Source organism: Homo sapiens, unplaced genomic scaffold (genome assembly GCF_000001405.40).
Source record: "Homo sapiens unplaced genomic scaffold, GRCh38.p14 Primary Assembly HSCHRUN_RANDOM_CTG2".
NCBI classification, from domain to species: Eukaryota; Metazoa; Chordata; class Mammalia; order Primates; family Hominidae; genus Homo; species Homo sapiens.
Genome location: NT_167208.1, coordinates 98,939 through 164,239, shown reverse-complemented (window position 1 = coordinate 164,239; position 65,301 = coordinate 98,939). Strand labels below are relative to the sequence as shown.

At 38.2% G+C, this 65,301-nt stretch overlaps 1 protein-coding gene and 1 non-coding gene across 5 annotated transcripts; both read left to right on the top strand.

Moving 5' to 3' along the window:
• The first annotated feature begins 24,900 nt into the window (after positions 1 to 24,900).
• LOC100288966 (POTE ankyrin domain family member D-like) lies at positions 24,901 to 60,431 on the top strand. Of its 4 annotated transcripts, NM_001257362.3 has the most exons (11): positions 24,901 to 25,473; positions 29,850 to 29,964; positions 30,124 to 30,297; positions 33,070 to 33,176; positions 34,875 to 35,012; positions 37,522 to 37,592; positions 43,097 to 43,167; positions 44,567 to 44,611; positions 45,652 to 45,818; positions 54,233 to 54,356; positions 55,993 to 60,431. In NM_001257362.3, exons 1-11 carry the CDS (start codon positions 24,953 to 24,955, stop codon positions 56,212 to 56,214), a joined length of 1,755 nt encoding a protein of 584 aa, NP_001244291.1. In that variant the 5' UTR covers positions 24,901 to 24,952; the 3' UTR covers positions 56,215 to 60,431. The 4 variants fall into 4 exon arrangements, with proteins under 4 accessions (NP_001244291.1, XP_006709993.1, XP_011543958.1 ...); XM_006709930.4 differs by lacking the exons at positions 43,097 to 43,167; positions 54,233 to 54,356; positions 55,993 to 60,431 and having other exon boundaries at positions 45,652 to 45,739; XM_011545656.3 differs by lacking the exons at positions 43,097 to 43,167; positions 44,567 to 44,611; positions 54,233 to 54,356; positions 55,993 to 60,431 and having other exon boundaries at positions 45,652 to 45,734.
• On the top strand, positions 36,294 to 36,400 carry LOC124905313 (U6 spliceosomal RNA). The gene has a single exon (XR_007068506.1). It is a non-coding gene; the product is annotated as a U6 spliceosomal RNA (small nuclear RNA).
• Positions 60,432 to 65,301: the final 4,870 nt, after the last annotated feature.

Below are 65,301 nucleotides of genomic sequence, written 5' to 3'. Positions count from 1 at the left end.
GAATTCTTAAAAGGAGTCTATGGCTCAGTAGTTAAGAGTAGTTACGGTATTCTTGACTTCACTTATGTCTCAGTAGCCTAAGATTTGACCTCTACTTGTGAGAATTATATTAGATGGTCTATGTAAAGCTTGAAGCATATTTTCTGGGCAAAATTTAAGGAATTTTCTAGGTTTGAAAATCCAAATTTAACAATGCTGTTCAGAAATAGTGTGTTTTATTATTAATAACATATGCAATAAAAATTCTAATCTATTTAATTTCAGGGATTTAGAAAAAGACCATGTACTACCAAAATAATTTCATCTGTTTGAAATTGCATTTTTCATATCAAAATGGCACAAGTTCCTTTTATATTAAATGCATTGAAAACCCTCAGCTTCACACATTTGAATATTTCTATTTTACTGACAATTTATTTACTATTGGGAGCTACTCATATTGATTTAAACATACACATAAGTTTATATTTATATTTTTTTCTCCTTTTCATCACCAGAAAGAATGTTTTAGTTCCTATTTAATGGAACCATCCATTTTTATGTCTTTAAGTCATACATAATTTTTTCTTTGCTATTCCTCCATTGTTTCTGTTTTATATAATTATTAAATAAATGTCAATTGTTTTGCTATCTGAAGAATGCAAACCACAACTGCTTCTGAAGACCCTATCATATCTAGCTTTTAACCTACCAGTTATGCACCTAGCATCAAAAACACCATTTCCTCCGAGATTCACAAGCCTACTGAAATCACCATAGTTCTTTAGTAAGCATCAGAAGCCTGGAGTATGGATGTATATTTTTCTCCTGTCTTTATTATAAAACCCCTTAGAAAGCAGTGACATTTACTAGATCAGGGATTAAACACTATAATCTACTTGCAGTGGGAGTCATTAAAATGTTGACCCAACTTTTCACAGAGTTGCAACAAGAACTGTGAAGTGTGTCTTTGCTATTTAAAGTGGGAATGCACTCCTGTGATGTAGCAATGTTCATTGGAGAAAAGCACAACTGGGACTGGCCTAGGAGAAGAAAACATTGAAGCAGTCATTTGCAGAGCATATGGGGAACAAAAATTACTCCTTTAGTTATGGAAATATTCCCATATTTATGCCCCAGTTTGCAAAGTCCAACAATTGGAAAATTATTCTTTTAGGCTAAGGCAATTTGTCTGCAGCAAATACTTGCTTACTGGAAGTTGCGTATTAAAGGAAGTATCATGCATTAAAGTTTCTGACAATACATTAAAAAATTAGCGCAAACTAATACTGATAGCTGTTTCGAGGGATAGGTGAATCATAGAAAGGGGGACGTTGGAAAGTCCAACATAGCCAGGAGGAGAGAAGAGAGGTAGTATGTAGTACCTTAGATGAATAGTGTAAAAATTAAATTATAAAAATAAACTTTAAACATTCAGTTCAATGCTTACTACAAGGAAAGTACTTAATAAAATATAGTAGAAATAATAGCAGGGATGTTTATAATAATTATCATTATTTTTGAAGTGTTCATAATGGATTATCCAGGAAGATACAGATGTGGATTCACAACCCAAAACCATAAGCCAAGGGTCTTGCCATATTTACCTGCAGGTCAATCATTTATCTGTGGCTTGCTCTCTAAGCACGACTTGTTTCCCAAATACCTGAAAGACTGAACTCTTCACAACTGTCATATCCATCGTACATTCCCCACAGGTCTGGCAATAGACCCCAAGAAAATCTTCCCTAGCTGACCACATTTCTAGCACTCTTTGAAATAAGGAAGCACGTTTAGTTTTAAGATGTTTTTCCTTCTACGAAGAAAAAGGAAATGATTTTTTAAAAACTTAACAAAACTGGTATAAAGATTTAATAGTTTTCTAGTTGTCCCTTGGTATCCATAGAAGATTGGTTCCAGGACCCTCGCTGATACCAAAATCCATGGATGTTCAAATCCCTGAGTTAAAATGGCATGATATTTGTATACAATCTAAACACATCCTCCCATATACTTTAAATCATCTTAGATTACTTATGATGCCTAATACAATATAAATGCTATGTAACTAGTTGTTATACGGTATCACTTTCTGAATTTGTATTATTTGTATTGTTTTTTATTAATATTTTGGATCCGCTATTGGTTGAATCCAAGAATATGGAACCCACAGAAAAAGAGGTCTAGCTGTAAATCTAAAATATGTATCCAATTGTAAAACAAAAAATAAGGATATATAGTAATTATTAGAGTAATCCTGGAAAACTGTATAAATCCTGGAAAACAGGTATAATTATTATTAGAGTAATACTGGAAAAGGCAAGAGAATAAACAGAAAAATAATAGAAATAAAAATAATTCAAAAAAAAATAATTCAGAAAGAGAGCATGAAGGAGTTTTTTGGTATTAGTAACCTGTTGTATATCTTGGTTGTGGTGCTGATTACATAATATATATGTATGCTAAAATTAATGGATTGTTTACCAGAACAAAGAAAAGGTCCATTTTACTTTAAGATAATTTTATAAAGTAGAATTTTAAAAAGTAAACCCAGATAATTCAGTACATGGGCAAATTTCAAAATGAGAAAATAAATTCAATAACCTTCTTATAAATTATTCAACAATATATTGAACTTAAATATATTGAACTTAAATATATTTAATTGTTAAATAAATATATTGAACTTAAATATATTTAATTGTTAAATAAATATATTTAACATTATATTAAATATGTAATATATTAAAATGTAATATGTTAAAATGTAGCCAAAAAGAACCTATTCAAATGAACAATAGGCTATATAAAGTAAATAGGAATAATCTTAAACAGAAATGTGTTGTTTATAAATGACAAAAGCTATACTATTCTAAAAAAAGAAAAAAGTTGACAAATACATTTAAATACTTATTATGGTATTGGAGAAAAATGCAACATCGTTCAACACATACATTTTCCCTCCTATAAAATGAAATTCAATAAACAATGAGATATTTTTGAGTTCACAAAATAATTTTCAAAATTTGTCTCAAGGCAAATCAGATTAAAGTAGTCAAGAATTAGAAATATTATTTCGTTTGTTTGCTTTATGTTTTGGTTTTTAGCTAACTTAAGCTTTTTTTATTCGTACAAATTTATGGGATACGTGTGGAATTTTGTTACATGTATGTAATGCATAGTGATTAAGTCAGGATATTTAGGGTGTTCGTCACTCCAGTACAATACTTTTTAAAGTATAGTTATCCTACTCTGCTATCAAACATTCAATTTATTCCTCCTATCTTATCCTTTAGTGCACTTCTCTTTATTCTTTCCCCTGCCCTTTCCACTCACTCTTCCCAGTCTCTGTGATCTATTTTTCCACTTTCTACCTCCACGTGATGAAATTTTTTTAGCTCCTGCATATAAGTGAGAACATGGGATAGTTACCATTTTGTGCCTGGTTTATTTCACACCAGTTTTATCCATGTTGCTGCAAATGACATTATTTCATTCTTTTTTATGGCTGTGAATAATATTCCATTGTGTATATACACCACATTTTTTGTTGGTTTGTTTTGTTTTCTGTTTTATTTTTTCATGATTTTTATTGGAGGATATCATCATGAAATATTCTGTATTTTGTATGTTACTGGCTTGATAATAGATCATGCTCGGGAATTATTTCAGAGCTTCATCACCTCTTCCAAGCACCACTTGGGACCTGAGTACCCCAAACATTGCTGGGTACACCTGCACATCATGCTACTGCCCCTGCGCACCAGCACATCCCTGGCTGCTGAGCCGTCCACCTTGCCATCTTCACTGGTCAACAGTTCTGCATGCAGTTTGAAGAGCTTTGCAAAATCCCTCACCAACTTCACAAACCCTGAGTCTTTTTACTATCACCTTCATAAGCCCAAAACCCCACTTAGGTTGGTCTCATATCTTTGCATTGTGAAAAGTACTGCAATAAACATGCGAGTGCAGGTATCCCCTTGGTATATTGATTTTTTTCCCCTTTGAGCAAATACCCAGTAGTAAAATTGCTGTTTCCAATGGTGATTCTATTTTTACTTTTGTGAGGAATCGCCATAATGTTGTCTACAGTTGCTATACTGGTTTACATTCCCACCAACAGTGTAGAAGGGTTCCTTTTTCAATCTGTTATATTTTGTTTTGCTTTGTTTTTGTTTTTGTTTTTAGGAATAGTCATTATGACTAGGGGAAAATAATATTTCATTGTGGTTTTGATTTGCATTTATATAATGATTAGTGATGTTGAGCATTTTTTCATATATCTTTTGGCCTTTTGTATGTCTTCTTTTGAGAAATGTCTATTTATATCCTTTGGCCACTTTCCAGTGGAATTTTTTTTTCCTGTTGAGTTGTTTGGGTTTTTGGTAAATTCTAGGTATTAGTCCACTATTAGATGAACAGTTTGCAAATATTTTCTTCCATTCAGGAGGTTGTCTCTTCACTCTGCTGATTATTTCTTCTGCTGCTCAGAAGCTTTCTAAGTTAATTAAGTCCCATTTGTCTATTTTTATTTGTGTTGCTTGTGGCTTTTGAGGTGTTAGTCATAAATTCTTTGCCTAGACAAAAGGCCAGGAAATTTTTCCCTAGGTTTTCTTCAAGTATTTTTATAGTTTCAGGTCTTCTGTTTAAGTTTTTAATCTACTTTGAGTTGATTCTTGTATATAGTGAGATAGTGGTCCAGTTTCATTTTTCTGGATGTGGCTATCCAATTTTCCCAGCACCATTTATTGAAGAGTGTGTCCTTTCCCCAGTGTCAGCTTTGTTGAAGATCAAATCTGCAAACAAATTATAAAACTGTAATATCTAAGTAATATTGGAGAAGCACAGAAAACAACTGACAATATAAGGGACTTGAGAACAATGAATTATATATAGACCAAGTATATATAAGACCTTACAATATTATAATGTGAATATGTTACCTGAATTGCCAAAAGGGACTTTGTAGATGGATTTAAGGTTGCTAATCAGCTTGCCTTCCAAATGCTACCGGAGGTACAAAGAGGAGCTGGTACCATTCCTTCAGAAACTATTACAAACAATAGAAAAAGAGGGACTCCTCCCTAACTCATTTTATGAGGCCAACATCATCCTGATACCAAAACCTGGCAGAGACACACATAAAAAAGAAAATTTCAGGCCAATATCCCTGATGAACATCAGTGCAAAAATCCTCAATAAAATACTGGCAAACCAATTCCAGCAGCACATCAAAAAGCTTATCCACCATGATCAAGTTGGCTTCATCCCTGGGATGCAAGGCTGGTTCAACATACCCAATCAGTAAACATAATCCATCACATAAACAGAACCAATGACAAACATCACATGATTATCTCAATAGATGCAGAAAAGGCCTTCGATAAAATTCACCCCTTCATGCTAAAAACTCTAAATAAACTAGGTATTGATGGAACGTATCTGAAAATAATAAGAGCTATTTATGACACACCCACAGCCAATATCATACCGAATGGGCAAAAGCTGGAAGCATTCTGTTTGAAAACCAGCACAAGACAAGGATGCCCTTTCTCACCATTCTTATTCAACACAGCATTGGAAGTTCTGGCCAGGGCAATCAGGGAAGAGAAAGAAATAAAGCGTATTCAAATAGGAAGAGAGGGAGGTAAATTGTCAAAGTTTGCAGATGACATGATTGTATATTTAGAAAACCCCATCATCTTAGCCCAAAATCTCCTTAAGCTGATAAGCAACTTCAGCAGTCTCGGGATACAAAATCAATGTGCAAAAATTACAAACATTCCTATACACCATTAATAGATAAACAGCCAAATCATGAGTGAACTCCCATTCACAATTGCTACAAAGAGAATAAAATACCTAGGAATACAACTAACAAGGGATATGAAGGACCTCTTCAAGGAGAATTACAAACCACTGCTCAAGGAAAAAGAGAGGACACAAACAAATGGAAAAACGTTCTGTGCTCATGGATAGGAAGAATCAATATCATGAAAATGGCCATACTGCCCAAAGTAATTTACAGATTCAATGCTATCCCCATCAAGCTACCATTGACTTTCTTCACAGAATTAGAAAAAACAACTTTAAATTTCATATGGAACCAAAAAAGAGCCTGTATAGCCAAGACAATCCTAAGCAAAAAGAACAAATCTGGAGGCATCACACTACCTGACTTCAAACTATACTACAAGGCCGCAGTAACCAAAACAGCATGGTGCTGGTACCAAAACAGATATATAGACCAATGGAACAGAAAAGAGGCCTTAGAAATAATGCCACACATCTACAACCATCTGATCTTTAACAAGCCTGACAAAAGCAAGCAATGGGAAAAGGATTCCGTATTTAATAAATGATGTGAAAACTGGCTAGACATATGCAGAAAACTGAAACTGAACCCCTTCCTTACACCTTATACAAAATTAACTCAAGATGGATTAAAGGCTTAAATGGAAAACCTAAAACCATAAAAACCCTAGAAGAAAACCTAGGCAATACCACTCAGGACATAGGCATTGGCAAAGACTTCATGACTAAAACACCAAAACCAATGGCAACAAAAGCCAAAATTGACAAATGGGATCTAATTAAACCAAAGAGCTTCTGCACAGAAAAAAAAAAAAAAAAAAAACTCTCATCAGAGTGGACAGTCAACCTACAGAATGAGAGGAAATTTTTGCAATCTATCCATCTGACAAAGGGCTAATATCTAGAATCTACAGGGAACTTAAACAAATTTACAAGAAAAAAACAACCCCATCAAAAAGTGAGCAAACGATATGAACAGACACTTCTCAAAAGAAGACATTTATGCAGCCAACAAACATATGAAAAAAAAGCTCATCATCACTGGTCATTAGAGAAATGCAAATCAAAACCACAATGAGATACCATCTCATGCCAGTTAGAATGGTGATCATTAAAAGGTGAGGAAACAACAGATGCTGGAGAGGATGTGGAGAAATAGGAACCCTTTTACACTGTTGGTGGGAGGGTAAATTAGTTCAACCATTGTGGAAGACAGTGTAGCGATTCCTCAAGGATGTAGAACCAGAAATACCATTTGACCCAGCAATCCCATTACTGGGTATATACCCAAAGAATTATATATCATTCTACTATAAAGACACATGCACATGTATGTTTACTGCGGCACTGTTCACAGTAGCAAAGACTTGGAACCAACCCAAATGCCCATCAATCATAGACTGGATAAAGAAAATGGGTCACATATACATTATGGAATACTATGCAGCCATAAAAAAGGATGAGTTCATGTCATTTGCAGGGACATGGATGAAGCTAGAAACCATCATTCTCAGCAAACTAACACAGGAACAGAAAACCAAACACCACATGTTCTCACTCTTAAGTGGGAGTTGAACAATGAGAACACAGGGACACAGGGAGGGGAACATCCCACACGGGGGCCTGTCACAGGGTGGGGGGCTAGGGGAAGGATAGCATTAGGAGAAATACCTAGTGTAGGTGACAGGTTGATGGGTGCAGCAAACCACCATGGCACATATTTACCTATGTAACAAACCTGCATATTCTACACATGTATCCCAGAACTTAAAGTATAATTTTTAAAAAAGACTTCACCAATATTATTTATTTTTCCTGTTGCCTCAGGTTCCAACGTGGCTCAACATGGCAGTTGCTGATCCTGACTTTGCTTAAAATTTGGTACTTTGTTTATCACAAATTTTAAAATTAATTTTGATTTCTCAAAATATTGATTAAAATATTTATCTCTACTATTGAGTTTTTGGGCACACCTTTAAATTTTGCATGCAAGATAAGCACCTTCCTCAGTTGTAGGATGTTGACGGTGATAAGGACATTAGCAAAGGAAATATTGAAAAGCTCATGAATACTGTTGCATAATTCTTCTTAGAGAAAATAGTTTCTTGGTATAGGATAGAACAATTGCTAAAGGGAAGGTGACCTCCTACATAGCATGAAAAGATGTGTCATGATCTTGGTATTTGTAATTTGTTCCCTTTCACTCTGCTCAACTAAAACAAGGATGAAAAACATTTTTCCATTAAAGATTATTAATTTTAAAAATTAATTGAGTCAGAAAAAAATGCAAATTAATTTTATTTTATTTTAAAATTATTTTAATCTTTTGCTTTAAAGAAAACACTGAGTTTATGGGTCACTTTACAAGTGAAATAAGAACACAGATTTGGGGGTAATAAACATAATTTAGCACCAAATATATTTGTTCTAATTTATTTCACAGTTTAAAAACAAAGTGTAAGAGTAGAAAAAGGAAAGAAAGAAGAAAGGAGAGAGAGAGAAGTACAGAAAAAGTTACAATAATCAAAATAAAAACCAAGAGAAAAGGGAAAAGAAAGACTAGCAGAGACATAAATGGAAAGATAGTCGTATGACTTAAAAAAAAAAAAGGTGAAGAGACAGAGAGATACTAGTCCACGAGGAGAGCAAGACCATCCAGAGGCAGAACTCCTTATCCAAGGAATTCAGAAGTAATTAGACATCCCTATTATGTAAAGCTGGCATCTGGTATGAGATTTCTTTTCCAAAAATTTGTGAGTAACCAGAATTTCTATGCATCTCTGGAATGCATGTATTCTAAACTCATTGTGCAACCCTTGCTGACATCAAGGCACCAAAATGTCTATAAATGTAATTGTTTACCATGACCTATGTGGCTAATATGGTAAAAATTACCCTTAAGCTCCCACTTTAAGGTCCATAAATACCCTAAGGAAAAATCTAGTGCAGTGGCATACTCAGTCCTCTCTTGCTGAGGAGCCCTGCTGCACTCCTCTGCAGCATTCTTTCCATCTAATACAGCTTTCCTTTCCAAATCTATACAGTTGTTGGTAAATTCTTCTTACTACCCACAAGCCAACCACACTCCACTGCCTGGGCTGTGACAGCTCGCATGGCAGTCCATATAAATGCACAGTCTACAAATCCATATAACCACAAAAAGAAAACAATGATAAAGAGAGCTGCACAAAGGAAAATAGAGAAAGGAAGCAAAATGAATGAGGTTAGATACGTTCTTAGGTGGAATAACAACCCCATCTTGGAGTAGGTTAGTCTTGCCACCAAAACTTTTAAAAACATGATTTTTTTCATAATTGTGCATATAATCCAGGATCTTACTCACCTCTTAATGTTCACTCTAATACATAAGATAAAATTAATCTGAAGATCTAAAATAGTCCTCAAAATGGAGACTTTTTAATCCTTCTAGGAAAGTTTTATCACCTTGGATAGATTTTTTCCTCCAGATAATCTTGAATTAATTTTACAATGAAAAGTATTACTGGTATTTTATTAAATTGTATTCAATTTATGCATTGGCATGTATATATTCAATAATATTACTTTTAACCAACAAAAGAGTTTGTCTCTGAATTTATTCATTTTTTTCTCAAAAAATATTACCACTTTTTATATGAACAGATACTTTCCAAAAGAAAACATGTATACGGCCAATAAGCATATGAAAAAAAAATGCTCAGCTTGACTATTCATTAGAGAAATGCAAATCAAAACCACAATGAGATACCATCTCACACCAGTCAGAAGGACTGTTATTAAAAAGTCAAAAAATGGCTGGGCACGGTGGCTCACACCTTAAATCCCAGCACTTTGGGAGGCCAAGGTGGGCAGATCACGAGGTCAGGAGATCGAGACCATTCTGGCTAACACGGTGAAACCCCGTCTCTAATAAAAAATACAAAAAAAAAAAATTAGCTGGGCGTGGTGGCGGGCGCCTGTAGTCCCAGCTACTTAGGAGGCTGAGGCAGGAGAATGGCCTGAACCCGGGAGGTGGAGCTTGCAGTGAGCCGAGATCGCACCACTGCACTCAGCCTGGGCGACAGAGTGAGACTCCGTCTCAAAAAAAAAAGTCAAAAAATAAAAATTCAAAGAGAATTTTTTTTTCTTTTTTTACTTTTATGGCACGACTTCTAATATTTTTATATCCTTAACACTTTATACAAAAAAATCAAAGGAAGAAGAAGAACATTTAAGTTTACTTTGTTTCATTTTTCAGAGTTAATAGTTGTTTCACATTCTCACCAAGACTTGATTTTTAAATGTGGATCTTGTATCCTGCAACCCTTGATAAATTTCCTTGTAAATTATAGTTCTTTAAAGACACCATAGTATGCTCTACACATATATTTCTTCTATGAATAAATAGATTTTTATTTTTTTCTTCCTAATATTAATACCTTTAAAAAAAAAACTTTATTTCAGTGGTTAGCACATGTTGAATAGAAGTGGTGAGAGCATGAATACTTGCATTCTTCCTAATCTTAAGGGGGCATGCATTCAAGATTTTATCATATGTTATAATGGTTGCTGTAGGTTTTTCATAATTGCCCTTTATTGGACTGGAGAGGTTCCCTTTCATTTCCAATGTACTTAGAATTTTTTACAGACATGAATGGATGTTAAAACGAATGATTTTCTGCCTCTATTGGCGTTCACCACCACACCCAGCTAATTTATTTTATTTTATTTTATTTTATTTTATTTTATTTTTATTTTTAGTAGAGTTGGGTTTCACCGTGTTAGCCAGGATGGTCTCGATCTCCTGACCTCCTGATTCGCCTGCCTCAGCCTCCCAAATTGCTGGGATTACAGGCACTAGCCACTGCGCCCGGCTGAGGACATGTGTTTAAAAAGGTAGCATAATTCCTATTTCTAGCTGCTCTTGCAACTAAAGGTGGCTGTGTACAGAATAACTCTATTCCTCTATATCCTGTTTGGACAAACCATCTTTCCATTGATTTAAGCACACTTTCAGAATAAAACGTAATTTCTTATCTCAGGAATTCCAAAGTCTAATGGAAGAGGCAAGCTTATATTGAATAATTTAGCAAAGCAGATTGTGCTTGGCAATAATAAAGTAATTCAATATATAAAACATAAGAAAAGAAGGAAATATCTGTTTCATAGTTGTAATTAGAACTTTACTATGCAGAATAGGTAGAGAGGCATTCCTCAAAAGATTAAGAGAGGTATAAAGTAAATGTAAATGTCAACTATAGGGGTTTTCTTAGGCAGAGAATCATGCTTTAGGGTAAATGAAGGTGACGCTGGTATTCAGGTTCCTTTGGAGAAGGCAACAATAAAAGTAGAGTTATCATTTATGAGATCCAAGAAGCCCAAGAAAAGATAATAAGAGCCCAAGCCACAGCAGGCTCAGACTCTTTTTCCTAAAAGGAACGAATAGCTAAATATGACAAAAGTCAAGGTATCTTTTAAGAAAGTTACACTTCCCCTGAAGCACAACAGAAATCAAAGATAGTCACCCTACAGCACTCCTTGCCTCTCTTCCAAGGATACAGCTATGTATTGTTTTTTAAAAAAGGTAAAGGGAATATATCACTTGACCATGTCTCTTTCCAAGGTGAATTTCTCCAAAAGCACAACTTTGGGGCACTTGTATGAGATATAGTTTAAACCCCACTGAATTTGATTTCCCACCCTCCCAGACACTTACCTTTATTATTTTCTCATATTTGTTTGCTTTTGTTTCCTTAATATAGTCCAGGAAAGGTATTTGTGGGCCGTCCTACAGGAGAAGTTATAATGAATTGAAAAATGTGAAGAACCTTCTATTCTCCCAAGAGTATATGGCAAAGAGGGTTTAATTGCACCCAAAATATCAGTGTGGAAGGGTCACATAACTGATACTATAAAGTAACACATTGTCTTACAGAATTTTCGGTCTTAGGCTGAAATATTACCTTCTTCATCAAACTTACCTGACCGCATGTTTGATGTTGTTTGAGTAAAATATAATACTCTTTTATTTCCCAAATGCACACAGACACACACACACACACACACACACACATATTATGTTTTGGGAAATATATGTGCTATAGTATCTATATTTATTCACTTCTTAAATTTGTACTTAATTAAAATGACAAAATGAATTTGCTGAAAGGAGTTGGTAAAATGATCAGCTGTATTCAGTCACATAACTATTGTTTAGTCTTAGTAATGAAAATAGAAAAAAAAAAAAAAAAACCAGCCAGGTGCAGTGGCTCACGCCTGTAATCCCAGCACTCTGGGAGGCCAAGGTGGGTGGATCACCTGAGGTCGGGAGTTCGAGACCAGCCTGGCCAGCATGGTGAAACCTCATCTCTACCAAAAATACAAAAATTAGCTGGGCGTGGTGGCACGCACCTGTAACCTCAGCTACTTGAGAAGCTGAGGTAAGAGAATCACTTGAACTTGGGAGGCGGTGCTTGCAGTAAGCTGAGATTGCACTACTGCACTCCAGCCTGGGTGACAGAGTGAGACTCCACCTCAGTCAAAAACAAAAAATGAAAATAGAAAAAACCGACAGACACTAAAAGCTAAGAAAATAGTGTGTTCATTTTGGAATCTAATTCAAAATTCATTATAATGAATTTTAACGGGCCACCAAAGGCATGTGTTGAAGTTCACTGAATATTATTCAATGTTTGAGAATTACAGAAGCACACATATTTCATTTGTAGCAATGTCTGATTTGTTTTGCATATATATATTTGCATTTATTTAAAACAAAAAATGTCAAAATATATTTCATCTGTTATTTGGAAAAAACATTGAGTAACTAATTGTCCAAATATAGGTCTCTATTTTCTAATTTTTAATTAACAATGCTTCTTATTTAAAAAAATAACTTATTTCAAAATAACTGACATTTAATGTTTTTACATTTTTTAAAGTGTTCATGTACATCTATTTAATTTCTAGATATCGTGAGGGAATCGTCACTGTATCTGGAAGCCAGATGCCAAAGATGTTCAGTTATTATCAATGTATCTATGCATAAAGGATTGAAAATGATTCTTCATGCCATAATTATCTAAATATTCATTCCTTTGGAACACTGTTTTCCACCAATAGTAACAAGACTTGGAACAAAATAAAATAGCAATATCATGTGCATTTTCTATTTGTGCACTTTTCCACTTCTGGAAATAGTCATAGAATCATTTTGTGACAGATTACTATCATCCATGATCCTAAGTCACTAAGAATAAGTGTTAGAGTCTTTGGGTTAAATTGCCATAAGGACTAAATTTATTTTTTAACCAATTCCCTAAAGAATCAACTGATTTTTAGTTTTACAGCATATGTATGACCTCTCCATCCATTTTGCCTTAATTCTAGTTCTTTTTATCCTTCAGTGGTGAGAATGAGAAAACCTGGATGCATATGGCTATGGTTGATTTGAAAAGTACTTTTTAAACATTTGGAAGTTTTTCAAAACCAAAAGCATATTTGCCAAGTGATCTTTTCCCCCTACATTTTAAATCCATGTGCAACCTAAGAGAAATTTAGACCATATGCTAGTTCAGATTGACTTACATTAAAATCATGAAAATTTTATTTAATAGCTCTTTGACACACAGGGAGTGTTTAAATTAAGCTTCTCTAAACTTTACATTTTTCAGAATACACTCTGTTTTCTATCTACCCTCAACTACTCCTCTCTACTCTCCAGGAAAATATCAGATTTAATTCAGGAGGTGTAAGTTGGATGTTTTCAGTCCATCAACAATGATTAAGTAATTTAAAAAGCATTCTTTTTTTCACTTCTTCTCTAGTTTTCGTTTGTTTGTTTAAATATATCTGTGCAAGTTCAGAACAGTTTTATTTATATTAGGACCAATAATCTGAGGAATGAAATAAATTGTTGCATTTGTTGCAATAAATGAGTTTATGCTCCCTTTACAGAACATTAAGGACATGAACTTTTAAGTTTTAATGTTTCACTATAAATGACACTTGAGTCTTCTATTAGAATAAATAAGGTAAACCTTATATAAAGAAAAAATAAAAATCTTCTCCTTCTCATCTGTATTTGCAATCCCACATGCACTGAAGTAATCAATGTTAATGGTTTTCTGTCCATTTGGCCACACCTCTAATGGATGGAATTTATGTAGTGTAATTCTTTGTCAGGTACAACTACACATGAGTAAAACTAGGTGTGATTTAGGACTCAAGATTAGGATTTTTAACTAGTAGTGAAATGGGAAGGGAAAAGCAAAGGTAAAATATACATCAACTAATTGCAGAAGGGTGTATAGAAGGGAGTCATCTGTATATATGACATCTGATGGCCCCGCCACTCAGCTAACCCATCCACGCTTGAAATGATAAATAGACAAGTGCATTGAAAATTGTAAGTGTGACGGAAAGGTCACCACGTGATTGCTACTATTATATTGTTTTATTATTTTGTTCTCCCAACAATGTGTAGCTCAAATTTATACTACAGGCTGTTCATATCCCTTAACAAAATATCCATTAATTTATGAATTTGACAAAATTCTAACTTACTGCAATGCCCTATAAATAATAGTTCAGCCCATCTGCGGTGATGACTGTTCTGGAAGATCTTTCTGATGTTGAATAACTAATACTGTTTTTCAATGTTACTATTAGGTTGGTGCAAAAATAATTGCGATTTTTGCCATTAATCCCAACTACATTTGCACCAACCTAATAGTAATTTAACATGCTGTATCTAACATTTGTGGACACTGATCGAATATGCAATATTCTGGGGAGAAGTTGGTGGAAGAGATGTGTGTTGTTTTGTGAAAGATAGTATTCTGAGGGAGGGCAGAAAAGGGATATATATGTAAGAAAATAGTGGATCTTGATCAGATGCATGCTTGTTCCTATTTACAAGAAGTCTACTCTGTGTTACTGAACAAATAAACTTACATGAAGTCAACTAATTCCAAAGAATTTACCGTCTAGAGAAATTCACATTTGTAATAATAAATAGTTTTCTTAATGACAGAAATTTCATGTCTTTTTTATTTTATAGCTATAAACATAGAGTTATAAAATCTAAATACAGACAAGCCTACCCAGTGTTTGATTATATTCAATGATGTTTAAAAGTAATAGCCTCTCTTTTGTTCTTACTGGGAACATTATCATTAGCACAGTGCTTCATACAGGCTCTTATTACTTCTATCTCCCATTGTTATGATTGGCAAAGCACAAAGCCATACTCAACTAGGAATACTTGGGCACATTGCAGCATTTATCACAGGGTGGACTAGATACTGAGTTTCTTAATTTATAAATTTTTCTTTCCAATGCAAAATTCGTGAAGGCTTAATGTTGGAAAAATGTCTGAATGGCTATAAATTCCCTTCCTAATTCCCTCCCCTCAATGCATACCTGTTTTTTTTGGGGTTTTTTTGGCTCATTCTTAGAACTGTAGCTGTTCTTGAATCTTTGATGGGTTGAAGCTAATCCACATTCAGATTTTACAATCTCATATAATTGCCAAAATTCTACCCTTCAAAACACTTGTTTCTTTCTTTTTTTCTCTTACATTTCCTAAAAGAAAATTAGTGAAAAAACAATTTTTTATTTGGTCTGAAACTTTATGGCAAATCTGAGGACAGGAAGAAATTTAGGGACTTGTTTGTGCACTTTTGATTTGGCGAATACCTGGAATATATATATTTTCTCTCTGCACAATGCAAAGTAGTTGCACTCACAAAGTATCAATTAGAAAAAGAAATTCTTCCCACATTTCATCAGAGTTTTAAGTGGTTACACTACAATAATCCCCAGCTATTTGGGAAATGGTAAAAAAAACTTTGAAGATCAAGCCATCATTATTATTTTCACTAAAACCTAAAAATTCAGCCACAATATGTCAAACCAGTTGGGACAGGACTTCCTTCCTCTAATTTAGTTTTTACTGCTGGATACCTGATGGGCTACTTACTATATCCGGTGTCTCATAGGGCAAATTGTACTTGGAGACAATGTGAATATTGGCTCTGTTATACTCATCAGTCTGAGCCAATATAAACATTCTATGAGTAATTCTGAATACTATCAGTCAGCTTGTCTTCAGCCTTTAAATTTAGTAATAATAGCAAAAATAGTCAACATTTATTGAGAACTATGTTCCAGACTTTACTAAGAACTTTATCTGCAACATTTTATTTAATGCTCATCACCAATCTGTGAGATACTATTGTTTTGCTCACTTTTACATAAAGGAAGTAGGGCTTAAAGAGGCAAAGTAACTTGACTATGATTACATAGCTAATAAATTTTGGAAAATGCCATGATTTAAAACTGTGATTGTAAAAATTATAGCAAAACATCAGACCCTCTTATTATTTACCTCCCCTCTTTCTTTGGAGGTGGTCAATCTGTACATATATACCATAAATTTTTCTCCTATCAAAATGGCTTCATAACATTTGATAACAATTAAGGAAATCTAAACAATGTATGGACTTTAATTTAATATCATGTGGCAATATTGGTTTGTTAGTCTCAAAAAAGTTACCATACCAGTACAAGAAGTTACTGAGAGAGGAAACTGAGTGTGGGGTATGGGAGAACACTCTGTGTTATAGTCAATTTTCTAGCAATCTAAAGCTATTTTAAAATTAAAATTCTATCTTAAAAAATGACTATATAGGCTGGGTGCAGTGGCTCACATGTGTAATCCCAGCACTTTGGGAGGCCGAGGCGGGCAAATCACCAGGTCAGGAGATCGAGACCATCATGGCTAGCACGGTGAAACCCTGTCTCTACTAAAAATACAAAAAAGTAGCCAGGCGTGGTGGTGGGTGCCTGTAGTCCCAGCTACTCAGGAGGCTGAGCAGGAGAATGGCATGAACCCAGGAAGCGGAGCTTGCAGCAAGCTAAGATCACACCACTGCACTCCAGCCTGGGTGACAGAGTGAGACTCTGTCTCAAAAAAAAAAGAAAATGACTGTTTATGCATACCCAGCCGGTGTTTAAAACAATCCACCCATACAACTAACAGACATCTTCTATCACAATTTTATGATGGTTTTGCTAAAGAGTGGCAAAATATACTCAGAAACCAAATTAGCTGATTTCGTTAAACCCATTATTCTTAATGTCAGAAGCCCTTACTCCATGTTTTCAAAATTCATGATATTGTAAGGATTGTGAAAAAATTCGAAAGCAAATTAAGGTAGTCAAAGGAAAAGTGTTTACAAAAATGTTACTAGCACAACAATCCATCTACAAAAATGTGAACATATTTTAATAACCTTGAACATGGCAAGAAGAGTTGCAATATAAAAAGAGATTTACATGTACAAAAGCTGAGGGAAAAAGTTTCAGCTTCAAGCATTAACGTTTTAGTTCATAAATCTGAAGGAAAATAAAGAGAAAATAAAGGCATTAAGAGATATGAAACAATGTAAAAATGAATATTTCTTTTATGAATCCTTGTGAATATATGACAGTATACAAGCTACAGAAAACTAGTTTACTGGGAGGATCACGAGGTCAGGAGATCTAGACCATCCTGGCTAACACGGCGAAACCCTCTTCTCTACTAAAAAATACAAAAAATTAGCCAGGAGTGGTGGCGGGCACCTGTAGTCCCAGCTACTAGTGGGGCTGAGGCAGGAGAATGGTGTGAACCCGGGAGTCAGAGGTTGCGGTGAGCCGAGATCGCGCCACTGCACTCCAGCCTGGGCGACAGAGAGAGACTCGGTCTCAAAAAAAAAAAAAAAAAGAAAGAAAAAAGAAAACAGATAAAGGACAAGCAAATAGAGAGGGGGAAAGCAGCCACCACCGTAATTTGAACAGTAAAACTGAGAGGAACTTTGAAGTGGAAAGGAGTGTAGTCTTTATTTCATCCTTGGGGATTTGTCAGGGCTGGAGGATGCACACAACAAATAAATAATTTAGAGTGCTCTGAAATATGGTCAGACAGCATATGCCTTGCAGTTATGTCTACACTTTGTGCTTGATCCAAGCATACATATTATTGGGGCAATATCTGACTGATACCTTTTAAACACACCACACACACACACACACACACACACACACACACAATGTTTTATAGAAAATATATCTGGGCCTGGCTACATTTCCAGAGTGCCCCATTTCTCTTGGTTCAAATTTCCGTCTAGAAATCAAGTTAAATCTTTGGGATGACACTAATGTTGTAAAGGTGCTGCATAAAAATAAGATTTTTTAAAGTAGATAAACCATTCAATAATTTTCTACAGCAGGTGAATGACAGAAGCATTGACCTGAAATTTCACAATGGACTCCAGTGAGAATTCCCTGCAATCATGTCTCTTTTCCCATTTGTTAAGTACAACCACAGTACTACAACCACAGCCACAACTACACCAACACGATTTCCTCACATGATCAGCTGTACTTTCCTGCTCTAGTCCAAGATCTTCCAGCCATGCCTTCCTACAGCACTCTACAGCAAGGGTCAGCAAACATTTTCTAAAATGAGCCAGATAGTCAGGACTGGGAAAGGCTTTGATAAATGAGAGAGAACGAGTGACTACACAGCCGGGAGGAGTGTGAAAACAGAAAAAGGACAAGGCCGGGCGTGGTGGCTCACGCCTGTAATCCCAGAACTTTGGGAGGCCGAGGCGGGTGAATCACGAGGTCAGGAGATTGAGACCATCCTGGCTAACACAGTGAAACCCCTGTCTCTACTAAAAATATAAAAAATTAGTCAGGTGTGGTGGCAGGCGCCTGTAGTCCCAGCTACTCGGGAGGCTGAGGCAGGAGAATGGCGTGAACCCGGGAGGCAGAGCTTGCAGTGAGCCGAGATCCCACCACTGCACTCCAGCCTGGGCCACAGAGAGAGACTCCGTCTCAAAAAAAAAAAGAAAAAAGAAGAAAGAAAACAGATAAAGGACAAGCAAATAGAGAGGGGGAAAGCAGCCACCACCGTAATTCAAGTTTTATGTGCCGTAATGTCGCTCTCAACTGCTCACCTCTGCTAATGTGGAGCAAAAGCAGCAATAGGCAATATGTAATGAGAGATATGGCTGTCTTCTTCAGTGAAACTTAATAAAAAGTGGCAGCAGGCTAGATTTGGCTTGTGGGCTATAGTTTGTCAAACTATGATGGAACGTTTAAAATTTCCCTGGTTACTTTAACTGCAAAAGTGAGTCTTGCATGTTATATTTTACCTCTTCCAGCAGGGCATACAGAGAGGAGCTAGTCGGAACACTTCTTTTTGACATTTATATACTGAGAAGTATACCAGTGTGTTACTACAGTACATCATGGAGAGTATTCTATCCTTTCCTTTCAGTTCTCATCTTTTGTCCTAGATTAATAGAGAACATCAAGTACTGTTTTCGGACAGAAAAACTAACAAGCCACCTAAACCCAGTCTTTCTGGCCTCTTAACATTAATGTTGAACTTTCCTTATGCACGGTCAACAAAGATGCTTCAACACTTCTGTAAGCTTCTCCAATCAGACATTGTGTTTCATTTTATCATCTGCAAAAAGCAGGGGAAAGAGTTTCCAATTTTGTATTGGTTATCAACTGCAGCATAACAAACCACCCCACAACTCAGAAAAATAATCATTTATCCTCTCAGCTCAAGTATCTGGAAACATCTAAGACCAAGTTGATCTAGGTTGAAACTAGTTGGGCTTCACTGAACTTGCACTTCTGCAGTTTACTGACTGGAGGGAGTTTTATTATTTACTGGCTTGCATTGGGCAAATTATCTAACGAGGATCTGCACCACCTTTCTTCAATCTTCCTGGAAACAAGAGACTAGCTGAGATATGTTTGTCTCATGGTAGTGAAAGAGGCACAAATCAAGTGTAATTATGCAAACTCCATTTAAGCCTTTGCTTTTGTAATGCCTGCCAAAGTTCCACTGGTCAAAGCAAGCCCCAGGAGTAAACCTAGGTCACCAAGCCATAGTAGAAAGACACTACACGTGGAGCGGATTCAGAGAAGTGTGAACATTTTAGTCAGATGTGCAACCTCTCTAAGACTGGCACAAAGGTGAGTGTTAGTAAAAGCCCAGCTTAATTCCAGCTACCTGATGTTCAGTTCAGTTTTTCAGTTGTAAAGAAGAGAAGATGATGCCTACCACAGAAGATCATTTGTGCAATTACAAGGATTAAATAAGAATATGAGAAATGTGTGAAGTGCCTAATACAAAGTTAATTGGTAAATGTTCTATATTTTTCATATACTCTTGGGCTTGAAAACAGATTAATTCTAAGCTTTCTAATATTATTCTGTCATAATTGCATAGTTTAGTGGGCCTATCAGCATGTATAAGCAAATGTTAATCAGAGCCAGCCAAGGTTGTGTCTTTTGGATACCAGGAAAGAGTTACCGTGGCTCTTAGAGGGGAATTGATATGGAGTTTAGTAAAAAAATAAATTTTAGTTTGCTATCCAAAATATATGTTTTGTAAATAGAGCTAAGATTTGACTGGAAATTTGAGAAAGGTTGGACAATTAGTTATGTATATAAGAAACTGTGCTGAACCTGCCAAATTCTTTGAAGTGGGTCACAATGATTGAACAGAGAAGGTGCAAGTATGATATACAGGAATATCACATGACAAGATTTAGTGGGTAGGTGGTTATTGCCATTTGGTCTGTTTTGCTATTTATAACCAGTCTTAGGAGTTTTCTTTAAAACTCATGAAGAAATGAGAGTCTACACTAGCACACAATAATAATATAGATCGGTTGAAAGTAAAAGGAGGAAAAATGGTATGTTATGTAAACATTAATAAAAGAGGGCAGGAGTGTTATCTCAATACCAGCTAAAATTAATTTCAGAGCAAAGACAATTGGGAGAGACAGAGAAGGGCATCACGTAAGAAAAAAAGAGTCAGTTCACAAAAAAGATCTGGCAATCTTAAATGTATGTGCAACCAATAACAGAGCTACAAAATATGTGAAGCAAAATCTGATAGAACTGCAAGAATAAATAGACAAATCAACAATCATAATTGGAGACTTCAACAAGCATCTTTCAATAATTGGTAGAAAAACTAGATCTAAATACTATCAATGTTATATATAAAAAAAAAAAAACTCAACAACACCATCAAGCAACAGGATCTTACTGGCATTTATAAAGTGCTCCACCACTGGCTGGGTGCGGTGGGTGTAATCCCAGCATTTTGGGAGGCCAAGGCGAGTGGATCACCTGAGGTCAGGAGTTGACCAGCCTGGCCAACATGGCAAAACCCCATCTCTACTAAAAATACTAGAATTAAGGCTGGGCCCGGTGGCTCACGCCTGTGATCCCAGCATTTTGGGAGGCCGAGGCGGGCAGATCACCTGAGGTCAGGAGTTTGAGACCAGCCTCAATATGGAGAAACTCCATCTCTACTAAAAATACAAAATTAGCCCAGCATGGTGGTGCATGCCTGTAATCCCAGCTACTCGGGAGGCTGAGGCAGGAGAATCACTTGAACCTGGGAGGTGGAGGCTGTGGTGAGCTGAGATTGCACCATTGCACTCCAGTCTGGGCAACAAGAGTGAAACTCCGTCACAAAAAAAAAAAAAAAAAAAAAATACTAGAATTGGCCGGGCGTGGTGGTGCATGACTGTAATCCCAGCTACTCGGGAGGTTGAGGCAGGAGTATCGCTTGAACCCGGGAGGCAAAGGTTGCAGTAAGCCGAGATTGCGCCATTGCACTCCAACCTGGACAAAAGGGTGAGACTCTGCCTCAAAAAAAAAAAAAAAGAAGAAAAAAACGGGCTCCACCCCCTAGCAGCAGAATACAGCAGAACATTTAGGTACCCACAGAACATAAACCAAAATGGACTGTATCCTGGATTTTAACAAACATTAAGAATTTTTTAAAAACTGAAATCCTGTAGAATGTATCCTCCAGCCAAAATGGCATCAAATTAAAAATAAAAAAGTAAAATAACAGCAGAATCTTAAATACTTGAAAAATAAACAGCATACTTTTTTAGTTCTTTTTTTTACATTTTTATTTATTTTAACTTCTGGGGTAGATGTGAAGGATGTGCAGGTTTTTTACATAGGTAAATTTGTGCCATGGTGGTTTTCCCTACCTATCAACCCATCACCTCGGTTTAAGCCCAGCATGCATTAGAGATTTTTCCCGATGCTCTCCTCTCCCTCCCCCATCCACAGGCCCCAGTGTGTGTTGCTTACTTCCCTGTGTCCATGTGTTCTCATTGTTCAGCTCCTACTTATAAGTGAGAACGTTAGAAGTTTGGCTTTCTGTTTCTGCATTAGTTTCCTGAGGATAATGGCTTCCTGTTCCATCCATGTCCCTGCAATGGACATGATCTCCTTCATTTTTATGGCTGCATAGTATTCCATGTTGTATGGGTACTGCATTTTCTTCATCCAGTGTATTACCGATGGGCATTTAGGTTGATTCCATGTCTTTGCTATTGTGAATAGTGCTAAACAGCAAGCACACTTCTAAGGAGAACGTCTCAAGGGAAACAATTAAATATATTAAACTGAATAAAAATAAAAATACAACATATCAAACTTGATTTAACACAGTTGACATCAGTGCTGAGAGGAAAATGTATTTCACTAAATGTATATAATAGAAAAGTAGAAATCTCTCAAATAAAAATTCAAGCTATCACATCAAGAAAGTAGAAAATAGTAGCAAAATAAAATCAAAACAAATATAAGAAAGAATATAATAGGGATAAGAGCAGAAATAAATGAAACAGCCAAAAGAAAACAACAAAGAAAAGCAAAGAAATAAAGCTGGTTCTTTGAAAATATCTATAAAATTGACAAACCTTAACTAATAATGATAAAGAAAAAAGGGATGTCATAAATTACCAATTTCATGAATGAAATGGGCTATCCTTACAGACCTTGAAGACATGAAAATGATAAAGGAATGTCATGAACAACTCCACTCACATACATTTGACAACTTGGGGAAAATGGGCCAATTTCATGAAAAGCAGAAACCACCACAAAACTCACCCAATCTAAAATAGGTAATTTAATAGCCCTAAAATGTAAGGACATTTAATTTCTAATTTTAAAGACTCCTGAAGGAGAAATCTCCAGGACAAAATGGTTTTACTAAAGAATTTTATGTACTGCTTAAAGAATTGACACCAATACACACAATCTTTTCTGAAAATAGAGAATCTTTCCCAATTCATTTTATGAAGCTAACATTACTCTGATATCAAAATAGTACAAAAAAGTAAACTATAGCCCGGTAATTCTCTTGAACATGGATACACCAATTCTTAACAACATTAGCAGTAGCACTCAGCGATGTACACAAAGAATTACACATCATGTCCCAGTGACGTTTACTCCAGTGACTGCACACCTAGACATTCATCCCACTGAAATAAAAACTTTTTTTTTGCACTTGTAATTGGCTTCCCCTCTGCTTTTGTTGGCAAGAGCAGGTCGGTGTCCCAGGCTTAGAATCCATTTTTCTCTCTTTCTCTCCATCTGTCTCTCTGTCTCCGTCTCTGTCTTTGTCTCTCCCTCTCTCTCTCTTTTTTTGACAGAGCCTTGCTTTGTCGTCCAGGTTGCAGTGATGCGATCTCGGCTCACTGCAAGCTCCGCCTCCCGGGTTCACGCCATTCTCCTGCCTCCCGAGTAGCTGGGACTACAGGCGCCCACCACCATGCCCGCTAGTATTTTGTATTTTTAGTAGAGATGAGGTTTCACCGTGTTAGCCAGGATGGTCTTTATCTCCTGACCTTATGATCCGCCCGCCTCAGCCTCCCAAAGTGCTGGGATTACAGGCGTGAGCCACAGTGCCCGGCCAGAATGCATTTTTCCTCCCACACCAAAGCACCTGCAGTATGGGTGAAGCAGCTTGGAGCCTGGCTGCATAAGCCTGCACAGCAGGAGGGTCCCAGCAGGAGGGTCGAGGTGCCACTGCCTGGGTCCAGCTCACAGGCTACCAGGGAGGCTCCGATCTGGCTCCCTGGTGCTGGCAGTGTCCTGTTCCCAGGATCTGCATGTGGGGGTGCCTTCCTGCATCTCCCCATCAGTGGTAGGTGCTCCTCCCAGCCGCCTCTTTCAGGCCTGGAGACAGCGGCCTGCACCTCAACCCTACTGCATGCCAGTGAAGCGAAGCACCCCGGGCCAGAAGCCCCACAGCTGTTGGCCCTGGTTTGGACACCAGGCAGGGGGCACCACAGCAGGAGCTAGCAGCCCAGCCCCGATTCTGTGGCCCCGAGTGCCCCGTTGCTGATGGCCCTGTGTTCTGGGCACGGACCAAGGAGGAGCAGGTGTGGAAGGCGCCTCAGGCAGGCCCTGGGCTCCGTGGGCGTCTTGTGCTCGGAGATTTTGAGGCCATTTGCATCCAGCTTCGCCAACCAGAGCTCTAAGCTGCAGCGGCGGCCACCCACAACAGCACCACCACTAGTGTCTTGGGGGCTTTCTTCAGAGGAGGCTGTCAGCATCCTCGAGTTCCAGGCGCTCTAGCCCCAGTCCTGCTTCAAGAGGCTTTTTCCCACCACAGGCTTCTCCTCAGTGGCCAGAAAGCTGGGTCAACTCCCATGAACTTTGCCAGTAACGCAAGGCTGTCACTGACATTTGTGGCGCCAAGACTTGCGCACGCGGATTGCACACATCGGCCACTTCCTGCACCACGTGCAATGACGCGCGCACGCCTCACGCGCACGCCGCATAACGTCTGAGGCGCGCACGCCTCACGCGCGCCCCGCACGCGCATAACGGCTTGGCTTACCAGTAACGGGTGCGCTTCGCTTTGCGTTCCTCGCTTGGCCTTGCGTTCCTAGCTTGGCTTGGCGTTAGTCGCTTTGCCTGGTGTTTCTTGCTTGGATTGGCGTTTTCTCCCTCGCATTCCTTTGCTGGGCCTGACTTTTTCTCTGCTGGGTTTGGCATTCCCTTGACTGGGCTGGGTGTTTCCTTCGGAGGGGGGGGCTTGGCCTTTCCTGGGGTGGGCCTGGGGTCCCCCTGGTGGGCGTGGGCTTTCCCCGGGTGGGTGTGGGTTTTCCCTGGGTGGGGTGGGCTGGGCTCCCTTGCTGGGGTTGGCAAGTTTTGGCTGGGATTGACCTTTCTCTTCAAACAGATTGGAAACCCAAGGTTTCCTGCTAGTTGGTGAAACTGGTTGGTAGACGCGATCTGTTCGCTACTACCGGCCTCCCCTGGCTGTTAAAAGCAGATGGTGGCTGAGGTTTGTTCAATGCCCACTGCCTCTACTGTGAAGAAGCCATTTGATCTCAGGAGCAAGATGGGCAAGTGGTGCCACCACCGCTTCCCCTGCTGCAGGGGGAGCGGCAAGAGCAACATGGGCACTTCTGGAGACCACGACGACTCCTTTATGAAGATGCTCAGGAGCAAGATGGGCAAGTGTTGCCGCCACTGCTTCCCCTGCTGCAGGGGGAGCGGCACGAGCAACGTGGGCACTTCTGGAGACCATGAAAACTCCTTTATGAAGATGCTCAGGAGCAAGATGGGCAAGTGGTGCTGTCACTGCTTCCCCTGCTGCAGGGGGAGCAGCAAGAGCAACGTGGGCGCTTGGGGAGACTACGACCACAGCGCCTTCATGGAGCCGAGGTACCACGTCCGTCGAGAAGATCTGGACAAGCTCCACAGAGCTGCCTGGTGGGGTAAAGTCCCCAGAAAGGATCTCATCGTCATGCTCAGGGACACTGACATGAACAAGAGGGACAAGGAAAAGAGGTAACCGGGCCTGGGATGGGAGGAGGCGGGACATGGGGGGATGATGGGGACATACCCTCCTGGCGCAGGGAGGGAGGAGCCAGGCTTTCTCTTCCTCCGCAGGCACCACACCACCCTGGGTGTGGAAACCTCAGAGAGGTCAGGGCCCAGGTCCCTTTATAAACAGCGACACAAAAAATTTTAGCTGATTTCCAATCCAATTACAATTTCCCTTATAGAACACTAATAGACTGTTTTAAAGTGATTTAACTCGCAAAATTAAGTCGATGCAGCAGATTATTTTTAATGTACACATTTTAAAACAATGTTCTGTACACTATAGAAAGGTGTATATTGAGAACTAAGTCCCATAATATATCAACTTCTGGGCTAAATATCTTTCAAATAAAATCCAATATGGATTTTATATCGATGTACCCCTATGTAAATACGTTCTTTACTGAGTAACCTTAAAAGGAAACTGAAATGGGAAGTATGGTTTATATCTTTGAATAGGAAGGTTCGTTTTTCTTAAGATGTGAGCTTTTTCTGTGTTTATCACTTTTACGTAAGCCAAATAAAAATAGCAAAGTCTTAGTGTCTTTAAATTGCACATGATGTATTTTATCATTGTGATAAATTGGTTTTTTGTAACAGAATGGAAGAAGACTTGCTTTTCCAGATATCAAAATGTGCATGTGTTATTTCCACAAATTGTTTACTAACAGCTGAAAAGACATAAATGAACAGAACAGAATAGGAAATCCAGAAATACCCAAATATATGTAAGAATTTAGCACTTGATAATGGTGATGTTTCATATTGGTAAAACAAGGTGAATTATTCATAAATTAAATGCATGCTGCTTGGAGAAAACTACCTAGATTTTTATGTCACAAAAATAAGTTCCTGGAGTATAGATTAAAAATTTTAAAGATACAAACGGAGAAAAGTACCAGAAGAAAACACAAATGCCTATTTATATGTGAAAATATTTATTTATTTTTCTGAGACAGACTCTCACTCCATAGCCCAGGCTGGAGTGCAGTGGTGCAATATCAGCTCACTACAACCTCTGGTTCCTGGTTCAAGTAATTCTCTGCCTCAGCCTACCAAGTAGCTGGGATTACAGGCACCCACCACCATGCCTGGCTAATTTTTTGTGTTCTTAATCAAGACGGGATTTCACCATCTTTGCCAGGCTGGTCTTGAACTCCTGTCCTTGTGATCCACCCACCTCAGCCTCCCAAAGTGCTGAGATTACAGTCATGAGCCACTGAAACCGGCATATATATGCAGATATAATAAAATAAGCTCAATTTAAAATTGGGCAAGGTACTTTTTTGCATGTCTACCAGTGACCTGTGCACATAGGAAAACATAGCATTCCTGCTAAGAGAAGGAATTTAAGTTAGAAGAGGAATGAAAGACTATTTTCTGTTTAAGTTAGAAGAGGAATGAAAGGCCAGCCATGGTGGCTCATGCCTGTAATCCCAGCACTTTGGGAGGCCAAGGCAAGTGGATCACGAGGTCAGGAGTTTGATACTAGCCTGGCCAGCATGGTGAAACCCGTTTCTACTAAAAATACAAAGAATTAGCTGGGCATGGTGGCATGCACCTGTAATCCTAGCTACTCAGGAGGCTGAGGCAGGAGAATTGCTTGAACCAGGGAGACGGAGGTTGCAGTGAGCTGAGATTGCACCACTACACTCCAGCCTGGGTGATGGAGTGAGACTCCATCTCAAAAAAATAAATAAATAAAAATAAATAAATAAATATAAAGGAATGAAATACTGTTTTCTGTCCACAAAGTTTGTGAGGGTGAAGAACAGTGGTACTTATATACTTGCTGAAAGTTTAAGTTGCTGCGACTTTTCAAATAGAAACTTTGATGGTAAGAACCACATTTTTAAAATGTGTATGCCTTTTACCCATCTATTCCATTATACTGAAATATCTATATGAAACAGACACAGCTGTTTTTCTTAGTATTGCTTAAAATAGCCATGTATTGAGAAGAACTCATATAAAGATTTTATGAACAAATTTCAGTGCATCCATAGGATGGAATAATATGTAACCATTGAGGGTGTCAGTAGATACAGAGATATGTCGGCATGCAAAGATGTACTTTGCTATATCAAGTGAGAAAAAATCAGTTTGTTATACATATACACAAACAGAATCTGCTCTTGTGTTAGCTGGAAATATGTGGAAAATATAATCAAACTTATTTCTGGGGATTTGTAAGTGAAGTTTTTCCCTTTCTCTTATCTGTGATTTCTGCAATGAACATCTGAAAAGTTTTAGTTAAGTTTCATTAGTAATGAAATAATCCTTGGGAAGAGAAGGAATATGCTACTTGCATAGATACAAATAATTTCTGACATTCTATTATTTATTTTTATACCTGTGGATGGCTATCTTCTGTGAACTTTTACCCTCTTCAGAAGTAGAGGGCTTCTGTTTACCTCTTCTGGTAGATTTTATTGTATATACATTTTATTATATATAGATTAATGTGTAAATAGTATGGATTAATTATTTTAGTTTAGTTATATATTTATGAAAACTAAAATAGCAAATATAAATGATCGTTACTATCGCAAATGTATTGCTCTACTCAACAGGAGTTTTCTTTTAAAAATATTGAACTTCCAACCTATGTTTATCCATTCTTTCAATCCGTTTAGTCATCAAACATAAGCCAGACACCTATTATATGGCAGGCATATTCTGCTATCTCTCAGGTTCCTTCCACCTTTGAAAACTTCATGTTTACCTGCTGCGCCTGAGCAAGCTGAGAGAATCAAAATTGGGGCATTAGGACTTAATCTCAATTGAAGCTTTTCCTCCCTCCTTTCAAACAAAAGCATTTCTGAAGGTGACAAATAGTAAAAGATAACCCTTAACTGCCCTTTTGAAAATTTATAAGGCTTGGGTAAAGACTGTTTTAGCTGTTTTAAGAACTTAAATGTGGTACATAAACAGCATGGAATACTATGTAGCCATAAAAGAAAGAACAAGAGCCTGTCCTTTGCAGGGACATGGATGGTGTTGAAGGCCATTATCCTTAACAAACTAACATAGGAAGAGAAAACCAAATACTGCATGGTCTCTCTTATAGGTGGGAGCTAAATGAGGAGAACACACAGACACCTAGAGGGAAGCAACACACACTGGGGCCTATCAGAGGGTGGAGGGTGGGAGGAAGGAAAGAAGCAGGAAATAGAACTAACGGGTACTAGGCTTAACACCTGAGTAATGAAATAATCTGTACAACCAACCCCCTTGGCACACGTTTACCTATGTTAACCAACCTGCACATCCTGCACCTGTATCCCCGAATATAAAAGTTGAAAAAAGCTCCACAAATAGTTTCATAAATCCATTTGAAAAAGAGAAAATTTATAACAGTCTTAAATCCTAATATGAATGATTGGAAATATCTGATGTACATACATTGTATAAATCTAAGTATTGAAAAAAATGAGCCCATGCTATTCATTTGAATTTCAAGTTTTCTTTGGCTTAAAGTTTTTGAAAACCAAAGTAAGAAATAGATTATTTTAGAAAATTGTTTTTGTTTTCACCTCAGCCCTCTTATTCCATAGTTCTTTTAAAAACTAAAATTTATCTAAATGCTAGTCATCTGACTGGAACTGCCCCAGACCTGTTATATTATAACATATTCTACTTAATATAAGGCACCAGGGATTGTATGATGCCCCATTATTTTATGTCTCACTAAGAAAATTATTTAAATGCTGCCAATTATAATTATAGTAAATCATGAATTATAAGTGGTATTTCAGTGTAAGAAATGTTAAAACATGGAGACAATGATCATCTTAGACTCAATAAAATACAGTACAACGCTACCTGTAATCTTTAAAATGTACCTGAAAGTGTAGGTATAATTGTATCGTTTCACTTAATTCAAATGTTGTCTTTAGTGGTATTAGTAAAAATTATAATATCTTACAATTTTTGAGCTGTTATTTGTGTTAGGAACTATTCTATATTTTGTGTAGAGTCTTATTTAAGCATTACAGTGGTTTCCTCTGAGAAACTGACTATTTTCATTCCCATTTTATTGATGAGGAAATTGAGACACAAAAAGGCTAAGCAACAGCTAGGAAGTGACAGAGCTTCAAGTAGGATTCCAGCCCAAGTTGAATGTCATCCAAGAGCTATGCTCTTTCTATTCAAATAGGCTGCTCTTTCATTAATACAGTGAGTAATGAGAGGTAATAAGTAGTGTGCTTTCTTCAAAGGAAAATTGAGTTTGTTTTGAAGGCAGAGTAATAGGCTATTCAGTGTTTGCAACTACATGAATCATTAATGTGGCATTAGCTAGTGAACTACAATTTCCTCAAGTCTTCTCACTCTCATAGGACTGCTCTACATTTGGCCTCTGCCAATGGAAATTCAGAAGTAGTACAACTCCTGCTGGACAGACGATGTCAACTTAATGTCCTTGACAACAAAAAAAGGACAGCTCTGATAAAGGTATGCAGTAGTCAACTATATCAGCGTGAGATGGGTTTGATTTCAATAGATAGCATAAAAATGAGTTTTCTCATTTAAATATAACTAGTTGGTGAAAGCTGTGGAATGTTATTTTGAATTCCTAGGACTTGTAATTTGTTTTTGGTCTAATACTGACAGGCCATACAATGCCAGGAAGATGAATGTGTGTTAATGTTGCTGGAACATGGCGCTGATCGAAATATTCCAGATGAGTATGGAAATACCGCTCTACACTATGCTATCTACAATGAAGATAAATTAATGGCCAAAGCACTGCTCTTATATGGTGCTGATATTGAATCAAAAAACAAGGTATAGATCTACCAATTTTATCTTCAAAATACTGAAATGCATTCGTGTTAACATTGACCTGTGTAAGGGCCAGTTTTCCGTATTTGGAAGCTCAAGCATAACCTGAATGAAAATATTTTGAAATGACTTAATTATCTAAGACTTTATTTTAAATATTGTTACTTTTAAAGAAGCATTAGAGGGTACAGATTTTTCAGTGCACTTGTGGTTAGTGCTTTTTTTAAAAAAACACTGAATTTGTAAAAGGTAATACTTTTTTTTTTTTCAATTTTTCCCTGCCAAGTTTTTTTTCCCTAATGAATGTAAAATGACAAAATTTGCCCTGGAAATAGGTTTTACATTAAAACTCCAAGAAAACTTAAACATGTTTCAGTGAATAGTAATCCTGCTACTTTGGCAAATTCCTAAAAAAACACTAATAGATATGAGGTGATGTATCTCTCAGTGGCAAGGCTTAAGATATTTCTGATTGCTCATGAGGCAGAAGTGGAAAGGGAAAAATGCAGCAATCAGAAATATCAAGGCCAACTTGGAAATTAGGTAATGGGGGAAAAGACCATGAAGAGGTTGTGTGTGTGTGTGTGTGTGTGTGTGTTGTTACTGTTGTTCATTCATTTGTTTCCTTTATATGGTGAGACAGGGTTCTTTTCCATTTTAGAGAATGACAGTTTTCAGTTTGGGAGAGGGAGTTAGTGGGTTGTAAACTGCCTAGAGATAAATTTTAGGAGGCCTCTGAGGAACCAGATTGGCAGTGAATATGTGGTAATGTATTGGGAACCCTTGAGTAGAAGGAATAACAAGTAATTAACCAACTTAGTATCCTATTCTGGTAGAAATGGCCAATTAGAGTCTCAACTCTGCTTTCAATTCTAGAATGTCTTGATGGGAAGGTGGGAGATAAGGGGCTTATAAGTAAAAAGATCAGGTTGGATTTTGAGTTTACTAGACCTTGTTCTACTCTTACCGGGGAAAATTTTGTGGTGTTTTCAGCAAATGAATCTCTCTCCTACTCTTTCCTCTTTTTGACCAAATCCTCAAATGATAAAGGGAATTGTTTATGTGGATGAGAGATGAGACTGAAATAATTGTCTATTGCACTAGCTTCCAGCTAGAGTTGTGCATTCCAGTTACCTCAGGAAAATTTTTAAATAATCTTCAAGTCTAGGTTTTCCCCTGAAGATTTTGATAGAGTAAGTCTAATAAAGCCGGGATATGTATGTTTAAAAATGTTTCCTTGAAGCCAGGCATGGTGGTGCATGGCTGTAGTCCCAGCTGCTAGGGAGGCTGAGGTGGGAGGATTGCTTGAGCTTAGGAGTTCTAGTCTAGCCTGGTCAACATAATGAGACCCTGTCTCTAACAACAACAACAACAAATTTCTCAAAATCCGGATACACTCCTGCTTAACCACTGAATACATAAGTGTAATATGTAAATTCTTATATCTCAGAAACTTCAGATATTTCTAGAAGAGTTGGAGTTGGATATGTGCTAATTCCTTTAAATCTTTCCTTTCCAATAACATTAATCTAAATTTTTGTTTGTTTGTTTTTGAGATGGGGTCTCACTCTGTTCCCCAGGCTGGAGTGCAGTGGTGCGGTCACAGATCACCACAGCCTTGACGTCCCTAAGCTCTGGTGGTCCTCCAATCTGTTTTTGTATTTTTTTTTTAAGTAGAGATGAGGTTTTTGCCGTGTTTCTCAGGCTGATCTTGAACTCCTGGGCTCAAGTGAATCACCCACCTCAGGCTCCCAAAATGCTAAGATTACAGGTGTGAGCCACCATTCCTGGCCTAGTCTGACTTATCTCTGTCGTTGAGACATTAAAATGAATATTATTGGCACTATCTATCAGCTTACAGAATAATACCTTTTCCTTTCTACCATCAGTTATTCACTGCCATTCAGAAGGTCTTTAGAAATTTGCAGTGAGTAGTCTTCCAATAAGTAGAGGATGGCTCTCTCAGGACTTTGTGTCCCTTTGTTCACTCATTCAAGTGCTTAGGTCAGTAAGTCGTTTTTAAGAGCAGAGTTTTCTCAGAATTGTAGCAAATTCTAAACCTTTTTTGTCAATTGAAGCTGTATTATGGGCTATCCAGTATGTCTCTTAAGTTTGTAGAGCTTTGGCTTAATCAGGATGGCAGGTTTAAACACTAAAAACCATGGAGTTATTAAGAATACAGATAGGAAATCTCTTAGTTTCAGTAATCCTATGAACTGATTATCTATCTAGTTAACAATCTGGAAAAATTAAATACAAATAGATTTTAAATGAATAAATGTTGGAAAAATTCTTGAAATGGGCAGTGTATTAATAGCAATATTTATTGCACGTTGGAGCTTGAACTTTGGTAAAACATGTGAAACTAAAGAAATATTTTACATTCAAATTCTTGCTTTATACACAACAATTTTGTCTTAGGGTTGGATAATATAGAGATAAAAGATACAGCCCCTGCCCTCAAGAAGCTTTTTGTTTAAATGAAAAAAAAAATCATCCAAAAGTGCCATGCCAAATGCTCGTTTAGAAACAAAGAGTCTTGGAAACAGTAAATGTTTAAGGTGAGTTTTTGAGATGATCAGATTTAATGTGGTGAGGCAGAGAAGGGATGTTTCCAAGGGAAGGAGTGGCATGTGGGAAAGTACAGAAGAGTGAGAAGGAAGCGACCAAGTTTTATTTACTTTCTGTGAGTGTAAGTCCATAAGCTTCCAGTTCAGTTGAGAAATACATAATTTTTTGAATTACATATTGTTTTTGTTTTATATTGTTTTACAGTGTGGCCTCACACCACTTTTGCTTGGCGTACATGAACAAAAACAGCAAGTGGTGAAATTTTTAATCAAGAAAAAAGCTAATTTAAATGTACTTGATAGATATGGAAGGTATGGTTATTTCTTTTAATTTGTGTGTTGTTCTAGATTGATAGCAGTCACTCAAGTCATAAATAATAAATTAAAAAGATTAAATTATACTTATTGGGACATAGTGATCAGTATCAACACAAATCAGTTAAGTAGAAAAGCAATTATTTGGACTGGGCAACATAAAGAACTGTTTTAGTAGGATTCATCTTCTCTTATTATATTGACTGATGTTATTTGTTGTATGATGTTTTTGGTTACATGATCTTATGTTAGCTAAAGGGATTTCATATTAATTTTATGAAGTTTGAACTTTAACTTTCAGTTTACTTTATGACTCAGTATTGAACTTCTTAACCCTTTCTAGTAGGTTTTAACCTCTGTATCTTATATGCTTTTCCACTAAATATGCTGTATTAAACATAAATAGGAGTTGAAAATCCTTTTATCTTTTCAATGACTCTGCTTTAAGTTGCTTTCTTTGAAGAATATTAATGTTAGCTTATCCCCACATGACAATTAATTGCTATTCCCACATACCGTGGGTTCAACAGCTTTTTTCCTTTTTTATTTCCAGTGTATTTTGATGTTTTTATTTTTAGTTGGTATGGAGAGAGGGAGTGAAGATAGTTTTAAGTGGATACACTTTTCCTTTAATGAAGGCAAGCTGTAGGTGGGTGATAAAGAGAAAAGATGAAATTGGAAATCATCATTCTCAGTAAACTATCGCAAGAACAAAAAACCAAACACCGCATATTCTCACTCATAGGTGGGAATTGAACAATGCAATCACATGGACACAAGAAGGGGAATATCACACTCTGGGGACTGTGGTGGGGTGGGGGGAGGGGGGAGGGATAGCTTTGGGAGATATACCTAATGCTAGATGACGAGTTAGTGGGTGCAGCGCACCAGCATGGCACATGTATACATATGTAACTAACCTGCACAATGTGCACATGTACCCTGAAACTTAAAGTATAATAAAAAATAAAAATAAAAAAACAAAAACAAAACAAAAACTAGCTGGGCATGGAAAAAAAAAAGAGAAAAGAGCTAGGCTTTGGATTCACACAAGACTGGGTTTAATTCCTAACTTTCTTACTTGCTACGCGTGTGACATTGGGAACGTTATTTACCACCCAATATGTTGTCATATGTGAAAAGTAGGAGAATATATCCTTCAAAGTTGGCTGTGCATAAGCAAGAAAGATATATGTGGCATTTAATTCAGTGCGTAGCACATGCTTATTGGCAGCATTAACTGAAACTCCTGTGACTACTATTCTTACCATTATTATTAATATTACTGCTTTCAGCATGCAGAGAGCTCTTATTTTTCTTACCCCCTAGCTAATTTTCTATTACAGCATATCAGTTTAGGGAAGCTGTGACAAAATCTTCACTTAAATCTTTGTCCACTTCAGATAAGTGGCCCTAGCATTGTTTCTTGCCCATCAAAGGACTTTAAATTAGTAGCTTCTGCTATGCAATACCCCACTGAGATAAGAGGTTTCCTTTTTGTCCTTTCCTTTTAACCTTGGTGGTATTTTACAAAGATGAACTCTTGAGCACCCAAGATGCTTCTGTCTTTTAGTGCATGTAAATGTTTGATTCTGCATGGACAGGCAAGATGTTAAATTGGTAAAGTATATCAAATTAGCTTTTAAAATAACTTTATTACAGTTCCTAAAGGAGAAATTATCTCTGTAATTCTAGAACTGCCCTCATACTTGCTGTATGTTGTGGATCAGCAAGTATAGTCAATCTTCTACTTGAGCAAAATGTTGATGTATCTTCTCAAGATCTATCTGGACAGACGGCCAGAGAGTATGCTGTTTCTAGTCATCATCATGTGTAAGTGTTTACATGAAAAGGCTAGTTAATGCTAAATTGAGGTTTAAAATAATTATAACAATTGCATCTTACATATCAGGTGAGATGTCATAGTTTGGTTCAGGTAGTTTTAGATTGGCCGTGAGTTAGTCCCCTGCATCAGCCAGAAATCAGACAAAAAGCAAGACAAGTTAGAAGTACCAATGGGTGCAGGATTCTTTACCTCAGGACTTTTAAGACCTTTATCCTTAGAGATCCCAATATTGTTCATTTCATCCAAGTATAACACCTATGCATGGGATAAAAAAGAGTATCACATCTTTGATTTTTCTGATTAGTTATTTGGGTCTTGAAATGTCCAGTTTAGCAGAAAGTCTTGTACTGTCTTCTGGGGACTATCTTCTACATACTCCTTGAATTTTTCAAGAACCAAAGGGGTTCACTAAATCCAAGGAAGACAGTCCCTTTTATCAAGTCAGAAGGAGGAGAAAAAAAAGGACATTCCAATCATTCTGTTGTTTCCATTGTTTCTGTTGCTGCATTGTTGCCACTCAAACTGGTTCTGCTGCCTGGTAATTGTTGACCTTTGACACCAAGATGCCCTTACTGATTCAGATCCCTCAAGTCTTCATGGGGATTCATACAGTGACTTTGAAGTTACAACATTTTTTTTTAGTTCCCTTACCTATGCTTATATGCTCAGCCATTGTTCCCAAAGCACCAGCACCCTGCTCTGGCCGCTGGGCATCCTGACTTTATCCGCACACAAAGTGAGCAAATTGACCCTTCCTCCTGTATTCAGAACCTAATGTGGAACCCACATCTTAGCCAAGAATTAGCTGAGACCTTCATGGTAAGAGATCCTTTGAGGCCGTTGTTGGTCTTTTCTCTAGCAGATATTAGGTGGGCTTGTTCTAAAGGGTCAGAGGGGTTCAAATAATGTGGCAGAAAGAGATCAGTGTTTGTTTCTTCTTCTTTGCTACCAGATCTATACTGTGAGGCACCTTTATATCCTGTGTAGAACCTTAGGCAGTAGAAAGTCCCATATGAGCCTTCCCCAAGCAGTGGCTCCCAGCTGTGGTTGGCCCCTTGAGTGATCTGATTTACATGATAATGAAAATCGTCCAAGCTACTTCCATCTCTAGCTCAAGATTTTAAAATATTATCAAATTGTACCTCACAGGAAGCCATTGAAGAGAATTCTCAGAATCTCAAGTAGGTTAAGTAAGTAGTGATGAGTCACGGACAAGAGCCAAGCCTTGTCCATGACTCGTCACAAATCATGTGTAAAAGTAGGGCTTTGTGCCTGCTTTGGCGGCACATATCCTAAAATTGGAACAATACAGAGAAAGTTAGCATGGCTTCTGCATAAGGAGGCAGCACAACTCTTTGAGGCATTCCATATTTTGTGCAGTCACTGGAAGATCATTTCACTATTTGCTGACTAGCTCTAAGGAAACAGTGTGAATCAAAGCAAAATGGGTGCCACCAAAATATCGAAATGTGATTTGTGCTGCAAAAATAGTCATGGAAGATGGTCTGTGAGATGATTTAGAGCTGAATAATGTGTTCGGTGCAAAATATATTAAGTATGTATGTCAAAAATTAGAGAATGTCAATTTGCAGCTTCTTCATGAAAACTGAAAAAAAATAAAAGTAGAGTTTTGGTCTCCCATGTCAGCTGGAATTGAACATCAATATAAAGCATTATCCTAACAAACATCTGCTGGCTCAGAGTTTGAGTCTGTAGAGAAGGATCATTGCTCCAAGCCAGGTCTTAACATCCATTGGTTTTTCTGCCCTTAGCACAACAAATTGGTCAACTCCGTAATAGTGGACAATCACATTATCTACTTTAATGAGAGATTTATGAAAAAATTTAGTTACAAACTATGACACAGTTGAGATGCCCTGAATTATAAGCCATAAGGAGTAGGACAACTAAGAAGCAAAATTAGGACTTAATAACATTTTCTGAAAACTACAGCATTTGCATATTAGAACCTGTGAACAAAATACACATGGGGTTTTATTTGGGATTCCAAGATAATTTTAGTCATAAAGTTTAGGAACAGATTATTCCATTGCTTTACTATTTCTCTGAGCATTTAAAAAATGTTACCTTGTTAAATATTTGTAACAACCTAGTGAAATAAGGCAGCAAAGTCCTCACTTTGTAGAAGAAGACATTGAGCCTAAGAGAAGAAATTTGTCCAAGAACTAATAGCTGTTCATTATGGAGCTAGGACTTATGCAGAGTTGGGACACTTTCTATTATGTCATGCTAATGCATGCTGATTTACTGGGTCACAGTGCCCTTGATTTATGAGCATTTCACCTAATTTTTTTTCTTCTTTAATTAGAAGCTTAAAGAAAAGTTTGTAGAATGTACTCATAAGTGTATGGGATAATACTGTTAAATTCTGATATTATGAAATTGTTTGAAATACTCTAAGAATTTTACATTTGGTAAGTATTTTTTATATCAGTATTAAAATAGTAATTTGGTTTATTACATTTTTATACATAGAATTTGTGAATTACTTTCTGACTATAAAGAAAAACAGATGCTAAAAATCTCTTCTGAAAACAGCAATCCAGGTAAGACTTGTGATAATGAATTACTTTAGGTCAGTTGTCCACAATGTTTTGGGCAGCAGGGACCAGTTTTCTGGAAGACAGTCTTTCCATGGGCTGGGGGAAGGTGGGGATGGTTTCAGGATTATTCAGCCATGTTTCATTTATTGTGCTACTTTATATTATTATTACATTGTAATATATAATGAAATAATTATACAACTTACCATAATGTAGAATCCGTGGAAACTCTGAGCTTATTTTTCTGCAACTAGATGGTCTCATCTGGGGGCAAAGTGAGACAGTGACATATCATCAGGCATTAGATTCTCATATGAAGCACACAACCTAGATCCCTCAGATGAGCAGTTCACAACAGGGTTCATGCTCCAATGAGTATCTAGTGCTATCACTGATCTGACTGGAGGCAGAGTTCAGGCGGTAATATGAGCCATGGGGTGTGGCTGTAAGTACAGGTGAAGCTTCCCTGGTTTGCCTGCTGCTCACCTCCTCCTGTGTGGTGTGGTTCATAATAGTCCATGGAGTGGTACCAGTCTGTGACCTGGGAGTTGTGGGCCCCTGCTCTAGGTGGTCCTACCGTAGATAAATAAATAAAAGTAAGGAATTTTTGATCACAAAAGAACGCCAAAGCACAAGTCATGTTACATATCCTTGTCCCAACAAGGTCTCACTCTTACTGACTTCATTCCTCCTCATTTGAAGTTGGAAAGAGATACATTTACTTTGTTGGAACAAGATGTGTTCTTCTACCTGCTGGTCAATTGTCTTGATAACAGTAATTTTGTTAGAACAAGATGCTCTGCTACCATTTACCAAAAGATTGTCATAATAAATATACAAATTGCCCAATTCTAGGCTCAGCAGATTATAATAAAAGTAGAAAAATGTTTCACATTAACAAAAATACTAGTATGCCACCTGGTTGTGGACACCTAATACATTGTATAACCCAAACTGTATTAGGACACCTTTAATTTAGCCATCTATTTATCAAAAAGCTTCTGTAAGTTAGGTTTTATAAGTTGCAGGAGACAAAGATGGAATAGATGTAGTTTTGATCTTTAAGGTGCTCATAGTAGAGCTGTCTCTTTCATTTCTGTGCTTTTTCAACAGAATTTACAAAGAAAACCTTTCTATGTTTTCACTTGTCCACTTAACAAATAACTATTAAATGTCTTTTAGATACTAATCATTTTTCTAATGTTACAGAACACACACAATTAAAAATACAGACAGGAGCTTGTTATTATCATTGTCATTTTTATTATTTTACTACTTTATTCAGTGCTTACTGTGTGCTAGATGCCCACTGGAAGCTTATAATTATGATTTATTATATATTAATTATGTGCCAGACATATGTGATGAGGAATGAAAGTTTTGAAAAAAAGTAGGTATGATTCAAGGTAAGCACGCAGAGTGAGAAGAATTTTTCTAGGTAAAGAAGCAGAAGAATAATGTTTGGCAGAAGGAACACGCAACAAGATTGTGTGTTTGCCAGAAGAACATCTAATGAGATTGCCTGTTTGGCAGGAAGAGCAGCAAGTGCAAAACACAAGATGCTGAGTGAACTTTGCAGGGTTTCTGAGCAGTTCACTTTTGCTAGTACCAAAAGTGTGAGACACCAGAGGTTGGGAATAAGGTGAATACTTAGCTAAGGCAAGTTTATGATAGACTTTTTTAATACTATAGAAATGAGTAGGTCTTACCCTGTGGGCCATGGGAAATTTACCAGGTACAATGCTTTGGACTGTAAATACTAGATGAGCAGTGGCTAAAACAGTAGGAACCAGAGTTGTTTTGGTTGTTCAGTGATATCCTAGGATCCCACTTGTCCCTCTTTCAGCTGTGCTGTTGGCAGTGTTTTATTCATGTCTCCTTTCATGGTTGGCTAATCCGCAGCAGCTCCAAACATCTTGTTCTCACAACACAACATTTCAAGGGCTGCTTTTCTTCACATGTGTCTTTTAAACAGGGAGAAAACTTAGAAGCATGCAAGGGGCTTCCTGTAACATTTCACTGGCTGGGTCACACCACATGCTCATTCCCAAACCAGGCACTGGGAAGGCAAATACATGATTAGCTTAGAATAAACATCTCTCTTTCTGAGGCTGAGGAGGGGGATTGGGATAATAAATATCCCAATAGACTTGTGTTTCTTCTGCAAGAAAGAATAAGGAATGGCTATTGATAGGGAGCCAACAATGTGTGCTGCAGGGGCTCATTGGAGAAATTTGAGCAGGGGAGTTACAAGATTAAATTTGAGTATTAAGGCATATTCTGCTTATGGTGTAAAATGGGTTAGCAAGCTTTTTCTGTAAAGGACCAGGTGGGAAATATTTTAGATTATGTGGTCTCTGTCATATCTACTTAACCAGGCTGTTGTCTGTTGTTGTAGTGTGAAAGCCACCATGATTATATGTAAGCAAACAGGCATGACTGAGCTCCTATAAAACTTTATTTACAAAGCCAAAAGGCAGATTGGATTTGGCCTGTGGCCTATAGTTTGCTGGGATTGATGGAAGATAACCATGTAAAGAAACCAGGAGAAAAAGGAAGCTTTTGCAGTAGTCAGCTATAGTTTCCATGTCACACATCCTTGGACTAGTATCAATGTATTCTAAGGTTTTCACCTGCCCATGGCAAAATAAAGTTTGGAATCTCAGTTACTCATTTTAATGTGTTGGCCTTTTTTTGGTGTTATGCTTTTTTCATTTGTTTTGCTTAATTTTTTTCATGTAAGAAATAACATTAATAGTTGGAAGGGTTGTTTGTAATAAAAGCCGTTTTGTAAATGTTTATGTTCTCAGTGGCAGTGGTAATATAAAGCAGAGGAAGAAGAGAGGTATAGTCAATATGATTTAGTGATAATTGAATGAGAAAGGTTTGGGGGACAGAGAGAAATGTCAGATAATTTACAGGTTTCCACGTTGTACACTAGTATTTAACCTGGACATGAGGAAGGAGTAGGAAATTTTCTCCATGACCTGTGTGAGTCACAGCTTCCAGAAAAGAAAGAGAGCAAGGAGCATATTAAGGAACCACAGCAAAGTCAGTCCTAGAGTGCCCTGCTTGACTTCATGTCATAGTTCTGACTTCTAAAAAATCATTTTCTGCAAAATGTGCTTTGTGTTTTTCCCCTCTTGCAGCCTGCAGCCAAACAGAATCCCTTTAGCAGGGCATTTTTGTGTTCTTCCTTTAAACAAAGTAACATAAAAATAACAAAAAAGAGTAAGAGAAAGAGTGTTTTTTGTATAGGCTAGCATTTAACTTAAACTTGAGAGCGAGTACTAGGATTATACTTAGAATTTATGGACTCGGTAGGAAGACTAGATAGAAATCTAAATATTGCTGACTCAAACACAGTGTGTTTTTTTGCTTTATTGTCACAGCTCTGAATTCACAACTATTAGTTATATTCATATACACTATAACTTTATAAAGCACCTTCCCAAACAAATATTAAGTGATTTATTATAATTTCTATGACTTATTATAGAATTGACTTTCCAAGTGTTCATGAGAATTATTGAGAATTTGCTACATAGTATCATCTCAGCTGTGTCCACATGAGCTAGCTGTCACCTTGTCTTAATGAATAATGGCTCACTAGGAATATTGGTTTTGACATTAAAATGATCTACATCTAAATACAGATAGGACCAGGGACCACTCTTGAACGTTAATCTCTAAGCGTCTTAAAAGTACACATAAGGCTTTCATAATCTGACTTCTGCCCTACTCTACATCTTTAGCCCTTTTCCCTGTGTGCCCTTTCTCTGGCATTACTGAGTGGCTCTTAATGCCCTACTCACTCCTCCTTCTATTGCAGGCAAATACTTTCACTCTTTCAGGCCTCGCTCCTGCTCTTGCTGCTGTGTGGCATGCTGTCACCCTTTCTTGCCCTCTACCACTTTTAATCTAGCTAGCCTCAATATTTAAGTCTCTGCTTGGGCAGGTGTTCTAGAAAAGCCATCCCTGACAGGCTTTATTTTCATTCTTTTTAAACCCTAACACCTAGCATGTGTGTAGCAGGACTCAATAAGAAATTTCTGAGTAAAATAAAGACTGTTTTTACAAAGATGATGTGCAAGACTGTCCTCTGCAGTCTTGGAGTAGAGGGGACAGACCTGTGGAGGAATAATGTACAGTTCAGGTGGTAAAGGTGCAGTAGAAAAATCAGTGAGGTCCTAAGGCTACCTCAAGAAAGGAGTTACCTGTTTATCTGGGGAAAGATCTGCAGAATCAAGGAAGACTTCCCATAGCATTGTTTTAAAAGATGAAAATAAGGCTGGGTGTGGTGGCTCACACCTGTAATTGCAGCATTTTGGGAGGCTGGAGCAGGTGGATCACAAGGTCAAAAGATCAGGACCATCCTGGCCAATGGTGAAACCCCATCTCTACTAAAAATACAAAAATTAGCTGGGCATGATGGTGTGTGCCTGTAATCCCAGCTTCTCAGGAGAATGAGACAGAAGAATCATTTGAACCAGGGAGTCAGAGGTTGCAGTGAGCTGAGATTGTGCCACCGCACTCCAGCCTGGTGACAGAGCAAGACCCTGGCTCAAACAAAAAAACAAAAAAAAAAAAAGAAAAATGAATATAAATTTGTCATAATAGTGGATGGAAACATTTTAGATGTTAAGAAGACATTATACACTAACAAAGGTGTCAGTAGTAATTTTGGAAATCATTTGTAAGGTACTATTGTTGCAGAAAACAGGAGGCAGGAGAGACCCAGTGGGTCAAACAAGAGGATTTTATTTAGGTGCACACCAGCTCAGCGGATTTGCATCAAAAACCTGAGCCCTGAACAAAGACAGGGCTTGGCTTATATAGGCAAACTTACAGAAGCAGAACAAAGGCAGTTAATCATATAGTGACAGTTTTGCAACCACTGCATAGCTTGTGACCTTGCAGCTGCATTGAAGGAAAACAAGAATTTGCAAAATATATGCATTTGTAAAAATAGCTATGAATAAATGCTGAGGGGGAGGGGAGATGGTAAAGGAATTTGTTTTCTTAACTTTTCTCTGGGATGTCTGGAGCCCATACCTGTGGGCTCTGGCTTCTCAGACAGGGTCACCACGACCTTTCCTGGGCCCTGCCTGATACTATCCTTAGAGTCAGAGTAGCTAAGTGCAGGAAAACTTGTTTCTCTTTAAAACTAAATTTTCTTTTCTTTACATTTCCTGCTTCACCATTAGGAAGTGAACAACATACTGAGTTACCTTATATGTTTCTACTGTATTTTAAAGTTGTGTTTCTGGTGGTTTTGTTCATTTATGTGGGGTGGATGAATTTGTGAGTGAAACACATCAGGTGTCTCCCCAAGTGGTTTGTTGAAGTTTTGGAGAATTATTTCCTAAGTAACTATTTCATGAAAGACTAAACACTCAATTAATGAAATAAAATAAAATGTTGTCTTCAATCTATTTTTATAAAGGCAATAGTTTTTAACTGTTCTAAGTGGTTCATCTTAACTGAATATATGGATTTCTCAACAGAACAAGACTTAAAGCTGACATCAGAGGAAGAGTCACAAAGGCTTAAAGTCAGTGAAAATAGCCAGCCAGAGGCATGGAAAATTTTAAATTTAAATTTTTGATTTAATGTTGTTTTCTTTGCTTTAACAATATTAGATAGTCCAAATGAAATTACCTTTCAGACTAGGTTTTAAGAATCAATAGATTCTTTTTTTAAGAATTTTTTAATAAGATTCTTAAAATTTATTTTAATAAATTCAGCAATCTCATTAACAGAAGAATCAATAAATTCTAATTTAACATTTGATATTTAGCTTAAAAACATAACCACTATAAAATTTAAAATACCCTTATTTTACAGTATTCTTATTTAAAATATTCTTATCTGCCTTTTTGATTAGCTTATAGCTAATCTTTCCTTTTGGAATAGAGGCAAAAACATATTCCAGACCTTTGTTTGTTCTTTTATTTTAACAACACCCTAACATGATAAAGTAACATCAATTATTGGATTATATTATTAAGCAAAAGAACTATGAACAATGTAACACTGAAGGTCCCTGAGCTGGATTCATGGTTAAAGAATAATCACGGCCAGTGATTGAAAATCTGCAGTTTTATATTGTCAGTCACTGATACCAAGGTTAAAGACATATTCTGCCTTGTGATCTCTCACTGACTTCAGCATTTCTGTTCAGGGAGGGAACCAGGTCATAAAAGCAACCCAACTGCCTATTACAAGAATCATATCTTGCAGAATGGGACATTTGGTGTTAGTGCACAAACACAATAACCTTTTCCTTATTTTAGTTGCAGAAAATCAGTACAGATTATTAAAAAAATTTTATCCACTATAATTAGTACACCTTAGAATATATTAGAACTGGACTTAAGCAGATCATCTAGATACATAACACTATCATATTACAGCATATAATTTCAATTAAAATGTAAGAATTTGCATTTCTTTCTGTTTGGTGTTGATTTCAGCTCCTAATAATTTAAAGCGTGCCTACAATCCAATTAGGAATCTTTTAAAAAAGCACTTCAGTGCACTATAGGGGCTCACTAGTTAGGGTTTCATGAGATATACTTTTTCAAGTGAGGAAGCCTTTGGAACACTACAAATCATCTGCTAATTCATTTTTGGTAGATTTAACACATAACAAATTAAGTTTAGTCCAAACAAATGGTAACAAAGTTAAGTTTGCTGGTTCATGTTTTTATTCTCCCTTTGTCTGAGGTGAATTATTTTTCACATGTTAGTCAGAAGCCAATGATGTGGCAGTTGCTAAACATAGATTAAAAAATTAATTCTTAATTTTAATTATTTATTTAATTATTTTAACAGTTAAATTTTATTTTATTTTCTAATTTTTCATGTCCATACTTGATTACTTAAGAATAAAATTATTTTAACATGCATTCCAAAAGAGGAGACATACACGGAAATACAACAAGCAAATTAACCTTCTATTTTTGCATCTGCAGAAAATGTCTCAAGAACCAGAAATAAATAAGGACTGTGATAGAGAGGTATACCTTTATGTTCAAATGTTTCTGTTGAATTAGATTTTTATGTTATGCTGTTTAACAAAGTGTAGTAAGTGTAGGCATACATGATCCTATCATGTAAGTAGCATAAATCACCAGTGAAAAATTTAATATTTAACTCAGAAAGAATTCTGTACATTGAGTTTTCAAGAGATACAAACCCTAGAGAGATTCTTTCATTATTATGGAACAATCCTGAATGGTGCCATAAAATGCTAGGTAATGCCACTTTAGGAGCTTTGGACCAATCATTTTATCTTTCTTGGTTTTAGTCTGATTATCACTAGATAATGTGGCTAAAGAAGATAATTACTTATTCTTTGTAACTTCCAGCTGGAAAATTGTATAGCTATTGAATGTGAAATTTTGGGAGCATCTAATTTTCTGGAATTCCACGCTTGCACTTCAGCAGTTTCACTCTGCTCCTTGTGTTGTGGCAAACTTTGGTTTTCATGTTTCAGTGAGCACCATCATGTTTTTGATATCCAGGAACCAAACGAAAAAAGAACGATCAAAGGCAGTGGGGGAGGAGAATATCTTAGTGCAGAAAAGGGCCATCTTCCTTTCTATTCCTGAAGTCCCCCAGTGTCTCATCCTCTACATCTGAGTGTTTAATGTAAAATCTAGGTGGTAAAGACAGAAGACACATTTTGTGTCTATGTCGTTTTATTTTTGTGTTCCCACGAGTCAAATGGGGTAAATTCATATATAAGATTCTGAAGAGTTTTTGGGAATAAAGGCACAAAATGAAGGAGGGCCCTTTTTGAATTTTGGAAAATTCAGTTTTATTCAGTCAAACAGCAATCAAGCAAACTTTACAAAAATTTCAATGATATACTAATGACATGATAATTACATCTTAAAATTATACGGTAATAGTTCTGTATATATGATCAAATTTAAGTGTGAGATTTTTAATGACTAAAATAATGGCAAACTGAATCAATTGATAAAATCAATTAAAAAGGTTATTTTTATTCAATAAAGTGATAACCATCCTTAATATCAAACTTCCACTCAAGGTTGAAGAAGAAATAAAGAAGCATGGAAGTAATCCTGTGGGATTACCAGAAAACCTGACTAATGGTGCCAGTGCTGGCAATGGTGATGATGGATTAATTCCACAAAGGAGGAGCAGAAAACCTGAAAATCAGCAATTTCCTGACACTGAGAATGAAGAGTATCACAGGTAAGCCTATGGCAACATTTAATAGGAGATAACTATATGCTGTCAAACTAATCTTAATTTGGGCTAATATTCATGATGAACAAATTTTATACTTTTACTAGAAAATTCAGCCTTGCCTGTTAATCAGAAAACTGAAAATCAGTAAACAATGAGTTACCGTTTTTTCCAGTCATTAATTTATTTGAAAAATAACCAGCATTGGCAAATGTGAGGGAAAAGGCATTTTCTTTTCTTTTTAATGAACTTTTATTTTAGCTTCAGAAGTTCATGTGCAGGTTTATTATATAGGTAAACTGTATCATGGAGGTTTGGACTACAGATTATTTCATCAGCCACATAATAAGCAAAATACTCGAGAGGTAGTTTTTTGGTTGTCTCCCTCCTGCCACACTCCACCCTCAAGTAGACCCTGGTGTCTGTTATTCTCCTCTTTGTGTCCATGAGTTCTCATTGTTTAGTTCCCACTAATGAGTAAGAATATGTGGCATTTGATTTTCTGTTCCTGCATTAGTTTGCTTAGGATAATGGCCTCCAGCTCCATGTGTGTTGCTGCAAAGGAAATGGTCTCATTGAAAAAGACATTTCATACACTGTTGGTAAATACATTTTGAACATTAATTTAGTAGCATATTCACACACACATATATATAACATAGTAAGGATATATAGGTATGTTAAGGATATTTGTATAGATTTGTCACATATATACTTATGTGTAAGGACATTTCTTACAGCATTATTATATCAAAAAGATAGATCCTTATCAATAGGAATTTATCATCAAAAGTAAATCCTTACCAATAGGAAATACCCCGAAAATAATACAGTATGCAACCATTTTTTACAAATGAGGTTAGATCTAGAGTATACTGATTATTCACAATTAAAATATTTAAAGCATTTAGTTTGGTAACACATCTTAAGATAATTTTGTTAGAATTCTTGTAATATCTGCTGTGTTGCAAATGGAAGCTACACGCTACATTGACACCGTACCTTGTTAGCAACAAGATTGCTAGTTATTAAATTTTTGTTGTCAGTGCCTGAGTGCCGAAATATTGGACCTTCAATCTGAATATTGCCAAGGGATTGTACATGGGGATCTATATTTAATATAAACATTTGAGTATATTGGGTAAAACTTTTATTAAAATATATCAAAGTATCTTTCATCTGCTAAACCAGGAGCTGGCCAGCTTTTTCTGCAAAGAGCCATTTAGTAAATATTTCAGGCTTTGTGGACTATATATATTTATTTTTTTTGAGACAGGGTCTCTGTTGCCCAGGCTGGAGTGCAATTGTGTGATCACAGCTCACTGCAGCCTTGACTTTCTGGGCTCTAGTAATCCTCCCACCTCAGCCTTTCTACTGGCTGGGACCCCAAGTGTGCAACATCACACCCAGCTAATTGACTCTATGGACTGTAATGTGAATAAGCATGGCTGTGTTCCAAGATTCTTTACTTACAAAAACAGGCAGTGGGCTGGATTTGGCCCACAGGTGCTAATTTGCTGACCCGTGTGCTAAAAGGAAGGTGCTGCTAATGCAGTAACACTTATTTGTAAAAGTGCCCTGCATGTGTGACATTATCTTTCCTTTGAGAAAAGGATATATTTCAGTATTCACCTCACCATATTTTTCCACAGTGATGTCATATAATTTTTAAAATTTCATTTGTAAAATAAGATTATTTTCTGCATTTCTGCCACTTTATTCCTGTCAGTAGAACTCAGTATTTCACTGTGATCAATTACTTTGTATATTTGATGAGTATCAACTGTCCTAGAATTGGCTGATTTTTATCAAGCAAGAAATACTCTCCTTGAAGCTTTTAGTTTTTCTTGGTCTTTATGTATAAGCATGAACAAAATAATAATCAGCTTCTGTAATCTAGAAATGGTCAAGGCAACTTTTAGTTCTATAGTTTTAAGAATTTAACACCTTGGTCTGGCATTTTTAATGCCAAATGTGTATAATTTTTATAAGCTTTAAAATATGTAATTGTTATATAAAATTTGAAAACTACACCTGTTATGTAAAATTTGAAACTATTTGTCTACTACTTTTCCATGACTGTGGAAGAAAATTACAACATTCTCAGCCATGACTCCTAAGTATGATGTCCTTAAAAGAACTGTCTACACTCACGAACTCAAATTTTCTTTTCATTCACTCTTGATCTCATGCCAGTAAGTCTTCAATTTCAGCAGTCCTCCAACGTTTTTCCTCAAAATTATCACTAATTTTTTTCTGTAATCTAGGCACTTTTCTTCCACCTCATTTTATTTAATCTGTCAGCAATATTTGAGGCAATGGAGGACATCTCCTCCCTAACGGCATCTTCACTTGGCTTTCAGGACCTCACTGCCTCAGGCTTTTCCTCCTACCTTTCTAGTCCATTCATCATGTTCTGTTTTGCTTGCTCCTCCTCATCTTTCTCCTTTTGGACATTGTTGTTTCCCAGGGCTCACTCCTCAATCTTCTTTCTTGTGACTTTTTCTTTTTCTTTTTTGGAGACAGAGTTTTGCTCTGTCACCCAGGCTGGAGTTCAGTGGTGTGATCTCGGCTCACTACAGCCTCTGCCTCCTGGGTTCAAGCGATTCTCCTGCTTCAGCCTCCTGAGTAGCTGGCATTACAGGTGCATGCCACCATGCTCAGCTGATTTTTGTATTTTTAGTAGACACAGCATTTCCCCATGTTGGCCAGCCTGGTCTCAAACTCCTGACCTCAGGTGATCTGTCTGCCTTGGCCTCACAAAGTGTTGGGATTACAGGTGTGAGCCACTGCACCTGGCCCCTCATGACTTTTTCTACTGTGTATATGCTAGTGATTTCCAAATGTATGTCTCCAGCTCAGATCTCTCTCCTTAATTCCAGATTTCTATATCAGCCTGCCTACTTGTGACATCTCTATTTGGTTAGTTATTGGGTATCACACACTTGTCAGATCCAAAATTGGGCTACTGATGTCCTTCCTGAAATCTACACCTCATGCAGTCTTTCCTACTTTGGTTAAGGGCAACTCTTCCAGTTGCTCTGCCAAAAATCTCGGTGTCATTCTTGACTCATCTCTCTCTCTCTCTCTCTGACACCTCACATCTAATCTCTCAGTAAATCTTGTCAGGTCTACCTGAAGAATATGTCCAGAAGCCAGTCATATCTCATACATCTGAGCCACCCTCATCTGTAGTCTAAATGAGTGCCATAGACTGGGAATTGATAGTCCTGGTTTTTAAAAACTTCCCTTTTCATCAATTCTTAACTCAGTGGATGTATTTAAAAGATAAGTCAAATTGTGTCATTCCTCTGCCCCAGCCCTTCTGATTATCTCCCATTTCACTCGGAGTACATGTCAAAGTTCCTCCTAATTATCTCCCTTGCTCTGCTTCAGCCACACTGAATTCTTGCCATCCCTTATCTACCCCTAGTGCTTAAAGATGCCAGGCACACCTCTGTGATTCGCAGTTCCCTGTGTCTGGAATGCTTTTTCCCCAGATATCCTCCTAGCTTTCTCTTTCCATTCCTTCAGTTCTTTATTTAAAACCCCCTTTCTAAGAAGAAGAGGAAAAAGGGTAAAAAGAAACACATTAAGGAACAACCACTTTCTGAGGAAGAACGGTGTGCTACCCAGACGCGTCATGCTTAAGGTTCAATTGGGTGCCTACCAGGGATGCTCTCTAACGTAACGAAGGGAAGGTTCAGTGAAACAAAGTGATTTATCATCTCTAACTTCAAACCCATTTGTATCTTGACATCAACGCTGTTAACCTTATGTCATCATTTCTTAGAGACTTTGATATACAAATAAAAGGTTTTTGTATTAGAAAAAAAAAATCCCCTTTCTCAGCAGGGACTTTTCTGACCATCCCAACTTTCCCACCACCCTCCCCATCAAACACATAAACATTTCATTTTCCTGCTTTAGTTTTTCTCCTGTAACATCCTGTATATTTTGCCTTGTCTGTCTGTTGTTATTGTGTGTTTTTCTCACTCTCATGAATAGGGTTTTTATTTTTCACAACCATATCCTCACTGCCTAGAAAAAGGCCTAGCATATTGGATGAAGCTACCTAATAAATACTTATTAAATGAGTGAAGGGAGTTTATCCTGGATATATTGTTTGATTAATTCTCACTTTAAAAATGTTTGACGTGGTTCATTCTAACAGTTTTGCCCAGTAATTACATGCATTTTTAAAATTGTTTTGGCTTTTTATAATAAGCTACATTCTTTATATTAATTTTTTTATTTAGAGAGAAAAGCCCAATATTGTGGTTATTCACTATTTATTCTTTTACTAGTAATCATAATTGTAATTATGGCAAACTGAGTCAGAGGAATTGCAAAGTTTACTGGTATTTTATTTTATTTTGAGATGGAGTCTCGCTGTATCCCCCAGGCTGGAGTTCAGTGGTATGATCTCAGTTCACTGCAACCTCCACCTTCTGGTTCATGCATTTCTCCTCCCTCAGCCTCCCAAGGAGCTGGGATTATGGGGGCATGCCACCACGCCCAGCTAATATTTGTATTTTTAATAAAGATGGGGTTTCACCCCATTGGTCAGGCTGGTCTCGAACTCTGTACCTCAGGTGATCCACCCACTTCGGCCTTTCAAAGTGCTGGGATTACAGGCATGAGCCACCGCACCTGGCCACTAGTATTTTATTTAAAAAAAAAATTAGGGTGGCACATTTAATGGACTTACAAATTCTTTTCAAGGGATTATGAACCTTTGGTATTTGAAATAAAGAGACAGAGTTGGAATTTTTTGCTTCCTATAGTAAGAGGAATACTGGTCAGGCACTGTCTATTCTGATGGAGCAGGTGCTGCTGCATGGCTGTATTTCAGAAGCAAGCTGCTCACATTGATATTGGTTGGTGAGCAAGAGCAGTGGTCATTGATTGACTAGATTTCAAACTGGCTTTGTGTGGCTTCTTGTTACCATTGGTACAAGTCATTTCTTTCCTAAGTTAGAGTCAACTTTAACCGAAAATTTTCTGTATAAAAGTTGCCTTCAATTAACTATGTTCAAAATGAAACTATTTTATATTCCAGAATTGTAGACTTCATTTTAAAATTTTGGTCAAGATGAATTGGTTAATAACAGCTCTCAGGAATATCTGTTTTCTTTTTTAAAAAATACATATTTCTCTGTATAATTTATTCCTTAAAATTAATTATTTTCTTTCTGTTTTTGGTATTTTTAGAAGCTTTTGCTCAAGTCCTAACATAATCTCCAGTAGGAGATTTTAGTCTCTTTGTCAGTTCATGTATGTATATGGTAGTGATACTCTACTCTCTTTTTAAATTCCTTTTCTTGTTCACTTTCTTCTCAGTACAATAACGGTGATATTCTTATATATCTTTACCTCATTTAAAAGTAATTACAGTTTGCTGCTGGCAAATTCAGCTTTTTATATTTTGACTAAATACTAGGCTAAAAGTGAAGAAAATTTACCAGGTCATTTTATTTTCAAACAAAATCATTACTAATAAAAATTGCTATATTTGAAATATAAATAATGACATTTTGATATTTTAAAAGTAAGGATACACCCCCCCCCCAATAGTTTGGCTTTGTGTTTCCACCCAAATCTCATGTCAAATTGTAATTCCCAGGTGTTGAGAGAAAGACCAGCTGGGAGGTATTGGATCATGGGGTCGGTTTCCTCCATGCTGTTCTCGTGATAGTGAGTTCTCACAAGAGCAGATAATTCTATAATGGGCTCTTTCCCTTTCACTTCTCTCTCTCCTGCCACCTTTTGAAGAAGTTGCCTGCTTCCCCTTTACCTTCTGCCATGATTGTAAGTTTCCTGAGGCCTTCCCAGCCATGTGTAACTGTGAATCAATTAAGCCTCTTTCCTTTATGAATTACCCAGTCTCAGGTATACATATATACATATATATATATAAAATTTTCTTTATTCCACTCATCAGTTGATGGACACTGGCTGATAACATATCTTTGCATATGTGAATTGTGCTGCAGTAAACATATGTATATAGGTGTCTTTTTGAGAGTATGATTTCTTTTATTTTGGGTAGGTATCCAGAAATGAGAATGCTGGATAGAATGGTAAGATCTACTTTAACAGAATTCTCCATAATGTTTTCCATAGATTTGTACTAATTTGTATCCCCACCAGCAGTGTATAACTCTTCTTTTTTCACCACATCCACACCAACATCTGCTGTTTTTTTTATTTTAGTAGTGACCATTCTGGCTGAAGTGAGGTGATATCTCACTGTTGTTTTATTGTACATTTCCCTGATGATTAGTAATATTTAGCATGTTTTTATATTCTTGTTCACCATTTGTACATCTTCTTTTGAGCAATGTCTATTCATGTCATGTGCCCACTTTTTAATGGAATTATTTGTATTTTTCCTGCTGATTTGTTTGAGTTTCTGGTAGGTTATGGACATTAATCCTTTGTTAGATTCATAATTTGCCCATATTTTCCCCATTGTATAGGTTGTTGGCTCACTTTGATGATTATTTCTTTTGCTGTGCTGAAGCTTTTTACTTTAATTAGGTCTTTATTTATTTATTTATTTTTATTTTTGTTGCTTTTGCTTTCAGGGTCCTCATCATAAATTATTTGCCTAGGCTAATGTCTTCAGGTCTTAGGTTTAGGCCATTAATCCATCTTGAATTAATTTTTTTACATGGTGAGAGATAGAGATCCAATTTTATTCTTCTATATGTGACTATCTTTTTTTCCCAGCACCATTTGTTGAATAACGTGTGCTTTCTCCAGTGTATGTTTTTGTATCCTTTCTCAAAGATCATTTGGTTGTAAGTGGCCTTTTTTCTGAGTTGTCTATTCTGTTCCATTGATCTGTGTATCTACTTTTATATCAGTACCACGATGTTTGTTACTGTGGCCTTAGAGTATAATTTGAAGTCAGGTAATGTGATGCCAACATGTTTGTTCCTTTTGCTTGGCATGTCTGTTGCTATTCAGGCTCTTTTGTGGTTCTACATGAATGGCAGCTTTTTAAAATAACTCTGTGAAGAATGACATTGGTACTTTGGTAGAAACTGTATTGACTCTGTAGACTACTTTGGGCACTATGGCATTTTCACAATATCAATGCTTTCAGTCCAGGAACATAGAATGTATGTTCATTTATTTGTATCATCTGTGATTTTCTTCAGTGGTGTTTTCCAGTTATCCTTTGATAGATCACTCACCTCCTTCATTAAGTATATTCCTAGGTATTTTACTGTTTTGCAGCCATTGTAAAAAGAATTGGATTCTTGATATGACTCTCAGCTTGGTTGTAGTTGGTGTATAGTGGTACTATTCATTGGTATTTGTATATTTTGTAACCTCTGAGACTTTACTAAATTCATTTATCAAATCTAGGAGTGTTTTGTAGGAGTCTGTAGGGTTTTCTAGGCATAAGATCATATCATTGGTGAAGAGAGAGTTTGACTTTCTCTTTTCCAATTTGGATGCCCTTTATTTCTCTTGCCCAATTGCTCTGCCTAGGGCTTCCCAGTTTTCTTCTTAATATGCATGAAATAAAAGTAAAATTGAAAGCGATTGTTGATCAGTTTATTTCACATTTCTCTCTCATACACAGATAAAATGAATTCAAAGTTCTATGTTAAAAACACAATATTAGAGCCTGTCTTGTTCCAAAGGGAATTTCTAAGTTGTCTATAGATTACAGAGGAATCAAGAATATAAGTGGAAACTGTTTCCAAAAAATAAACATAAAAAGTTTAGGTTAACACAGGGGTTTCCAATCCCCAGGCCACAGACCAGTACCAGTCCCTGGCCTGTTAGGACCTGGGCCACACAGCAAGAGGTTAGTGGTAGGGAGCAAGTGAAGCTTCATCTGTTTACAGCCACTCTCTGTCACTCACATTACCTTCTGAGCTCCTCCTCCTGTCAGATCAGCGGTGACATTAGATTGTCATAGGAGTGTGACTTGAACCCTATTGCAAGCTGCTCATGCATGGGATATAGGTTGTTCACTCCTTATGAGAATCTATTGCTTTCTGATCTGTCACCATCTCCTGTCACCCCTAGATGAGACCATCTAGTTGCAGGAAAACAAGCTGAGGGCTCCCACTGATTCTACATGATGGCGAGTTATATAATTATTTCATTATATATTAGTAATAATAGAAATGAAGTGCACAATGTATGTAATGTGCTTGAATCATCCTGGAACCATCCCCCACCTCAGGTCCATGGAAAAATTATCTTCCACAAAACTAGTCCCTGGTGCCAACATGACTGTGAGAGCAGGTTTAACAGATGTGAGACCCCTTTGTCTTGTCTTGGATTAATGTGCAGATATACATTGTGTGAATGACATCTGATGGTGCCATCTTGCCCTGTAGATCATTTTAGGGACACCTCCAGTATTTCATGAAAATTAAAATTTCTTCTAGTGACGAACAAAATGATACCCGGAAACAACTTTCTGAAGAACAGAACACTGGAATATCACAAGATGAGATTCTGACTAATAAACAAAAGCAGATAGAAGTGGCTGAACAGAAAATGAATTCTGAGGTATTTTCTTTAGTCATTTTCAAATGTTTTCATATGTGTATATATTTTTAAAAAGCTTTATTTTGGAAGGTATAAAGGATTTTTAAATCACATATATACACACCCTGTATATCCTTGGTCATATATTTATATATGTACATATAGGATAAAACCATGTTCTTAATTCAACTGCATTTGCCTGCAACAGTCGAGTAGTGACCTTCACAATGGCCTCAATCCAAAGGAAAAGCATTTGATATTTTTCATAAGAATTGATTATCTTTCCAATATCAAAAATAAGTTTTGCTACTAACAACAGATTTGCTAGTTTTGGGACATTAGTTCTTTTTAAAATATTAATAGAGAAGTCAGTTTGTTATTTTCACTAATAGGAAAGTAGGAAATGTACAGCTGGGTCAGAGGCCACATTGTGGATGTCATTATCCTTGCTTTTGAGGAGAGGAACAGTTTGCTCCGAGTAGTTTCTCATTTCAATGCAAAGAGCTTTGAAAACAATGACATGCCATGATACACATTTAGTGATAATTTATTGATAAGTATTTTGTTCCCAGATGAATAGTTCAGTATGTTTCCCCTATTTCACACTTACTACTACAATGTTTCAAACATTATAAAGAGGAAAGAAAAGTTATTGCAATGGCAAATAATCTCATGATTTCTAAGAAAAGCCTTGTAAGTTATATCTTATTTACCATTTGTATTTTGAAATAAAAGGTTTCTTTTGTATTTATATATTTACACCACAGAAGCAACTGTGATTTTGTGGAGGATCACTAGCAGTAGCATCAGAAGACCTGGCAAAAATCGTGCACATTGCATATATACGTGTGTGTGTGTGTGTGTGTGTGTGTGTGTATTCTAGATGGAGTCTTGCACTGTCACCCACGCTGGAGTGCAGTGGCACAAACTCAGTTCACTGCAACCTCTGCCTCCCAGGTTCACACGATTCTCCTGCCTCAGCCTCCTGAAGTGCTGGGATTACAGGTGTGAGCCACTGGTCCTGGCTGCATATATTTTTTGACCTCTCCTTTTAAGAATCGTGATCCTAAATGAGTTGAGTGTTGTATGTAGAAGTGCAATGCTTAGATGCAGATGTGTACATTGTAGAAGGGTACAATGCTTAGATTTAACAGTTATGAATAAATGTAATGCTTACAACTGACTGTAAAAATATTAGAAAAGCAGTATATTGATAAAACATTCCTCAGAAAAAGGAACTTAAAGAACTTTGAGGAATTGCTTCTGTCCTAATATATGCATAGCTAAGGCTCTTATGATGGTGTGGTTTATAGGTTAGATATCAGAGTGTAAACCCAATTTAAAAAATGTAGCCAAATATATTAATCTTCTATTTTATGCCTCTGGGTTTTTTGTAATTCAGAGAAAGGCTTTTCCAATTCTGAAATTCTTAAAAATCCTCTAGTGATTTATTTTTCATGGTCTTTAGATAAATATTTCAACTTTTTGGAATTTACACTCTTTTAGATTTGAAGTTTTGTCCAACTTTTTTCCAGTTAAATATCCACTATGGGAATTATTTCATTATACAAATATAAATGTCATTCTTTAATTTTAGAAGAAATCATGATATGTCATTCTATTGAGTGCTAACTAAAAGTTCCCTTTGTTTACTTAGCTTTCTCTTAGTCATAAGAAAGAAGAAGATCTCTTGCGTGAAAACAGCGTGTTGCAGGAAGAAATTGCCGTGCTAAGACTGGAACTAGATGAAACAAAACATCAGAACCAGCTAAGGGAAAATAAAATTTTGGAGGAAATTGAAAGTGTGAAAGAAAAGACTGATAAACTTCTAAGGGCTATGCAATTGAATGAAGAAGCATTAACGAAAACCAATATTTAAGTACAGTGGACAGCTTAGGATTTTGACAACTGAGAATGCTCAGTTCTGAACTGGAGAATGTAAGACACAGCTAGGAAACACTGGAAATGGAAATTCAATCATGTCATTGTAGACTGACTACTGCTCTACATGATTGTGATCAAAGTCAGATAGCTGAAAGGGACTTCTTTCCAGAGAACAAACATGAACAGGTTTATTTACAGGAGAAAATGAATTCTCATATATCTCACCTAAAAGATAACAGTGAGATTCTTTCTGAACAACTCTAACGCTGACAGTAAAATTAACAACCTAAAAATTAAGCTCCATCACACAGGATAAATTCTGAGAGAAAAGATGAGGCAGGCCACCATCTTTCCTGTTTGGGCAACTTAGCCATTCCAGCGTGCGGGCTTTGGAGAGTACAAACCCACCAGGGGCAGAAGAGATCCTGTGGCATAGCACAGCTGCTTTACCAAATCATGGCCAGAATGCTTCTGTAAGCAGGCCCCTGATCCTGTTCCTCGTCACTGGACAGGATCTCCCACCTGAGGCCTCCAGCTACACCCACCAGTGTTCCCTGGCCAATGGAGATTTGAAACCTTCCTGGGACAGAGTTCCCAGAGAGAGGGGTGGGCCATGACCTTTGTTGTTTGGGCAACTAGCCCTTCTGGCCTGTGGGCTTTGGAGAGCCCAAGCTGACCAGGGGTGGAAGTGGTACCTCAGCACAGAACAGCCACCCTGCGAAAACGTGGCCAGATTCTTGTTTAAGCCAGTCCCCAACCACATTTCTAATCACTGGCTGGAGCCTTTCAACCAGGGTCTCCAGCCACCTTCACTGCTGTTCTCTGGCTGACAGAGGTTTCAGGCCTCCTGAGTGAGAGCTCCCAGGGGGAGGACCAGACTGTCATCTTTGCTGTTTGGATGACTCAGCCAGTTCAGTCTTAGAGTTTCAGAGTGTCTGAGGAGACCAGGGGCTGAATTGAACCCCCCGCACAGCATAGCCACTCTAGAAAAACGTGGCCAGACTTCTTTTTTAAACAAGTCCCTATTCCTGTTCCTCCTTACTAGGCAAGACTTCTCAACTTGCTTCCAGTCACATCCTACAGGTGTGTTCAGATTGGCAACAGGTTCATACCTCAGAGGTACAGAGCTCCCAGAGGGAAGGGCAGGTTATCGTCTTTGCTTTTTCGCAGGCTTCACTGCTGATACCTTCAGCCACTGGAAAATACGAGGCAATTGGCGACTGGAGTGGACCCCCAGCATACCACGGCAGCCCCACAGAAAAGTGGCCAGACTGTTATGTGGGTGCCCATTTCCATATCTCCTCGATGGGCAGGTCTTCCTGGCCTGGGTCTCCAGCCAGCCCCCCACTTGAGCTTTCAAGCCAGTAGCAACTCAGCAACTCCCTGGACAGAGCTTCCAGGAGCAACAGAAATCCTCTCTGCCACTGCCTCTGCAGTGGAACTGCCCTTGCTACCCTCAGAATATCAAGGGAGCAAAGACCCTAAGTACCATATTGACACCTCCAACAAGCTGCAGTTGACACAAGGAACAAGTCAGTCCATCTTCCACAGGTACAACACACCCCTTACTGCTCATCACCAGACAAGGAACCCTGGCTTGGGCCCACAACACAGACCCTCCATCCTGGGGTGATTACATTAAGTAACTGCTAACTTACACCTCTCTGGGGTGGAGCCCCCAGGAGACAAGGAAAGTGGTGGAGCAGCAAGTCAGCTGATGTGGAGCCCGGAGGGCAGGGACAGCTATGTCTCTAGGCTCCACTTGCTCTTATGAGACACTTTATCCCAGCACTTTAGGAGTGCTGAGGTCAGACCAGCCCCATCTCACGTGCAAGATTGCCCAGCACAGATCAGGTCTAAGAGTTCTCTTCGTAAAAAAGGGGACTTGCTTAAAAAAGAAGTCTGGCCACGTTTGTGTAGAGCAGTTGTGCTGTGCTGAGGATTCACTTTTGAGAGAGTTCTCCTCTGAGACCTGATCTGTGCTGGGCAGTCTTGCACATGAGATGGGGCTGGTCTGACCTCAGCACCCCTTAGTCTGCTTGCCTCTCCCAGGACCCCAGCCAGGCCACACCTGCTTAGAGGGCACTTTCGGGTGCCCACACCATAGCTTCTGTACAAGCGGACCGTGCCTGATCAATGGAGAGCTGCAGCAAGGTGACCTCTACAGCCACGCACTAGCCTGCACATTACCTCTCCATACTGCAGCCCTTTATATGGAAACTTCCTACATCACTTTGCTGTGTGTGTTTACACAGGTGGGTTTTGTTGTACTTGCCCTAACAGCATATGGGAATGCAGCACACACCCCAACCCACACGAACTGCCACTGAAGATGAAGCCATGGTGGGCACAGAACCAAAAACCCCACCCCTGCTAGCATCTCACCCTTGAGGTAATGCTGTGCAGAGGAAAAGGGACCTTCTTATACCCTGAGTGACCACTGTTGCTTGGGGGGGATCAAAGAAGGCACCTTCACTGGCCAGCCACCCACCCCAAACCAGCACTACCTCCAGTGCAACAGCACACACAGCAGGGGCCCCCTGGCCCACACCCCAGCTGTTTTGCCTCCACCACTGGGTGAATGCCCACAGGGAGGCAGGGACTTTTGCATCTGCTAGCATTCTGCCACAGCTGCCGCACTTTGGTCCCCTCAGTGCAGTGGACTCCAAACCTCGAGGAGCCAGAGAACAAAGTTGTGGCCCAATACAAGTTCCCCAGAGTTAAAGCACACAGTCCAAGAATTGGGAGCTGCATGTTGGCCCCTTAAAATCCTCCAAAAACAAAACCTGTTGGCTGAATCCACCTTACACCACAATCAAATCCTCAAGGTCATCAGATATAATAAAGGAAAAATACCCTGTCCAAACGTCAGCAACCTCAAAGATTGAAGATGGATAAGCCCATAAAGATGAGAAAAAGACTCTGTGCAAGAACACTGAAAACTCAAAAATTCAGCATGCCTTCTTTTCTCCAAATGACTGCATCAACTCTCCAGCAAGTGTTCAGAACTGGGCTGAGGCTGAGATGTCTGAAATGATACAAGCAGAGTTCAGGATATGGGTAGGAACAAAGTTCATTGAGTGAAAGAAGTATGTTGTAATCCAATACAAGGAAGCTAAAAATCATTGTAAAACATTGCAGGAAGTAACAGACAAAAGAGCAAGTATAAAGAAGAAAATAACTGACCTGACAGAGCTGTAAATCACACTAGAAGAATTTTCATAATGCAGTCACATGGTGATTGTGTGTGATTGCATTATGAATATTATTGTATGTGTGGGCACCTGAGAGTGCCCTGTAAGCAGGTGTGGCCAGGCTGGGGTCCTGGGAGAGGCAAGCAGACTAGGGAGGGCTGAGGTCAGACCAGCTCCATCTCATGTGCAAGACCATCCAACAGAATAGACCAAGAAGAGGAAAGAATCCCAGAGCTTGAAAACTGGCTTTCTGAAATAAAACAGGAAAACAAGAATGGGGGAAAAAAGAATGAAAGGGAATGAACAAAACATCTGAGATATATGGGATTATATAAACGATCAAATCTATGACTGATTAATGTACCTGAAAGAGATGAGAATGGAACCAACTTGGAAAACACATTTCAGAATATCATTCATGAGAATGTCCCCAACCTAGCCAGACAGGCCAACATTCAACTTCAGGAAATCCAGAGAACCTCAGTAAGATATGCCATGAGAAGATCATCCCCAAGACACGTAATCGTCAGATTTTCTGAGGTCAAAATAAAAGAAAAAATGTTAAAGGCAGCTAGGGAGAAAGGCAACATCACCTGCAAAGGGAATTCCATCAGATTTAGCAGACCTCTCAACTGAAACTGTACAAGCCAGAAAAGACATTCAACATCTCAAAGAAAAGAAATTTCAACCCAGAATTTCATGTCCAGCAAAATTAAGCTTCATAAGTGAAGGAGAAACAAGATCCTTTTCAGACAAGCAAATGCTGAGGGAATTCGTTATCACCAGACCTACCTTACAAGAGCTCCTGAAGGAAACACTAAATATGGAAAGAAAAGACCACCACCAGCCACTACAAAAACACACTGAAGTACACAGACAAGTGATGCTAAAAACCAACTACATAAGTCTGCAAAAAAGCCAGCTGACAGCATGACGACAGGATCAAATCCACACATACCATTACTAACCTTAAATGGAAATGGGCTAAATGCTCCAATTGAAAGACACAGGGGGCAAGCTGGATAAAGAACCAAGACCCATTGGAGTATGCCGTCTTCAAGAAACCCATCTCACATGCAGTGCCATACATAGGCTCAAAATAAAGGAATGGAGAAAAATATTTCAAGGAAATGGAAAACAGAAAAAAGCAGGTGTTGCACTCCTAGTTTCTGACAAAACAGACTATACCAATAAAGATTAAAAAAAAAAAAAGAGGGCTGGGCGCGGTGGTTTACGCCTGTAATCCCAGCACTTTCGGAGGCTGAGACGGATGGATCACAAGGTCAGGAGATCGAGACCATCCTGGCTAACACGGTGAAACCCTGTCTCTACGAAAAATACAAAAAATTAGCTGGGCATGGTGGCGGGTGCCTGTAGTCCCAGCTACTTGGGAGGCTGAGGCAGGAGAATGGTGTGAACCTGGGAGGTGGAGCTTGCAGTGAGCCAAGATCGTGCCACTGCACTGCAGCCCGGGAGAGACAGTGAGACTCCGTCTCAAAAAAAAAAAAAAAAAAAAAAAAAAAAAAAAAAAAAAAAAAACACAGAGAAGGAGATTACAAAGGTGGTCCTGACCTTTGATAAATCTCATTATTGCTTGATACCAACCTGGGCTATCTTTATTGCCCAAACCAATAGGATAATGTGCTGAGGTTAGGGAGCTTCTCCCCCGCAGATAATCCCTGATCTCCCAAAATTTGGTTGACATCTAAGGTTGATTGCCATACAACTCCTTTTCTGAAGTTTTACTTATTTCCAACAAGGCAAGTTTTCCTGCTTCCATGATGATGGAGAGCAGGCACCTCCTTTCTTGAGTTTCAGCTTGCTTCTGACAGGGAAGGTGAGTGTAAGTTTTTTCCAGCTTCTAAGATGGCAGAGAACAATCACCAGCCTGAGACTTATTTCCAGGTAAGTAGCTGAATTAGAGTTTTGTCTTAAAATTTTTCCTTAATGACTAAAATTTAAGATTACTCACCAGCTGCTTTTAATTTCTCCTTACCATTAGAACACTCAGTAATCATATGAATTGTGCATTTGTTTGTTTTGCTTAACTCTTTTTGTTTGTTTATGTTTGGGGTTTTGTTGATGTTGTTTCACTTTTCTCCCATCTCTTCCTGACTTGGTCAGATCCAAAGAATGCTCCAAATTGTGGGGAACAAGGCTTCTGAATTGGCTAAAACTCATGTGGCTGCAAAAAAAAAAAAAAAAAAAAAAAAAAAAATCCGTTAGCAGAAATGATTTTTTTTAACTTTTTTATTTTTTTTTTTTACATAAGTGGTTGCATCTTTTGCTAGCCAAGGCCAAACTGAAGGAGTAGTGGTGGCGACCCAAAGTTAAGATTCTGCCCTGTTCACTACAGAAACCTGAGTTTGGTTCCTAAGTCTAGTTCTTTCTGTTTGATATTTGTGTTATTTTTAAAATATCAGCAGTTTGTCCCAGCTATGATGTGGTAGTAAAAGATTCAGAAGTATTTTCTTTACAAGTTCTATGATGAAAAGCTTAATTAAAAGCAAATTTATTTTTTTAAAATTATACTTTAAGTTCTGGGGTACATGTGCAGAACATGCAGGTTTGTTACATACGTATCACATGCTATGGTGGCTTGCTGCATGCACCAACCCATGATCTAATGCCATCCCTTTTCTAGCCCCCCACCCTGACAGGCCCTTGTGTGTGATGTTTCCCTTCCTGTGTCCATGTGTTCTCATTGTTCAGCTCCCACTTATGAGCGAGATCATGTGGTGTTTGGTTTTCTGTTTTTGTGTTAGTTTGCTGAGAATGACAGTTTCCAGCTTCATCCATGTCCCTGCAAAGGATATGAACTCATCCTTTTTTATGACTGCATAGTATTCCATGGTGTATATATGCCACATTTTCTTTATCCAGTCTATCATTGGTGGGTATTTGGGTTGGTTCCAAGTCTTTGCTGTTGTGAACACTGCCGCAATAAGCATACGTGTGCATGTGTCTTTATATTGGAATGATTTATATTTTTTTGAGTATATACACTGTAATGGGATTGCTGGGTCAAATGGTATTTCTAGTTGTAGATCCTTGAGGAATCATCACATTGTCTTCCACGATGGTTGAACTGATTTATACTCCCACCAACAGTGTAAAAGCATTCCTATTTCTCCACATCCTCTCCAGCATCTGTTGTTTCCTGATTTTTTAATGATGGCCATTCCAAGTGGCGTAACATTGTATCTCATTATGGTTTTGAATTCCATTTCTCTAATGACCAGTGCTTTGCTTCACATGTTCGTTGGCTGCATAAATGTCTCCTTTGGGAAGTGTCTGTTCGTATCCTTTGCCCACTTTTTGATGGGGTTGTTTGTTTTTTTCTTGTAAATTTGTTTAAGTTTTTATAGATTCTGCGTATTAGCCCTTTGTCAGATGGATAGATTGCAACAATTTTCTCCCATTCTGAGGGTTGCCTGTTCACTCTGATGATAGTTTCTTTTGCTCTGCAGACATTCTTTAGTTTAATTAGATCCCATTTGTCAATTTTGGCTTTTGTTGCCATCTCTTTTGGTGTTCTAGTGATGAAGTCTTCGCCCATGCCTATGTCCTGAATGGTATTGCCTAACACAAGGACATTTCTGTGCCTGAATGCCATATCTCCCAAAGTAATTTATAGAATCAGTGCTATCTCCATCAAGCTACCATTGACTTTCTTCCCACAATTAGAAACACTACTTTAAATTTCATATGGAGCCAAAAAAGAGCTCGCATAGCCAAGACAATCCTAAGCAAAAATAACAAGCTGGAGGCATCACAGTACCTGACTTCAAACTATTCTATAAGGCTACAGTAACCAAAACAGCATGGTACTGGTACCAAACCAGATATATGGACAAATGGAACAGAACAGAGGCCTCAGAAATGACACCACACATCTAAAACCATCTGATCTTTGACAAACCTGACAAAAACAAGCAATGGGGAAAGGATTCCTTATTCAATAAATGGTGTTAGGAAAACTGGCTAGCCATATGCAGAAAACTGAAACTGGGCCACTTCCTTACACTTTATACAAAAATTAACTTAAGATGGATTGAAGAGTTAAACTTAAGACCTAAAACCATAAAAAACCTAGAAGAAAACCTAGGCCACCAAACTCAGGAGAAATGTACTTGTAGTGAAATGCATGGTACAAACACACATTCCCTGCTTCCTTAAGTGGATGAGGTTGGAGGCTGGTCCACCTGCTCCAGGTGGATCCTTGCAGAGATGGCCGGTTGCTCTTTGAGCCAGCTTGGCCTTGCCTGGCATGCACAAGCCTCAGTGCAACAACTGTGTTACAAATGGAGCCACACAGAAAATGACCAGCAGGCTCAGTAGCAGGGTGTACATTGCCTTTGGGGCTCCAGTCCATGCCTCAGGGCTCATATGGCACTTTGGGCTTCTTGGTTGCCAAGAGGCAGATCACAGGCCATCTTGTGGAGGACTTTATGTTCAAGTGCAGAAAGCAGCCAGGATTACAACCTAGGGGACTCAGGCTTCTGTGACCCTGGCCAGACTTAGAATTTGGTCCCAGGCATGACACGCTCACTCAGAGCAGCGTGTCAGTACCTGGGGCCTGTGCATGCCAGGCAAAGCCAAGCTGGCTCAAAGAGCAACCAGACACCTCTGCAAGGGTGTGCCTAGAGCAGTTGGACCAGCCACCAATCTCACCCCCTCAACGAAGCCAGGATGGCCAGGTTCCCACAGCCTGAGTGGCTGCCACCTGATGGCTGATGGAGCAGAGGCCTGAGGAAAAGCAGATGGCACTGGGGCCCTACCTTTAGGGTAGAAGAACTGAGGTACCATGTCCGGCAGCGAGTGATGTTCGTGGCTGGTCCACCTGCTCCTGGCACACCCTTGCAGAGGTGGCTGGTTGCTCTTTGAGCCAGCTTGGCCTTGCCCAGCATGCACAAGTCTCAGTGCAACAACTGTTCTACAAATGGAACCACACAGAGGACATTAGAGGCAGGCTCAGGAGCAGGGTGTACACTGCCTTTGGTGCTCCAGTCCATGGCTCAGGGCTCGTATGGCACTGCGGGCTTCTTGGTTGCCAAGAGGCAGACCACAGGCTGTCTTGAGGAGGACTTTATGTTCGAGTACAGAAAGCAGCAGGATTACCACCCAGGGGACTTGGCGTTCTGTGGCCCTGACCAGACTTAGAATTTGGGCCAAGGCAGGACAAACTCACTCACAGCAGCATGTCAGTAGCTGGAGACTATGCATGCCAGGCAAGGCCAAGCTGACTCAAATAAGAACCAGTCACCTCTGCAAGGGTGCACCTGGAACATGTGGAGCAGCCACCAACCTCAGCTACTCAAGGAAGTAGGGATGGCCAAGTTCCCACAGCCTGAGTGGCTGCCTCCTGATGGCTGATGGAGCAAAGGCCTGAGGAAAAGCGGATGGCACTGGGGCCCTACCTCTAGGGTAGAAGAACTGATGTGCTCTGACCTGCAACAAGTGAGTTTGGTGGCTGCTCCACCGGCTCCTGGCACACGCTTGCAGAGGTGGCTGGTTGCTCTTTGAGCCAGCTTGGCCTTGCCTGGCATACACAAGCCTCAGTGCAACATCTGTGCTAGGTATGGAGTCACAGAGAGGAAATGAGCAGCAGGCTCAGGAGCAGGGTGTGCGCTGCCTTTGGGGCTCCAGTCCATGCCTCAGGGCTCGTGTGGCACTGCAGCCTTCTTCGTTGCAAAGAGGCAGACCACAGGCCATCCTGAGGAGGACTTGATGTTCAAGTGCAGAAAGCAGGCAGGATTACCACCTAGGGGACTCTGCCCTGGACAGAGAGAAAATTTGGGCCAAAGCAGAACAATCTCACTCAGAGCAGCATGTCGGTAGCTGGGGCCTGTGTATGCCAGGCAAGGCCAAGCTGACTCAAAGAGCAA

Coding starts and splice junctions, on each gene's coding strand:
- LOC100288966 (NM_001257362.3), top strand. CDS start 24,953: ATGGTGGCTGAGGTTTGTTCAATGCCCACTGCCTCTACTGTGAAGAAG. Junction 29,965..30,123: donor AAAGGACAGCTCTGATAAAG/GTATGCAGTAGT, acceptor TAATACTGACAG/GCCATACAATGCCAGGAAGA. Junction 35,013..37,521: donor GTTTCTAGTCATCATCATGT/GTAAGTGTTTAC, acceptor TTTTATACATAG/AATTTGTGAATTACTTTCTG.